This window comes from Schistocerca americana, chromosome 4, assembly GCF_021461395.2.
Source record: "Schistocerca americana isolate TAMUIC-IGC-003095 chromosome 4, iqSchAmer2.1, whole genome shotgun sequence".
In the NCBI taxonomy this organism is placed as follows: Eukaryota; Metazoa; Arthropoda; class Insecta; order Orthoptera; family Acrididae; genus Schistocerca; species Schistocerca americana.
In genome coordinates, this window is record NC_060122.1 from 133,346,684 (window position 1) to 133,418,772 (window position 72,089).

The window sequence follows — 72,089 nt, forward strand, 5'->3', positions numbered from 1 at the left end:
GGAGCTCCATCGCAGTCTTTAACACTGGTAGCATGCCTTGACAGCGTGGACGTGAACCGTATGTGCAGTTGACGGACTTTGAGCGAGGGCGTATAGTGGGCATGCGGGAGGCCGGGTGGACGTACCGCCGAATTGCTCAACACGTGGGGCGTGAGGTCTCCACAGTACATCGATGTTGTCGCCAGTGGTCGGCGGAAGGTGCACGTGCCCGTCGACCTGGGACCGGACCGCAGCGACGCACGGATGCACGCCAAGACCGTAGGATCCTACGCAGTGCCGTAGGGGACCGCACCGCCACTTCCCAGCAAATTAGGGACACTGTTGCTCCTGGGGTATCGGCGAGGACCATTCGCAACCGTCTCCATGAAGCTGGGCTACGGTCCCGCACACCGTTAGGCCGTCTTCCGCTCACGCCCCAACATCGTGCAGCCCGCCTCCAGTGGTGTCGCGACAGGCGTGAATGGAGGGACGAATGGAGACGTGTCGTCTTCAGCGATGAGAGTCGCTTCTACCTTGGTGCCAATGATGGTCGTATGCGTGTTTGGCGCCGTGCAGGTGAGCGCCACAATCAGGACTGCATACGACCGAGGCACACAGGGCCAACACCCGGCATCATGGTGTGGGGAGCGATCTCCTACACTGGTAGTACACCACTGGTGATCGTCGAGGGGACACTGAATAGTGCACGGTACATCCAAACCGTCATCGAACCCATCGTTCTACCATTCCTAGACCGGCAAGGGAACTTGCTGTTCCAACAGGACAATGCACGTCCGCATGTATCCCGTGCCAACCAACGTGCTCTAGAAGGTGTAAGTCAACTACCCTGGCCAGCAAGATCTCCGGATCTGTCCCCCATTGAGCATGTTTGGGACTGGATGAAGCGTCGTCTCACGCGGTCTGCACGTCCAGCACGAACGCTGGTCCGACTGAGGCGCCAGGTGGAAATGGCATGGCAAGCCGTTCCACAGGACTACATCCAGCATCTCTACGATCGTCTCCATGGGAGAATAGCAGCCTGCATTGCTGCGAAAGGTGGATATACACTGTACTAGTGCCGACATTGTGCATGCTCTGTTGCCTGTGTCTATGTGCCTGTGGTTCTGTCAGTGTGATCATGTGATGTATCTGACCCCAGGAATGTGTCAATAAAGTTTCCCCTTCCTGGGACAATGAATTCACGGTGTTCTTATTTCAATTTCCAGGAGTGTATTTTTATTAAACTAATAAGAAAATATCAGAAATGATCAGAAAACTGAAGGTCAGTACAAAAAATTTTGGTTGCAGCAAGATACAAACCAACAACAGATCAGCTGATGTCTTACAAGTCCACAGTCTACTCATTGTGCTATACCAGCCATGACTGCTTAGCACCATGCTTTGCATATTACCATCTCCTGAAAGCTTAACTGTAGATTTGTTATTGACTGAAAGCTTTAATTGTAGATCTTTTATTAACTGGAATTTAATTATAACAAATTGTATCAAGAACATTCCATTTTTTATGAATCTTCAGCATGCCGTTGCCTTGAAACATCATATTTTCTTAATACGCAAATTACAATAATATTTACTCACCAGTATGGGATGTTCACATAATTCTAATATAGCATACTACACAATTAATGACGACTTTTCGAGAGTTCCTGAATTTGCTGATGCTTAAGAATGGCATGTTTACTTATGGGCTTCTAGTGAAAACCAGTATGGTGTACCACGACTCTATACTGAATACAGATGGTGTAAATGTGACATAGGTGGCGTTCTTCCATCTCACTGGTCAATGTTCAACTGCCCGTGTAGAATATCTGACATGCTAGATATTGCTCTAAATATTTGGAAAGACTCCAGATGTATTTTTTTCCATGCTATGACGTCAGAAATGCGACATGCTGAGTGCTCAGTGTTCGATTGCAGGGTTCATGCGCTGACACCTTAGTGAATTCTCATTAGGGGCAGCTGTCCCCACTGCCCCATACTCCTCCCCCCCCCCCCCCCCCTCCTCCACTAACCTGTCAGTGCCCCTGTATCAGTTGCTACCATTAATGTTTTAAATATAATTGCCACTGTTCCCTTATCACTGTCATATCTGCCACAAACATAGCATTTTACTTTTATTTTGAACTCTTACAGTACAAAAATCTTTTGCGTTCAGGATTTAGAGGGTAGGTGGATACATGAAAATGTATCTGTTTCATTCATTAAGTACTGTTATCTGCAAGCACTATTCCAACAGATAGTGGGTACAAAGTAACTGTCACTAAACTGTCAGTCACCAGTGATTTCCAAGTATTAATCTCTTAATCATAAACACTAATGTTCCCTAAGTAAATATCATTGTACAAAAACTTTTCTTGCTGTCTGGTCATAAATCTCCTAAAATTGGAAATAAGCATTTTGAACTCAGTTACTAATGTGTCACAGAACAGTTAGCTGTTTAAAATTCTCATCATAGGATACAATGAAGCTTTCGTCTGAAAAGCTATGAAATTGGAATTGACAGAATTGTACTTCACACTGTAATAACTGCCTGTTGCAGTTCAAGTCCAGGTTGAAATAACAGTTTCAATTTAACTTACATGTTCAATCTATCAAACAGCCTGCTAAGATTTAATTAACTTTTTTGAATACAGGATATCTCATCTCAAATGAATGATTTTGCTGGTTTATCGATGCTGCTTACATTTTACCTTGTGGAGTTTAAAGGGATGTGTGAGCTATTTGGGCAGTAAAAATACTATTTTAAAAATAGGACACTTTATTTCTCCATACACTTTAAAACTTTCAATATTCATTTTATCCCAAATTTGTGGCAGGTGACTTTGTATTTACAACACAAATAATTTTCAGTAAAAAATAAAAAAACACACAGAAATGTCATACTACCAAAATGTTTACAGCTGAAATTATCTATTACAGAATGTTGAACTGCATTCACATGACCTGAAGACACTATTGCGTTTACATTTACAGATCCACATAGTCTGCTAGCAGCAGTTATTTTCTTTGCATTTTGATTGCTTTTGTTCCAAAAAATCTTTTTTTTCTTTTCCTTTTCCTCCTTAATCTGTGATAAAACGAAACTGAGATCCTCCTGCTGAAGTACACTACACCTATTAAATATTTTACTTGTGTTTTACAGTTTCAAAAGGCACTGCAACCTTAACAATTTTACACAAATATTGTACAACTTATTACAAGAATACATTTTTCACATACAACAACATCGATTGTACACATACACACCTTAAATGGCACACTTCACTTCATATACTATATATACTCGAAAACTATATATTTCATATTAACTTCTTTTTTAATTAATATACAAATTATAGATTTCTGTGTATTATACAAATTTCATTTTACATATACAAAATAAACCATAAAATTTACAAGTTTTCTCCCATTCATTGCCAATCTGTATCCATAGTAAGATACACATTTGCGTTAGGCTGACAATATAAAATGAAAGAGAAATAAAATATAAAATCTTCTTAAAAACAAGGTATCACAGATTGAGTACCACATGAAGTGGGGACGGGAGGGGAGCTCAGAGTCTTTCAACTACAAGAAGTTGATCTGTATTTCTGTTGCTCTGTGTATGAAATGTCATTTGTGTGTTCTTGTTTGACACTCTTCCCACAGCTTTGGAATTCAGTAATAGCTAACATAGCCAATATCTACAGATCTTTTGCATTAATGCAACAGATGAGATTTCTTAGAAAATTCACTGCACATTCTTCTAAAGTAAAAGTTCACACACAAAATGGAGTAAATAGTAAAGGTAATTTTTGATTGCAAAACTTTTTGGTTCACTAGAACACTGGAATTTCTTTACTGTTTCATTTTGTACTCAACACACTTCCTAAACGATGATTCTTTGACTGTGAAGATTTGTACAACTGCAAAGGAATGTAATATGTTATTGTTTCCACTTTCTATATTAATCAATCTGAGATTTGGAATTTGTCTTCGCACCCACTTACATGTTTTATAATTGTCAGAATATTTAAGTTTCTTCTTCTCAAAATAGACTCATTCACACATCAAATAACAAGGCACATGCACAGTCCACACTATCTTTCTTCAGAAAATTGGCACAGCAACTGGGAGCCACTCTGTGTTGCGGGAGGAGTGACACAACTGGTCTTCACGACACTGCCCGCCCCTCCTCAGACCAGTGTTCCCTGAGGGTCTGGGAGGGACGGTGACCGTCAGACAGTCGTCTCATTGCGTCGTGCAGGCTTCAGAGGTTGAAGTTCACACTGCTGCAGTCGGTCAAAGTCATTGTAGTATTCGTGATCTGATTCTTCCTCAGATGACTTTTGCTGTAGGACAAACGGCCGCTGAGGATTTGGTCGAGGACCTGTAGTTCCAGTATCTGGTATACCTAGTGTGTTTGGTGCTCCTGTTGCTGCATCATTCACTATGTGGTACTCAGGGTTGTCAACACTTGTTTTTGCAATGAAATTTGGGTATGTTGTTGCAAATCCGCCATTGCACAAATCAGTCGAATCTAGAACAAAGATGACAAACAGTTATTTTATTATGTATAGCACATATAAAACAGTTCTTCTAGTAACCAAAATAGGCTCTTTGTGAGAATGAAAGAAAATTTAAAATACTGTGTCATTCACTGATTTGCTATTGCAAATTATGTACATTTAAAAACTTTTATGTGTGTTTTAAAGTGTGGCCTATAGTTTTGCTTATGAAATTTTTCCTTCATGGTTTAAAGCTGCAGATTAATTATTTTTTTTCCAACATATGTCAAACAAAGGAGACTCCAAGTTGGAATAACAGCATTAGGATCAGGACAGATTGTCAAGCACTGTAAAAATGATCTGTTGAGTTACAGACAGGAACAATGAAATGACTGTAGCATATGTAGCTATCAGCAAAAGTCTTCCACAGCAAAGAAAATATACACACATTCACACCGACAAGCACACCTCGCCGCACACCACTCAGCCGTCACCACTGACAGCTCTGACTGGAATGTGACTGTCATGTTAATAGCAATCTGGAGTGAGGTGGGGAAGGGGGAAGGGCAGCGGGGTATTGAGGGAGGGGGGGGGGGGGACTTGCCTGTGTGTATGTTTTCTTTGGTGAGGAAGGCTTTGGCCCATAGCTACATGCGCAATAGTCTTTTCATTGGGTCTGTCTGCAACTCAGTGGGTCTTCATTATTGTGAGTAACTATCTATCCTATTTCTAACATTGTTGTTATTCCTAAGATATATTTTATTTAGGCATTGCAAATATTTTACACTGTATGCCGAGAGGTCTAACAAACAGCTACTTTGAGATTTCCGTATCATGCAAAATATTTAGTATTCATTTTCTAAGTCTATGCAACCATGGAAGGCAACAGAATCCTGCAGAGTCCTAATGCACGTGTCAATTAAAGGAAATATATTGCATATGAAGCAGCTAAGAATAACAGCACAAAAAATTATGTGGCCTCCTTACATATCATAATTCACTATTGAAGCAAGGTAATAAGTGTAAGTATAAGCATGTGTGACTAGGTGTAAGCAACAAGTTACAGCAGGTGCAACCACCGACTTTACTATTATTGTTCCATCCCCTGACATGAGATAAAGTAATTTTCAACACCTATGGAAAGGACATATCCTTTTATTTATGGGTTCATACTCCAGCAGGAGGAACCTTCAAGTTGTACAGTATTTTGTATTAGAGCAGAGGAAAAGAAATAGTCAGTCAGCAGATACACCCTATATTTTGTTTTTGACTAAATAAATGTTTAAACTTTTAATATAACAGTACATTTTATAATGGATAACAATAAGTACCAGTTTTGAGTATTATGTGCTTCTGGTTAAGTGTAAGGGGTAGATCAAATTTTAATTAGGAATTTCACATTTCAAATATTTTATGTATTTTCAGCTCCTAATATTACAGTAAAATCATTATGATGATTTTCATTTATGCTGTTTTTTCAGTTACATGACAGATTGTCACAGGTAACATGTTTAATACAACTGAAACATTATTTTACTTGTCAGATAAGATGTTAGACATTGTATAGCTTACTAACTTATGTAGAAAACAGTGGATCCCTACCTGTTGACATTTTAGAGTCACTTATGAGGTCAACATAATTAGTTGCACCCTGATTCTGTTGTGGAGATGGCATCAGATAGTCGTCATCATCAAGAGGTAGATCAAGCTTCATGCCGCCAACTTGTGCCTCCCTCTTGTTCTGATCATAGTCATCCTGTAGCCCATCACACTCTGCAAAGGAATGAAATAGATCACATGATACATTTGAAATCAGAGATTAAAATTATACAGGGAGTCTCTAGTATGAGCCATGAGGAACACTGCCTCTGATGTTCTGGCAAATATTTGAAATTTTGTTTTGCAGTGTATAGCTGGAGACAGCCCAACAAACACTGCTCATGTCCTTCCTGTGATGCCCATTGTCAATGTAAAGTGTTGGTTTGTTTCCCATTATGAGTGAAATTATTTTTAAAGTGGAATTTTATGTGCCCATTCAATTGAGTGGACCCAAAATAGTCTAGTGCAATATCTGTTTCATCAGTAAAACACAAAGAACAACCTCTACTCCTGCAGCAACAGCACCACCAGTTGCTGTTCAGTTGCTGCTGGAGTACCAATTATTCTTTGTGCTTTACTCTCCCTTTTAAAACAGATCAATAAAATGAATAGACTTATTTGAGACTGCTCAATCAAATAGGAATGTAAAATTCCACTTCCAAAATGATTTTGCTCATATCAGGAAACAAACCCATGCTTTTCATCAACACTGGGTGTTGTACGAAAGATGTTATGAGCATTATTTGCTTGAGCTGGCTCCATCTACACACTGCAAAAATGAAACTGCAAATATCTGCCAAAACACCAGACAAAATGTTCTGACTAGTCTTAGGGGAGACACCCTGAAGATTTCATCCAGCCTTGTAGTAAATCATGAATTTCGGAGAACATCTGATTGCATAATGTTCTCAGGATGAAACTGTAATTTGCTTCCTTATCAAAAGTATATTTCATCACATGAGTAAATGGAATGCATGGTTTTTTCTTCATTCATTGTTGAAAATTTTTGTGCTGCTGCTATGAAAGTAAGGTTGGCAGCAATAGTTCACAACAGAACCTCATTTTTTTGCTGATGTGGACTGAACATACTAAGCAGTATAAGAATAGAAACTAAATCACTGACTGAAGCCAAATCCACTCTAGGCCAGTTTTTACTCTCTAGTTTATTTCTTTTGTTGTCCACCCATTTCTTGTCATCATATTCTCTACACATAAAAACTCGTGAGCTGTTTCCATGACTCCATAAATGTTAATTTGAACTATTTTTGTCTGTCAGCATGTTGGTTATGCTTTATCTTCCTGTAGTTTATTTTCAAGTTACATTCAAATTTGCTCCATCAATTTTCATCTACAAAAAAGTGGTGGTTCAAGTGCGATACACGAAAATAAATTTTATTTCTTCATTTCTACTCTTTAAAGATGTGAAGGATTCCCTCAAGACTGCTCCAAAGAGTTTAGGTAATATACGCTCAACTTGCCTGAGTCCTATTGTAATTCTAAATTTCTCACTCTTCTGACAAGGTCTAATGGAAGCTTGTAGTGACCCCAGCTCACTGGTCACTCCACACTAACCAGTCAGCAATGTCGCGAATGACCAACGCCGGAAGATTGCCCTCTCCAGTGGCCAGTCAGCCTCTACCTACCGCAGTGTGAGCATCGGAGTGTGTGCGGTTGTCAGAAGCAAGCTATATGTAGTAATCATGTTAATACTGTTGTAGGCTAGTTTGTATTGTAGACGATCGAGGAAATAAGGTATCAGTGCTCTAAAGTGAAGCATACAGTTAATAAATACTTACAAGCTATAGCACTGATCTGTATATTCTTCAGTATACTAATGTTGTATCAATGCATTGTTACAGTTTTTTTATTTATTTACAGATTTTCTGTTTTTGAAGTAACACATTCTGAAAATTGCTTGTGAAGTGGGTAAGCGAGATGCTGTACTGTGTAATAGTATCACAATGCTTTGTTACTGTACATTCCATAATGTACACATTACTAACTGAAGATTAGACTGATAGACCACAATAGTCACAATTTCCTTGCACTTGAGACAAGAGAGACAATGTTATTTTCAGCTTTGTGGAGTGTGTGCTAGTGAAACATATAGCAAAACTGCATTGCTACGAAAGGAGAACATGGAAATAGTTTGCGCAAGATTGTTAGTGGTACGCAGTTGTTCTTACCCCGTGTACCAAGCATCTTGAGTGGGTCACTACAGTATCTAGAGGAGTCGGTAGATGTCGAGTTGCTGCCACTGCTCCCACCTGGGATTCCGTTGTTCGCAGTGCTGGGCTGACACTGTACAGTGGGAATGTGAGCGCCTGCCACATTTTGACCGTAGCACCGCACAAGCTCTCGATCCCAGTTGTGTCTGTTTTGTGGTGTAGGAGACTCTGGCGTCCAGCACTTCGCATCCCCAGGCCCACGACTGTGAGAATGAGGAGCTACATTGGAAACACCCATGGACCCTGCAACTGGATATTCTTCTGCATCACCTACTGATGATGCCGGCTCTGGGCTTTCTGTAGTGGCAGGTAGGTGCTTGTCATCCTGTCAGAATACAAAACAAATTAGTTTTAATATGGGAGGAAACAGAAACAGAAGCTTTATAAAATTATGATCAGAATAACTGAGGAAAAAACCTTGCATCTAATTATAATAAATGAAAAAGGATTTCCAAATTCTTGAATGAAAATCTCAATAAATAGAAATTGTTTTAAGCACATAAAATTCGATATTTATTTAGAAATAGCATTAGCTACTATATAATCCTTCCAGATTATGCCCGATCCTCTTTAAGGCTAGCGTAAAGTAGCTGCCTAAAAAAGTTAACAATATACCTATTCTAAACTTATACCATTTCATTCTCTTTTTGCTTACGTTCTAAACCAGTCATTCTGTGGTTTCACTATTTTTAATCACTGCCACTGCCACCACCACCACCACCACCACCGCCACAGGTATCATTAACTAAGATGATGATGTCACCTAATGACAGGTGAGAAAAGAGGCAATGTGTTTCTATATGTGAGCAACAGTGAAATTTATCATCTTGGTTATCACAAATAGTTGAGCATTTCTTTGAATTTCTTTTTATTTCTGAGGTGAAGGTCAGGGTCAGACCTAATAGGAAAGCTTAATTTGGTGTGAGTTCTCAATGCCCTCAATAAAATGTATAATCTTTGTTTGAGTGTTTGTTCAGAGTATGTTGCAATTTCCAGGCTGTGGTTATGGTGGGACACAGGAACATAGGTCCCACATCCCCGAATACAAAGCAGATTTCAGATATGTATTGACATGAGAATGTGACAGTAGTCCTTCGTTTTTTCTTACAACCATGTTGTCTGTCCATGGCTCTCTCACTGGCTGTTTAGAACTGGCAGCTGACGCACCCCGCTTCATTCCCATCATCTCTCACGGTGAGTGTTGATAATATTGCTGCACAGAAGGTGTAAGTACGCCACTGGCCCCATGTAGGCTTTTACAATCTCCTGCAGAAATTTATACTATTGTTGAATGTTTGTCCAATTTTAAAGTCATTCCAATTCCAACTACAAATGCATTGTGGCAATTTGCAATTTACAATTTAAATATGGCAGACGTTCATAAAAATCCAAGGTACACGATGTATATTCCAGTGGTTAGCAACAATGCAAAATCTGCTTCCCACTCATCACTCCCATCTCCACGTTCATCCTAGTTCTCAGCCTGGTGTTACTGTTTCCCATCCAACCCTTCTGAACTCTTCAAAATGAATCTGCATATGACCTCAATTGCCTTAGCTGCATCCGTAAATGTAAGACAACCCCTATATTAATCTATTACATGCACAAAAAATCATTGAATTCAGCAGCAACAGATCAATCTATGAATGGAAGATGATGCTGTACACTTCATTCATAAATTTGTGAAAAAACCTTGTCTTATAATTGGGTAAATTTGGTACATTATTGTCTATCTATTGATTATGGATAAGCTGATGCATCTAGAAAATTGTTTGTTAGATGAAGAAGAAATATAATACTAAGAATGACTGATAAAACTGCATATTGAACCTTAAGAAAGCTATGATGGTACCATAGTTTATTATACCAGTAAGCAATAGTTTACTACCCCCACCCTTTCATTTCATTAAAAGCATGTTCAGTTATCATAGCTCACCTGCTGAACTGAATATGATGGCAGTTTCATAAATCTGTCACCAGGAATGACAAGAAAACGACCAGGATCTCTTGCCATGTTGGCAAATTCTTCTGCTAATTCCTTGAATGATGGCCTGCTGTCAGCATCCAGAAGCCAGCAACGGATCATGCTCATGTACACCTCAATGGTGCATATGGGCGGCTGAGGAAGTCGCTCACCCTTTTCCAGTAACTCCGGCACATCACGTGCAGCTATATTTTCGTAAGGACGCCCACCATATGTTAACAGCTCCCACACAGTCACACCTGCAAAACACATGGAGTGTTAGAAGTCTCTGGTTCCTTCTAACATTATAAACAGAACATTACAGTAATTTTTTGGATCTGGGTTCATTGTGGAGTTCTCTGTCTACAACGATGGCATTCAAGTTGTTATTATTATTATTATTATTATTATTATAGTCATTTCCAGCAATATTATAATTAGTGCATTAGCAGTGATGTTACATAAGTACTACTACGTGCATAGACCAGCATATGGAAATAACAGAATACCAACACTGTTATTGAGTGTCCAGTTCTTAATTTCTAGTAGTCTTTATCGTGTTTACAATAAGATTCCACTTTTATGTATTCTTTTTAGGTACTCCTTGGCGTTTAAAAAGATGATAATAATAATAATAATAATAATAATTGTACTAATGACTTTCTACAAAGTAGATATACAATGACAGAAGCTATATTTGAAATTTTGTTACTACATGATTACTGCAAAAGATCAACATAAGACAAGTGCCAGCACCAAATACTTTTTAAACCAATATGATTCTTCATGAAGGTATGAAATCTTGTCAAAAGTTGAAACAGTGACCTGTGATGAGATACATATTGGAACTACAAGCAGCACATGATCTTTTTAAATATTAATCATCATTCATTTTTTGACAAGTGTTGGTAAGAAAACGTGAGAAATGGAAAGAAGAATGATTCGCCAGTTTTTAGGACAATGCATCAATAGAAACAGTATTATTAATATCAAATTTATCATCATCATCATCATCATCATTATTATTATTATTATTGCTAAATTGTTATATGTGCAGACATGCTGAGTACCTACCAAATGCCCAAACATCACTCTTATGCGTGAATATTCTGTGTTGGATGCATTCAAGTGCCAACCATTTAATGGGCATCTTTCCTCCAGCTGCTTTGTATTCATCTTCATTGATCCTCAGCAGCTTAGCAAGACCAAAATCTGTAATCTTTACGCAGTTTGGATTCTGTACTAGAACATTCCTTGCTGCCAAATCACGATGAACAAGACGTTTCTCTTCTAAGTAAGCCATACCTGTAATTTGAATTTGTGACAGTTAATTATATAAAAATGGTATTTCACATCATAACATATACTGACAAATGTCCTTATTGTCTCCTCTGTTTTATAAATGCTGTTGTCTCAAATACTAATAAAATGAAATCCTACATAAAAATTGGGAGAAGATGCCAACATCTGCACTTATAAGTGCATTTAAATAAAGCATATATCACTGAATTAATTTCTATTCCCAGGGTACTATCCTTAAATGTAAATTGTATTTTGGTGGAGGTTTGTCAGTAATTTTTGTAGCCCGTGTCTGTCACCATATCCTTAACACTGACTTCAGTAGAACCATCACATGTTCCACTACTGACAAGAGCCATTGAGGAGATGGTATGTACTACTATTCATATAAAAAAAACACACATGTGAAGTACAGTGCTTTAAATCTCTAAACTATCAATTATAACATGATCATGAAAGACGATATTCTATTTGTCAGATCATTGGCCCTTATCTCGAGTGTCAGAACTAATAATAAATGTTAAGTGTAGAACAGTGTAAATTTAACCGCTGCAAAATATGACAACTGAAAATGGAAAGGAAATGCAGAAGACAGGAAAAAATGTAGAAACTTTTCACACAAAAACTATTCCAATTTCAATTCCTGTTTCAGCAACTGGTAATTATTTAATTTTGAAATGTTAATGACATTTTAGTGCAAAGGGAACTCATTTCAAAACTGACATAACTTTCATTTTATGCCATAAAAATAAAATGGGTTTTTCTTACACTGTGCACTGTTTTAAGGTTACTTTCAAATACGAGTGGCTTCACAAATGCAGAAACTACTTGTGTATCAATCTCCTGACTTCTGTGTTAGCATATTTTTTAGAAGCTTCAAGTGGAACAGAACAGGCTCTGACAGAAATGGTGTAACCATAGCACATGGCACCTCTTAATGACTTCACAAGACACCTGATGAATTTTTTGTGTCAGCACATCCTTGTGACATGTGACATGTCTTTAATTGTAATTCTGATTAGCACAGTCCTTCCCTAAATTAAGTTTCTTGTGGTTCCTCTGAAGCAAGTAATCAAAAAAATTAGAAGGTAAATTCCGCTTCTATCATCAAAACTTTATCAGTTACTTATCATTTATGCAGTCAACCACAACACTTATATTGCCAATGAGAGATGTTACAAGTAATTCTCAATGTAGTTTGAGAGGATGCACTGGTAAAATCAAACAGATGGAGAATATGTGGATCCTTAAACTTTCTCAAATCTTTCATAGTGATCCCTCACAAAAGCGATAATGTGCAAGTACAGATCTAATGAAAGAACATGTAGAAAATTTTGGGTCTTTATCTTAATTGGTAAAGAAAGAAAGAAGAAAACATTAACATAATTCTATAAAATTTTCATACAAACCTCTGGCAATCTGTGTGCACCACGTCAGCAGAGGTTTAGAACCAATACGATCCCTGTTGTTGCGCACATAATCAAGCAAACAACCCAATGGCATCAGTTGTGTCACAAGCATCATTTGTTGAGCTAAACAAACTGCAAGCAGTTGCAACAAGTTTGGATGCTCAACTGATGCCATGATGTATGCTTCTTCCAGAAAATCCTTGTTTGTATTTGCACCTGTCCCTTCACGCAATACTTTTATTGCTACAGGAATTTTTGTGTTTTCACCTTCTGGTACCCATACTCCCTGCAAGCAAAACAGTTTTATAGGCAATTTAATTAATTACTTTCTTAACTGTTCTCAACTTGTAATTCATCCACTTTACTTGAGCATCAGGCACATTGATAATCACTGGGGGCATCATTTTGACATAATCACAGTTTTAATCTATGGGACAGATCTAAAACATCTTTAAAATACAAAGAAGCAAAATATATTGTTTTTCATAAAACAACAACTCTTTGTTGAAGTGTGGGTTTGATTTTCACTATTTTTATAGATCACAATAAAAGTGATATTAAATTCCTGAGCACATTTAGTACCTTATAAACTGTTCCAAATGCTCCATATCCAAGAACGCCCCCTCTCCTCATCTCTGCCTCTTTTATAATTCTAAGCTTTGCAAGGTTTGGTTTGACACTTGTGGGACTGAGAGGTTCATTATCCTCCAACATAACTCTCGTCATTTTCACTGTATCTTCTTTTGCTTTTGTCTTTTTTCGCCACACATATACTATAACTGTCACAAATACTAGGACAATAATGACAAAAATGGTAAATGCAGTAATGATTGTTGTCCATGGCACAGCTTGAGTTCTGTGAAAACGGAAAAAAAAAACATTTGAGTTAGCTATATTTAAATTTTATACTAGTGCAAAAATAACATTCTTAAATCATCATACATACTTGTAAGGTGACAAGATCCCTGGGTTTGAAGAACAGTAAGGATCTTGTCCATCAGGAAAGACTTTATGAGAACGTTCTGGAGGGCATGTTTCTGTGCAGTTGAATTGTGTTGTATTATCTGTGGAACTTTCATCCTGGAACAGGAAAGAAGGCAGATTTTCAGTGAGGTGAAACACAAAATTCAGAACTGCATAATTATGTTACTCTTTAGAATCATCACTTCTAATTTTTTTCATTTTTTAAAATATTGTTTCAGAGGCCAATTACTGTATTTTCAGTTTTGATTATCACTGTCAGTCCATAACACATGTATTAAGTGTTGCATCAGATAAGCCTAATTATTAACTTCCACAAAAGTTACATTCTATTGTAAACAGAATACCTCCATAATTTATTTAGAAAATTTCCTGACTGGATAATAAATCATAAGAAAGTGTTAATGTGTCAGCACTCACAATGTACAGCTTGTAGCCATTGCAACGGATGCAGTCAGCAGCAGTGGGACCAGTGCATCCCCGGCACTCCTTTGCACATGGCTCACACACATGCCGTGTATCATCCGGATAGTGGTCTGGAGGGCATTCTTCCTCACATTGTTCACCACGTTTGTATTCTTTGCACTCTTGACACACCTGTGAACAAAAATTAATTGGTGGTTACAAAAATGTTAAAGGCTACAGCTGTGTTCCCACCAACAGACACAGTATATTTAATCTCTGAAAAATATATTTTTACTGTTTATCACAGCACTGAGATGTTAATATTTTCCTAGAAAACAACTAATGTCATATGTATTAAAAATGTACAAATATACTTCATCCAATAAATTGGATGCCTGATTTCATATGTACAGTATCACAAATTTTCTTGTTTCGAAAATCATACTTCAGGAAATACCCGTAAGAGGATAAAGGGTTGCGCTTCCAAAACTGTGAACTCAGTGGAGCACACTGTTGAACTTTGTAATATCGTGGGAAAGCAATGAATAAGTTGAAACTTACAAACAGGTTGAAACTGTATGTCAGGTCGCGACCTAATGCAGGGCCTTGCCTATAGCTGGTAATAGCATTGCCCAGAAAAGACAAGTTTCTGGGTTCAAGCCCTGGGGCAGCAAACATTTTTAATCTCTCAGGAAGTTCTAGAACAGCACTCACTCTGGTGCAGAGTAAAAGGTTCATTCTGCAATGAATGAGTTTTGAGTGTACCAGTCTCTGCTACCCATGTTCTAGGCTTTACGCACAGGTGAAAATAATTCCATGGTATAATACATTACATAAAACAGTACACACACGGAACAAAGAACTTATTTTCTGACACAGCTTATGCTTTGTATTTTGTGTGCTATCCGTTTACTGATGCCCTCGTGACTTTGGAACTACTTAAAAATTGGAAACCAAAGGGCACAATTTGCGTCACATCAGAAACTTTGTTCATAGCTTTAAAGAGTAATGCATTGACAATAATGATGTTGTTGTTGTTGTTACATGTGAGGAAAGAGACTCTTTCGGTGACATAATGTTTCAAACACAAAGAATTCACCACCACCACCACCACCACCACCACCACCACTACGAACTATGACAACAACAACAACAACAACAACAACAGCGGCAATGATTAAACCAAGTCATGTTTGTTCTATGTTCATGTATTTTGCCCTGTCTTCCCTTTTATTTGGCTGACCAGTCTTCTTCCTCCTTTGTATTGCCTTATACTACTGCAGTCACTTAAAAGTTCTTGTTTCTTTCAAAACTGTCTTACATTATTTTCCATTTGTTCCTGTATTTCAGTGTATCTTAATTCACATTAAATGTGTGTCATTCTTTCTTTGTATTTTAATTTGTCTTCTTATGCAGTAATATGCAGCCTGGTCTCAGAAATCTCATCTCTGCACTTTCTGTCCATTCAGTCTGTCTTTTAGTAAACATCCAACATTCATATACATACATGCACACATGTCTGTGCTTCCATTACTTTATATAGTGTAGGCAATGTATTTCTTCTGCTACTTTTAAAATGCCTTTTGATGGTACCACAAACCTTTAACTCAACCATTATTTGATATGAACATAAAATACCCCCAAGATTTGTTGGCTGTTGCCAAGTAATTAGTAGTGGGAGACATACTATGGTATTGGGAGACTGTATGGATACTTGGGACATTAAAAGCATAAATGCGAATATGCATAATCATTTAAAAACTAATATCATAATCTATTTCTCACTACTTTTTTAAAAGGAAACACACACACGCACACACACACACACACAGATGTACACCTGTGTGTAGCAACTTACCTGTTCATGGAAGCCATAACTCGTACACTTCTTGCACCGTGGATGACAGTGTCGGCAAATGGCTTTGCCTGCCAGAGTAGCCAGTGAGCTACCCTGTATGTTTGAGATAACCCATTCATGGTAAAAGCCTTCTGGGCAGGACTCATTGCTTGATAGACATTTACCCTACAATGAAAATGTTAACAGTCAAAATTGTGCTCATAGTATCCTTAGAGGACTTCGTTAAACACTGGGAAAAAAATTTGTGTGTCCATATGCATTCCTTGGACTGATCTAAGTATGCTCCCCTCTCTTATCATGTTCTAAAGTGTTTCCCATGAATTTTTTTTTTTTTTAGAAAAAGTTATGAATACATTAATATCAGAATAACTAAATACTGAATTACATTTATGACCTTTGTATTTATTGAGTGATAATGAAGAATGATTTACGACTAAGCCCAAGGAGAACTAGGTAAAATTTGTTTGTAACATAGCTTTATACTCACCACAGTGAAGTCAGCTGTGACTACTGCTTTTTCACAGGAATTGCAGCCAAGCTTTCCTACATAGTTCCCAGGACCAGTGCAGCCTTCAACACAATTTGAATGACATGGTTTGCATTCCCCATCTGCAGCGTACTTGCTCTTTGGACAACTCTGTACACAGAATGGCCCATCACGTACGTTCTTGCATGCTTGACAGTGATCAGGCCCTGGCCCATGGCATGTAAACCTACATTCATCATGGCAGCGTTTGCACAGTTTTGGGCCTGCTTCATAGATCCTGTAAAACAAGTGTTGTTCAAATTGTTACTAAGCTTTTTGAAAAACGAGGTGCCATATTTTAATGTGTTTGGGTGGGGAGGAAGAGGGAGGAAGAGGGGGAGGGGGGGGGGGTGTAGATTCAGAGCTGTCACGTTATTCAAATATGGTTGTAAGAACAGCTGTAACCAATTCCATTGTAACAGTATCACATTTCTAAAAATTAAGCCTCTGCCAGCTGTTGAACTTATGAACTGTTGAAGCAAAAATGCAAGATTTCCTTAAAAACTAGTACATATAAAAGAAAACCATTTTCAAATTTTTGTGTGGGAACAAATGTAATAATCTGTAAGAGACTAAATATCTTGTCACTTGTTTAAGATTTTTCTGTACATTCCATTATCCCTCCTCCCAATCACACTACTTAAAAAAAGTAAGTAAAGCAGCTAATTATGGATAACAATCTATGTTCATACTCTGCTTTCTTTCAGATTCAGAAAAGGAAAATGCTGTTGCCACAAAACAAACTCTTTCCTCAAAAACAGAAGTGTGTAGAATAAAGGAAGAAAAAGGGGGGAACAAGTTTACTAGCAGATGTCAATTGTAAATCTCTGACAATTATACCCATCCATCCTGGTGAATTGCCAGAAAAATCATTAAACAACTGTTGACCACAGATCCTGAGATGAAACCCAACAATTAATGCATTAAAAACAAATCTGTTTGTAAATGATAAACTATTCCATATAATATGCCAATGTAGAAAGAATGCATACAGTAAGTAGAAAAATTAACTTCCTTTACTCTCAGGAAGAAATTAGTTTGATCGTTCATTTCTTTTACTTTAAACACCTATAGTAGCAAAGAGCAAGTACATTTTGCTTCCTTTGTCAAAACATAATATTCTACATTTTATTTGAATTTTTTAAAACTTTCTTTATGTTTTCCAAAAATCTATGTCTTAGATACACAGTGGCACAATGAACTTCACATGCAGAATAATCTTAACAAAATTGCAGTTGTTTCTCTTGGTTATATACTGGAAAGAAATAAGTCAGAATTAATCCATCATGCCACTTACATTGGTTTCACACTGCAATTCTCAAGGCATAGATCATCAAGCTGAAAATGTGCACAAGACAAACACTGGTTTGGACCAGGACCCCAGCATCCTTCACTTGTACACTCAGCATCACACACTTGCTTCTCTCGTGCTAAAAATAATAGTAAATATACATTATTAGCTGTGTGTAGCTACAATTGTTGTAAGACAAAAATAATATTCAATTTTCAACATTTATATTTCATTATTACGTGGGAGAACAATTACCAGTATTTGAAGGTTAGAACTTTGAACTGGGACTCTCTCTCTCTCTCTCTCTCTCTCTCTCTCTCTCTCTCTCTCTCTCTGTGTGTGTGTGTGTGTGTGTGTGTGTGTGTGTGTGTGTGTAAGTCACATAACGATTTTTTTAAAAGTAAAATGAAAGTTTCTCTCTTTATGACTGTATAAAGCCTTATTTGTAGAAGTGTGTTTGGTTTTATTTAAAGCATTTTCAATGGTCAGGTTTTTGGCTCCTACGTTAATACGCAGGTGTTTGATTTTTAGCACACTACACTGCATTGCATTGACACACAGTATATTCTCATATGCCTCAAACACTAAAAGGTTATTTCTGATTTTAGGTAAATACTCTTTTCTTATAACAAGACATTCAGTGAACAGAGCAAATTCATTCATTAAATTTTTCTTCTTTCACCCTTATCTTTCCAAAATATGATGAAACAATGTACATCTTCATCAAGTACTCTTTTATTTAAAAATTTTTTGCATCAAATTATATGTTTTCTACTTACCACAGTCACTCTCATTTTTGTTATTCTTGACTTCCACAGAATGTTCTCTTGATTTTTTCACTCTTGACCAATCAATCCCATTTGCAAAACACAAATCTTTATTTTCCAAGATGAAGATGGCACCTGAATTGACCTTCTTCAGTGACTTCAAGCCAAGTGATTTAAGAGAGGACTTTACTATATACAGTGATGAAAAATACTCAGTCAGTGTTCGTCCACCAATAACTTCCAGATTCCTGTTAAAAGCAAAAATATAATTATATGGTTAGAAGACAATATTGTTCAGCAGTACTCGAGTTACTCCAACAGTTGTGGTTTAACATTTAACTTGAACTAAAGGATAACAATGTTCAGTTCTGAATCAAATGTATGAAAAAGTTAGGATAACATACCTAAAGTAAGAGAGGTCCACAAAATCAGGATGACTGCCCTGTATGTTCAGGAATCCTGTAATTTCTCGCAGTGTACTAAAGACTTCCAATTCACTTGGGTGCATAGGTTTATAACGATCACCAAAGGTGTAATTTGGAAATATTTGTTGAAAACCAGTGAAGGTACCATCCAGAATAGATACTGATCCTTCAATAATAGTACAATTCTGAAATTTCCTAATGTTTCCAGAATGTATTGATTGTTCACCTTCACATTTCTTTGGACAGGGACCCTCACACAAAACACATTCACCATTCTCTGCCTGTAAGAAGAAGAGCCACACATCAAAAAAGTCCTAAAATTCATGCCTCTCAATGAAGATCCACCAGTACACAATCTTATAGCTTGAAATCACATCATACTCATTCTGTATTTTGTAGTAGTGGCTGAATAACAATTCACCTTTTTATTTGGGGGACAGCTTCTAACACAAGCACCATTATCTTTCAGGAGATGATCAGGGCATTTCTTCACACAAGTGGCACCATAAGCGTATTTTCCATTTGGGTTTTTCTCCCACGAGTAAGTACTGGGATTGTACTTTTGCATTGGCGGGCATTCTTCTGTGCACACACCATCGTCATAAAAATTCTTGCATGCCTATACAAAAGGAAAGATATAATAGCGTTATGAGAAATCCTATACTTGATGTAAGATTTGTTTCAAATGGTGCAGGACTATAAGAGTTTTTGTAACATGTTTGCAAACCCATGATTAGTTATTACACTAAGCATCAAATAATGACATTACTTCACAGTTAATTTTCTCTCTGAGTCCAGATCACCAAAAATAGTCTTTAGTGAATAATGATTTATTTACCTCATACACTTATAAGAAGATTACGATACAGGAGATACGTCAAAAATCAGCAATACAATTAAGTTCTATAAACTTACAGCTAAAGGAGATTGAGCAGTATACTAAAGTTCATTCACTGACAGAAAAAAAATCCCAAAAACAAGAAATAATTAAATAATTAGTGTAGAGTATTGAAATTTTAGGAATACATTTGTCTGAGTAACATATTTAAGTGTTTAATGTCGCAAGCTCAAAGGTTAACGTAGGCTTGAGAAAAGCCATTGCAAATGTGAAATACTGGTACATTAATAACCTATACTTGATGTAAGATTTGTTTCAAAGAACAACATGTTGAATGCTAGGTAGAGTTCCATACCTGTTGGAGATGCTTTGACAATGCAGGGACACTTAATGCTGGTCACGGGCGATAATGTAGTTGTCAACCGATCATGTCCAATATGTGCTGGATTGGAGACAGATCAGGTGATCGAGCAGGCCAGGGCAACATGTCAACACACTGTAGAGTGTGCTACAATAGTGTTGTGTGAGAGAACATTATCCTGCTGGAAAACACCTTGTGAAATGCTGTTCACAGATGGCAGCACAACAGGTCGAATCGCCACACCAATGTACAGATTTGCAGTCAGGGTGCATGAGGTAACCGTGACAGTGCTCCTGTTGTCAAACTAAATTGCACCCTAGATAACAACTGCAGCTCCTGTGTGTCTAGCATGCAGACAGGTCGGTTGCAGGCACTGTCATGGCCTCCATCTGACCAGCACATGGCCATCACTGGCACTGACGGAGAACCAGCGTCTGTCAGGAAACACAACAGACTTCCTCCTGCCCTCCAATAAGCTCTCACTTGACACCACTGAAGTTGCAAATGGTGGTGATTTGGGGTCAGTGGAATTCATGGTATATGGTTTCTAGTGCAGACCTGCGCTTGAAGTAACCTATTTGTAACAGTTTGTGGTGTCACTGTGGTTCCAACTGCTGTTCGAATCGCTGCAGCTGATGCAGTACGGTGCTGCTCTACCGTACTCTGAACACGACAGTCTTCCCTCTCAATAGTGCCACGTGGCCATCCAGAGCTCAATCTTTTTGTGACTGTACCTTCCCGTGACCACTGCTGCCAGCAATAGTGTGCAGGGACTAAATTCCTGCTGAGTCTTTCCCCAGTATCGCAGAACGAATATCCAGATTCCTGTAGCCCCATTACATGACCTCGTTCGAACTCAAATAGGTGTCGATAGTGACGTCTTTGTCATCTTAAAGGTTTTATAGCCCAACATCAACTCACTATATCCAATCTCACTACCGTTTCAGTGCACATTTAGAGCAAACTTGATTTCTCAGAGACTGGTGTGAAATTTGAATAGACATCATGTTTCAGATGTAGAAATAAACCTACTAACTTTCATTTATCTCATATATCTGCTTCTTGATCTAGGATTTTTTTCTATCATTTGAGAATAAAGTCATATGGTCGTGACACCCTGCTTAATTTATCAGATTATCATTCATGAACCCCCCCCCCCCCCCCCACCCCCATTGAGTAGTAACATTTCTGTATCAGCGCTTCATCTAATTTCTTTCTCAGTACACCTAGCTTTTTGGTCAGAAGGTCATCATGTTTTAGCTCAGGAGTCTCCAAACTTTTTAGTCCGCGCGCGGGCCACATTGACTCCTCCACGAAGTCATAAGGGCCAAGATCTATCTAGTGGGATTAAAGCACCCATGCACTCCATGATCGCCGTAATGTAAGGCTAAAGGAAAGATGAAATCGCAAAAATCTAAGGTTGTAGAAATAGCTAGCACTGAAACGAACTACGATTTTTATTTAATTACATAATTTTGATTGGTGGATGTACCTGACCGATATTCTGGCGTATTGTATCCTGGCGAATTTCACCGACAAACAAGTATGTCATTGCACATTCTGTATGTATTTTACAACATAATCAAAAGAAAGTGAAACCTCGCTTAAGAAGCATCTTCCATAACGATTGAGGAAATACGGAAGCGTCCGATCCCGCCCGTCTGCTTTGACCCATGACGTCACAAATATGGCGGAAACAAAAACACACACACACACTTTCCACAAGAAGCCTAATGACACTAACGGGACAAGCGCGGGAAATGGGGTGTTTTGGGTGGGGGGGAGGGGGGGGGCAAACTAAATATAAACAAATTTAGACGCCTTGCGTAGCTACAACGTGTAAGTGAAGACAGCCATGCATGAATACCCACCCACCTCCCCAGGGGTCGTAACCCCTGCAACCCATAGAAGATAAAGATGCTTCAGTAGCTGATTAGTGTTTTTTGTCTTTTTTTAAAAAAAATCTCACGGGATAGAACGAACAGATCAGAAAGATAAATATAATAAACTAAAACAGAAATTGGAGGAAACAGATAATTAAAATAAGTAATAAGCGTTTTTAAATTTTAAAAAAATCTCACGAGATAGAACGAACAGATCAGAAAAGCAAATAAAATAAGATAAAACAGAACTGGAGGCAGCCACACTCAAACCAAACTCCGCGCCGTCATGACGTCACACACAACACCCTTACGTCACGGGTCAAAGCCGACGCGTGGGATCGGACGCTTCTGTCGACCCACGATTGATTACTAAGGCTAGTCGCCGAAGTGGCGTCCATTTGAAAGACTTGCACCAGACTCGTGAGTAGAATAAAATGCAAAGAATTTTTTTACTTAAAATTTTTTCGCCAAACTAGTCTGTTAACCGGCATTTTTTTTTTCACTATCGCACGGGGAATGGTCCGTCTGTTTATTGTGGATAGCCACAAGTTTAACCATGACCTTCCGCTTTGTAAAGATAGAGCTCCGACAATGTCGCGGTGTATTAGTCGCGATAGGCGTCGAAACTCAATTGTTGGCAGTATAGGTCATCATCATCAGTTATCTGCTATATTAGCAGGTCCTTTTCCTCTCCACTTTCTGCGATCCATTGCTTCCTTCTTAAGGCTGTTGTATGTTGTACCGTCCATCATGTCATCCAGTATCTGCAATCTTTCCCTTCCTCGCTTCCTTTTCCCTTCTACATAACAGTATAGGTACCACCTCAAATATTTGGGGGGGACCGGTTACCGGGGATGTCCGGCCAGCTAACGCGAGCCGGTTTGCCGGCCCTCGCGGGCCGGTTTTGGCCCGCGGGCCGTAGTTTGGAGACCCCTGTTTTGGCTTATTGAATATTTCCAAGATCATACACTGAAGAGTCTGGGCATATAATTTTAATCGATAATGTTTTTTATGCTGTTATTGATGTCATCGGTACGTCCACCCTCTAGAGAAGCGGTATCGCACTGTTTACTAATGCTAATACGGCGGCTGGGCCGAGTACTTACGAGGCAGTCGCTCTGCTTGGGCCCGGTGCAGCCGCCGGCGCAGAAGAGGTGGCAGCACTCGCGAGGGTTGGTGCCGAAACAGCGGCCCTGGAAGCACTGCGGGCTGCAGTTCACCTTGGAGAAGCGCTGGCAGTTGTGCGGGCCTTCGCCCCAGCAGCCACGCTCGCAGCTCGCGTCGCATGGCGTGCACTCGCGTGCCGGCGACGTGAAGTTGTACTCGTACACCAGTGTGCAGTTGGTGCCCGTGATGATCTCGTCCCACACGATCGTGCGGATGTGGCACAGGTTGTAGTTGTTGATGATGCCCACGCTACCGGCCAGGATGTCTGCGGGACGCGCACACAAATTATTCTCACTACACCCTCTTCTAACATCAATTATATAGGCCAATTATACAGAGCGCTGAAAGACCGAGGCCCTCTCTACTTCGACCTTCATCAGTTATTTTGCTCCCCAAATAGCAAAACTCCTTTACTACTTTAAGTGTCTCATTTCCTAATCTAATTCCCTCAGCATCACCCGAGTTAACTCGACTACATTCCATTATCCTCGTTTTGCTTTTGTTGATGTTCATCTTATATCCTCCTTTCAAGACACTGTCCATTCCGTTCAACTGCTCTTCCAAGTCCTTTGCTGTCTCTGATAGAATTACAATGTCGCAACAGGCAATTCATTATGAAAACAGAAAAATCTACGCCAGTGAACATACAGTCCCTAAGTTAAAATATTCTTTACGTGTATATATTTCAATAAGACAATTTTTCACACTGAAAAATTAAATTCCTTTTAATGTCAACTACTTCTCTTATGCTAATGTGTGTGAAATCTTATATGACTTAACTGCTAAGGTCATCAGTCCCTAAGCTTACACACTGCTTAACCTAAATTATCCTAAGGACAAACACACACACACACACATGCCCGAGGGAGGACTCGAACCTCCGCCGGGACAACCCGCACAGTCCATGACTGCAGCGCTGAGACCGCTCGGCTAATCCCGCGCGGCCACTCTTATGCTAATTTCCTGGGTTATAGAGAAATCATCAGGACACAATCTGCGCCCGAAAAAATAGAAGTAAATCGGCAGTGTTCTATTCAGTGGAGCATCAGGGGGAGGTTCCCTTTTTAATGTTAATATTAGAACACCTTTACTTAGGAGTAATACTGATGAGTGCAGACTCTAGTAGAGTAATAAGTGAAAGCTAACATACAAACAGAGAAAGAAAAGCATCGACTGAATAGTGAACAATGTATAACAACACAGGCATCAGAAACGTGGAAAACATGTACGGTTAACAAATAATGCTCGGTAGTCCTCTTGTTTTTTGATGAGAAAACGTGCTGGGTTGTCACTTTCGAAAATCACAAACAAGGAGACAAAAAAATAGTGGTGATGGAGAACACAGGTGCAGAGGAAATAAAATCTCTCGACTTAACAACAGTTGGGCACATTGTTCGACTTGAAGACAGCAAAAGGTTAAAGAAAATTTTTGTGAGAGGTATACCTCTTAAAAGAAGAAAAGGGGAAGTTGGGAAAGCAAAAGGCAAAGTGGAAGGAAGAGGACAGGGTAATTAGAGACAGACAGCAAGCTCAGATTGGGGGAGGAAATGTACAGCACCTTTCTCAAAGGAGTCACCCTGACATTTAAAAGCACTCCGTCTTCAGGCTACGAGCAGCCTACCGGGACCATCCGACCGCCGTGTCATCCTCAGAGGAGGTTGCGGATAGGAGGGGCGTGTGGTCAGCACACCGCTCTCCCGGGCGATATGATGGTATTCTTGACCGAAGCCGCTACTATTCGGTTGAGTAGCTCCTCAATTGGCATCACGAGGCTGAGTGCACCCCGAAAAATGGCAACAGCGCATGGCGGCTGGATGGTCACCCACCCAAGTGCCGGCCACGCCCAACAGCGCTTAACTTCGGTGATCTCACGGGAACCGGTGTATCCACTGTGGCAAGGCCGTTGCCGGGGAACCTGACATTTGCCATAGCGATTTGGGGAAACCATGGAAGATGTAAATCCGGGTGACCGGACGGGGATTTGAAAAGTCCTTCCGTAGGCGAGTCTCGTGTCTTAGGCTCCCTAGTGAGAAAGGAGATGTAAGGAAAATGTCTGCCAGAGAGGGCAGGCTTACCTCTGAGCGCAGGCATCTCGAGCGAGTGCATCTTGGAGAGGACGACCATGAGGGCGAACTGCTCCTGGTGCACGTTGACCTGGAAGAGCGAGCGGCCGCGGATGATCTGCAGCTCGGGCAGGACGATGCGGCGCACGTCGACATGCGAGATGAGCACGTAGCCGGTGACCTCGCGGATGCTGCTGAGGAAGCTCAGGTCCATGCCCTCGTCCTGCACCCACGTCAGCTCCAGGTTGCCGTCCACGTACGTGCAGTTGGTGTACCGCTCGCGCAGGTTGCGGTAGTGGTGCTCGCGGTTCGACGGCACCGACAGACGCCCGTTGGTGCCGATGCAGACTGCGGAGCACACACAAACAAAACGCCGTGTTATTCTCCGGCGAACGACAGCGACGAAGCAGACAGCGGCCAATAGCCCGCGTAGCTTGGGGGGAGCAGCATTCTTTCGAGCCTGTAAAATTACAATGGATGCATCGTCATCAATTAACGACAGCATTTATGGAAGATCCTCACATATAGGAGCGTATCAGCAGGTTCATCTTTCTAGATACGTAGGAATCAAATTCCATCTGCGCGAAGGTAACAAAGAATCTGGCTGTCTTACACTGGGTGACATTTCGATGTCTACGGAAAAGCAAACGAGGTACAGATAACAGTGAAAGATATGTACCGATTTTCACGCAAACCAATCTGCGTCTACATACGTGCTCTGCTAACCACTGTGCATGCATGGCAGAGGATTGTATGTATGTTGTATGTTAACCGGGGACCTAGAAACGACGGAGACGCTCCGTCCCCGCCGAAGCCACAATGGTCCACAACCCCACGACGACTGCTGCAGTCCACTTCACCACGACGACTACTGCAGTCCACTTCACCCCTCCGCCGCGCCCCATACCGAACCCACGGTTGTTGTGCGGTTCGCCCCCCCCGCCCCCCCCCCCCCCCAAGGGAACGTTTCACACCAGACGAGTGTAACCGTTATGTTTGCGTGGTAGATTAATGACGGTGTACGCGTACGTGGAGAACTTGTTTGCGCAGCAATCGCCGACATACTGTAGCTGAGGCGGAGTAAGGGGAACCAGCCCTCATTCGCCAAGGCAGATGGAAAACCGCCTAAAAACCATCCACAGACTGGCCGGCTCACCGGACTTCGACACAAGTCCGTCGGGCGGATTCGTGCCGGGTCCAGGCGCTCCTTCCCACTCCGGAAAGCCGTGCGTTAGAATGCTCGGCTAACCGGGCGGGCTATGGCAGAGGGTACTTAGCATGTTTCCACATATTCCAGTCGCATATGGAGCGCGGGAGTGATAACTGCGTAAGTGCGTGCTGTAATCAGTCTGTGCCATCACAGCCACTACAGGATCTATACTAAAAGTAGAGTCCTCCTTTAATAGTGGTCCTTGAAATTTTGTAAGCAGACTTTCGCGGGATAATTGCTTCTGTGTTCAAGAGTCTGGCAATTTAAGTTTTTCGACAGCACCGCGACGATCTCCGGTGAGTCAAACATACTTCTAACCATTCGTGCCGCTCCTCTTCGGATACGCTCGATATCCCCTGTTAGTCCTCCTTGTATGGAAGGCAAAACTGATTTGTAAGCAGCTTCCTTTGTAGACTGACTCCATTTTCCCAGTATACTGCCAGTGAATAGAAGTCAACCACTTGCCATTACCTACGACCGAGCCTATGTGGTTATATGCTACAAATTGTTACATCAGGTATTCGTGTGTGCTGACTGATTCTAGTTTGTGACTCATTGATACTATAGTCACAGGATACTATGTTTTTTCGTTTTGTGGACTGCATAATTCTACGTTTATGAAAATTTTAAGAAAGTTGTGAATATTTACATCACTCTGGTATCTTATCCCGACCTGATGAAATATTTCAGCAGTTTTTTTTTTTTTTCAGGCAATACTCCGATATAACTAACTGCATCACCTGCGAAAAGTCAGAGGTTGCTATTAATATTATCTGTCAGGCCATTAATATTCAACAAGAACAACAAGGCCCCCAACACACTTCTCTCAGGCACACCTGACGTTACTTCTACTTCAGTCGATAATTTTACACTGAAGGCAATACGCTGCGTGTTCCGTAGCAAGAATTCCCCAGTCCATACATAATTTTTGTTTGCTATCCCAAATAATCGTACTTTTGTTAATATTTACAGACGTGTTTTCTGTAGCTTACATACGACAAGTCGGAATAACATACAACTCACTAAAATGCATTTATACATATTATAAATTAAAGTCCGCTGTCGCGGATTCGTCTGCACGTTCCAGTTAATCTCAGGAACTACTGTAGTTTTGGCACGGATTTCGCTGAGAGACTGATTCAGAAGGAAGGTTTGTGTTTATTACTCCATACTACAAACAAGTAAATACTTAGTGTTAGCAGTGTGGAACAAGGATGAGTCGCTAGTTCATAAATAAAATGATCACATAAAGATTTAATGGAGGTGCGTAGTCTAAACGACGCACGTTGGTCGCAGAATGCGGGAAGAGAGTCAGTGGTGAAACAACAAAAGAGGGTTATAACAACGGGAACACTGCCCTTCGTGTGACCTTGGTCGACATAGGTACGTTGCCTATGTTGTCGAGAGAATAGAGCATATTTTTCATCGTACGTATTCGCCTTATGCTGTCAACCTGAACCACGATGTCTGCCTTGCGGATGTCTATTCCGGCCACAAGCGATTCTCGGTGATCGTTTCTCTAAACTTAAGACTGAGTTTCCAAACCTTTGTTGAAACAAGAATGCAAGACAAATTAACAGCGGTTTCGTGTATAGTCTTAAGAAGGAGTTCTCCGCTTACCATTCTCCATCTGGTGACTTCAGTTTTATTACAGGCAGCAGGTAAAGAAACAATCGTGGATTCGACCGCTACCGCAGGTACTTTTTTTCATATCATTGTTACATCTGTGTAAGGTCCGGCGTATATAGGTCGTGTTTGTGCTCCATACTTACTTTCTTTTTCTTCTTCTTTACACCAGAAAAGTCTGCTTATTTGTCCGCGTTTGATATCGTTTACAGAAAACAAAGAAAAGTCTGCTTATTTATCCGCGTTTGATATCGTTTACAGAAAACAAAACCTTCAGTCTTGTGAAATATAAGGGAAAGAATGAAGCAAGTCTGTTCGAAATGCGAAACTTACTTTTGAATAAAAATGACAGAGTTAACGATATTTCGGTCGTTCTGTTGTGCTGAGGTTTGGGTTAATCGTAACATCGAACTTGAGTGCCGCGTCAACCAGATGCAGTAAAGTCTGAAAAATCTCAGTTTTAACTGAGACTCGGTTCGAATGTTTCAAAATTTTCACTTTCTCGTTAAACTACAGCTCGTTGGAATGACATGGAGCGGCTAAGGAATACCAGAAACCGCGCAACTTAGCACTGAGGTTCTTACACGTTAGAGAAAGGTTACAACTACTTTCCTACTTTTCCCCCATTCTTCCTTAAGGCGTTCGTCAGAACTGAATTATAATCTTCCTTCATCTGTAATTCTTTGCCGGCCCCTGTAGCCGAGCGGTTCGTTCTGAGTTACCTGTTGTGCCACATTCAAGTAAATCAACGACAATCACTGCCTTACAGTCGCAAAACAGCCATGATCTTTCTTGCCGACAGCGCTTGTAAACACTTCATCGGTTTCGTGGGACAATGTGTGTGTGTGTGTGTGTGTGTGTGTGTGTGTGTGCGTGTGTGTGTGTGTGTGTGTCCACTCCGTCGACGGCCTTTTTGTTTCATAGCTGACATTCTTCACTCAAGGCTCGTCCCCAGTTATGATACGATCGATAGCTTTGTTACCATTTTTCTCGTAACCTTCAAGGAATGTCAGTGCTGCAGCCAGTCTCTGTTTTTTTCTGGCTTTCCGTTAGGATTTTAAGAACCCACCTGGCAACCAAGCTTCTCCAGCACAATTTCATGCTCCAAACTTCGTGAAATTTGAGGTAAATGTTGCGAAAGTTCCGTAATCCTGAAACGACGATTTTCATCACCAGTTTGGTTCAAATGGCTCTGAGCACTATGGGACTTAACTTCTGAGGTTATCAGTCCCCTAGAACTTAGAACTACTTAAACCTAACTAACCTAAGGACATCACACACATCCATGCCAGAGGCAGGATTCGAACCTGCGACCGTAGCGATCATCAGTTTGTCAGCCAGAATGCTGTGCCTAGCCTACCCCTGCGGTCCTCATCGTGAGCATTGGTACAACCATTTTTAAAATCAGTGCACCATTGCCTCACTCGCCTTTCACCCATTGTTCCCTTTTCGTAACGTCACAAAGGTCGCGCGGTCAATTTCAATTGGTTTTCAGCTTTTTGCCAACAAAAACCTAATCACAGTGCGCACCTCAGAAGTTGCGGGATTTTCTACAGCAGTGCACATTTTAACACGTCACAGACAGCAAAGTAGCAGAGACACAGGTCGCACACTATCACCGCTGGATGGGTACTGAGTGTAGAAATTTATGGCACCAAGATGGCGGCTGCTGCCTCACCCACCGCCGCGATAGACCAAAACATCTGTTACTTTCTGGATAGCCCTCGTAATTCAAGTATAAAGTGTACGAGGCTGTTGCAGATTTTTCTACGCATTTTATCTCGAGGACGGCGATTTAAACCCCGTCCCGGTATCCAGATTTAGGTTTCGCGTGGTTTCCCTAAGCCATTTAGTGGGAATGTCGGGATGATTCCTTTGAAAAGGTACGGACAGTTTAGTTCCCAAATCAGACCCTGTGCCTCGTCTGTAATGACCTCGTCGATCATCGATTATACGCTAAACCCTAATCCTCCTACCGTCTGTGTGTTCCAGTTACGGATAGAAAACAAGAGTACACTTTGTGAAGCAGCGTGTTATCTCGTGACGTGCGGCCGGCGGCACACACAATAGCTGGTCTTTAGCGCAGCCTCCCTCGCCATGAGCGCGTCCCTGTAGTGTATAAGCGGTGACGCAGGAGGTGACGCCAACGCAAGTGCAGTTGGCTGGCGTTCCGCGACGTGGGCGCCCCGTGAATCAGGCCGTGGGTCAAGGCTGCCGTTTCTAACGAGAAATCCTCCACTTCCGTGCAAACTCCAACACTGCGTCCGAACCCCGCTAATTGTTCACAGTGGCCTGCGAATACTGCAGGTTCTGACAGTTTTGCTTCATTATCACAGCGAGCGTTTCGAGCAACCTCTGTCTGTATGCGCGAGTTACAGTGCTTGGCACTGCTGCTGTGGAAAGTTTTCTCTGCACAGTACCACTTTGGAAATGCAGACACTGACAGATGTCGTGATACAGAACCATTGTTACTTTGTATCATCCCCTCCCTGTCAGTCACGTTGCGAAGAACAACAACATGTTATTACGCACAGTTCTTTATTTTTGTTTCACACTTAAAAGGATAAAATTTTGTTGACGCTGTGACACGTCCACTTACACCTGTGTGAACTAAAAGCAAAAAACAAAGAGCTTCACTGCAGAGTGTGCTTCTTATACATTTTTTTATGTTGTTTATGGAACGTAGTGACTATTTCGCCAAGAAACAGCAATCCACGCAATTGCTATGGTGTTCTATTTTGCCACGATTTTCAACTTTAAGCTTGTTTTCAGTGCTGAGCTTCACATCTATGGCGAAAATCTTGCAATAAGTCGCTGACCGCGTTTACATGTGCCTTCTTCTGATCGGTTCTGTGGTTGTGTGGATGAACACGGTGAGTTCTTATGTAGTGTAATGCAGTATTGTTACCAGTGAATTCGAAGTGAGAAATGATAAGAAAATGAAACTCAGTGTCGGTAAATAATCTACGTCTTTCGAACAGTGGCCACCGGGCTGAACTTTACCTTCCAACTGATCGTCGTTAGTGTCATATCTGTTCTCTCTCTGCGACACTGCAGAGACGTTCGGAATTTAAGCCAGGACTTTGGTGCAGAATACAACGATCAGGGACTTCCTTCTTCTTGTATGCAAAACTCTAGTAATAATTCTTTTTCATAATCAGAATGAAAACTGGCCACGTCTAGGTTGATCGCCATTGCCGTATGTGCTTCACGAGATAGGAGATCAGCAATCCTGTAACTGTTAATCTAGAGAAATATATATTTCTCTACATCAGTCACTGTGGTAATTTCTTTAACTTACTGTTTCAAGATATGTATCGACCTGAAGATCGGCTTTACTTTATTCTGATTAACGTACTCGTAAAACGGATTTTCCATCAACGAAAGACGTGAAACATTCTGGCAGATTAAAACTGTGTGCCGGACCGAGACTCGAACTCGGGACCTTTGCCTTTCGCGGACAAGTGCTCTACCAACTGAGCTACCCAAGCACGACTCACGCCCCGTCTTCACACCTTTACTTCTGCCAGCACCTCGTCTCCTACCTTCCAAACTCGGTCCGGTCCGGTACACAGTTTTAATCTGCCAGGAAGTTTCATATCAGCGCACACTCCACTGCAGAGTGAAAATCTCATTCTCATAACGAAAGATGTATTTTCTTTTCGCGTGCGTTTTTACAATAATTAATAGTAAGCTTAACAATACAGCGCCCACAGTTGACATGCCAAAATTACATGTTAGAGAATGTAAACAACAGCAATATTTTGCAGAACGCGATAGTCTTGCGAGCTAAAGAAGAACAAGGTTCAGGATGACCATGATTGCTCGACGAACCCTCCACCAATTCGTTTCATGCGGTATACACACGTTGTACAAGAGCTTTTATTTTTTAAAAAAAATCGGTGAATTGTCGGTCCTACATCTTGTAGTGACTGGTGACAAGGGATTACATCAACTCGCACTATGAATTCTTTGATACTGTTCTCAAAATCAAACGCTGTACGATCGTTATCGTGTTGCCGAATGTGGTGTACTATAATGATTGAATAACACAATATGATTGAGAAAATTATTTAAATTTGTGACAGGCGTTACTAGCGGGATAGTTTTTTTGAATCTTCAGTCGAAGGACGCAACAAATAATTGTACTCTAAAGCAAGTAGTATGCTTACAGACTGGGCTCGCTCTACATATTTCGCTGCTGTCCAGAAGCTCTCTAGAACAATTTGATGGAGCGAAGATTCTACTTTTGCAGAGAAATTGCGCTTTTTGCCATTTTGTTACGTGAACTTGTGGCATTCAGAGGTCTGCGAGAACGATTCTGTCGGGTACTGCAACACCTACAGCGCCTCTCGGTGTTGAAAAAAACAAAAATAGCTCCCATGTCCTTAAAATATCAATTCACAAAATGACCCAAGTCCCTCCACAGGTACTAATTACGAAAAATAAATAAAAAACAAATAGAGGGAAATATCTAGTATAGAAAGCAAAAGAAAAGAAAAGAAAAAATTAATTATAAATTTTAGAAACATGGGAAGGGGGAAAAGCAGTAGAAAATATTAAAATATTAATTATTCCAAAACGTAAGAAAATCAATATCATAGTCATAGAACGTAGGTCCGGGTCACCAAAGATAGTGTTTATTAAAGTATAAATAGCCATACGTTGTAATTACGATACTCCAGTCTCAAGTCTGTTCTAGTTCGGAAGTTATTTAGGACGTACAGCTTTAGAGAACAACAATTGGGATTTTATTAAACGGGGATCAAGAATAGATCGTGACGAGATTGTTTTTGAGGATTGCCAATTCAAGACTTTAATTTGGACATTTATCAGATTAGATAAACGGGAAGGTGAACAGTAATCTCTTTGGCTTTAATGTCAATTCGTGTGAATATTTAAACGCTTTACTGAATTGAGAATTTTAACCGGATTCGGACTTTGAATTGTGATAGTGGGAAACTTTAACTTCACGCGACCAGTGATCATAGTTAATGACAGTTTGCGGATATTAGAAAAAACTTATTTACCGAAAGTGACAGGATATTATCTAACATCTCTGACGCTAGCGGGAATCCTACTTAGACGTCTAATTAAAGAACTTCTTTGAATGAGATCGTATGAGTGAACCTATTTATTAATAATTCTTGTCAATAAACTGATGTCGTTAATTTGAAACATAATACAAGTCTTGAACATTAATTTAACTTAGATTAATAAACGTTAAGGTTACGTGATCTATGCCAAGAACAAACTAGCGATTCGTAACTAAAATAATTGAACGAAAGGTTAAAGTATCGTCGTCTGTAAACATTGGTAGTAAAGCTACTAAAGATTTTTCTCTCAGAGTTGAGAAGACTATACGTGTAGTGACCCACGTTTAACATTGGGTTTTAAAAGTAATCAAACTGATACTTAGCCGGGACAGTATTAAATAAAAGTAAAACCCTTCAATGACAGTCAATGTGTAAAAAATAAAATCAAATTTTCACCTATTAGACGAAAAAGCGAAAACAGAAAAAGGGCTGCTACAGTACGCAACAGGGTGCATCATTGCTACCCGTAGAAATTTATTTTGTTTAACTGGGATGCTCTCGAAATTGATACTGGCCACTAACGACCAAATTTCAAAGCCGCAAACGAGCACAGAGACAAAAAGATTTTGAATATTTTCAGTTGAGTCCTCAAGCTGTGCGAATGTCCTCTGTGGTCGGCAGTTATTTCGTTTATTGTACAACGTACGGCTGAAAGCCTGCACGGTGGCGCCACAGGTGTGAATTGGCAGCGGCTGGCTGCTCCGACGCGGCCTGGGAACAACGCTACATACCGGTGGCCGGCAGCCACTTGCCGGATGCCCGCTAATTTCGGCTTCTCGCAACACGTTGCGCCAACGTCTGCCGGCAGCCGGGCTTCCTGAAGCAAGATCGCCGGATTTGCTCGGAACCACAGTCCTGTACTTTACGAACCTGTCGTCGAATTGCAGAGTGCTTTCGCTTGTTCACTACGGCTCCTGTTATACGACGCACCAACGAGTGAACAGTCAACTACATCTCAAGTAATACAATGTTGCCATATAAACATTGCATTATGATCATCGTGTCTACTCGGCGATTCACACACCGGCTGTAGTAGCAACTTGCAGTCTAGCAAACTCGTCATTACATCTCGTAACACACGCTAAGATTCCTGAAATACGACATAGCTTTTATCTGGCAAACGTAGTGGGTGCTTAGGGGTTAAGCTTGTAATGGTACTTGAATTACGTAACCATTACGGCACCTCACCTCAACCTCTCGATACCAGCAATATTCTACTGTGTTTCTGTAGAATAGTTAACATATTTCTGTGACAACATTCAGATTTGATTTCATTAATGTAGAGGTACTTTGATACATTGATGTTTATATTGCAATGATATTATTCTTATGTGTATTCTTTCTTTTATCACTATGATCTTCGACGTACTTTTAACTCTGATTTCTGGGCGCGTGAGAGGTTATTAGAGTGTCAAGTCTTGGTCGTCATGTTGAAAAGACGCAAATTGTAGTGAGTTTATAAAATGTGAACTTTAACAGTGAGGAAGATATTTTCAAGTACGTTTCATATTGTCAAGTGATGTTCTGTGAGTTACGTGATATTGCAACAAAAGTAATAAACAAGAAGTGTAACTTAAATTCGGAGTGCTGATTACTTTTTTACATCACCGTTGTGCTAAATTGCAAAAGTTTAATCTTCAAGAAAGGTTTATGAAACACATCCATAAAACTTTTGAATATCGCTAAATAACACCTACACCTCTTTGCATCCGAGCTTGGAATCACCACCACCTAGATTTTCGACAATTGAGCCATGAGTTCACGACGAGACCAGCGTGGAAAAGATGAGTGCCTAGTTTATCCATTATTTCATGAAATGACTTTATTAACTGTGCTCTAATGACAACTGCTACATAATATAACGTCGTTGTTGCCCGAAAATGCAATATTTAGAAGCGTGAGCAACACTACAATCATAATTAATTTTTGACCTTTGTTGTGGTAGGGTTGTTAGAAGCTACACATTGCATTTCGCAACCAGGTCATTAGCGGTCTCTACAAATGTATCAGGAAGCCGGCTCTGAAGCGATCTTTCTCCAAATATTAGAGAAATTAAAACCCTTTCAAAGTTCAAAGGATAACTAATGGCCTATCTTCTGTCACAGTAGCTGTGTCTTCTTGCGGTTCACTCTCGTATACCCCACTCCCCCCCCCCCCCCCAACCTCCCCCTCCTACCGAGTTCTCTTTTGAAATTCTCTTCTTTGCTAGCAGCCATTGTCGCTTTCATTTCAGTCCTCACATCTTTCATTATCTCTTCTACTTCTTCTAATATCAAATAAGACTTCAAAAATGCTTAATTAATCAATAGCGTTCTTAATGCCTCCATTACCTTCTTATTACTATTAGTGCTGTTCTAATAATTATTGCAAATTATTACTTTTGTTAACAATGCAAATTATTATTATTATTGACTATTATTTTATTAATAACGCAGTTTATTATTATTGTGGTTCTTATGTAATATATTGTTTGTGTGTTGTTACTGGTCAGATGTCAGAGACGGCCTTAAGGCACGCCGGCCGTTGTGGTCGAGCGGTTCTAGGCGCTTCAGTCCGGAACCGCACGACCGCTACGGTCGCAGGTTCGAATCCTGCCTCGGGCATGGATGTGTGTGATGTCCTTAGGTTAGTTAGGTTTAAGTAGTTCTAAGTAGTGCTCAGAGCCATTTAAACCTTAAGGCCCTAATCTGTCAGACTAAATAAGCATTAAATAAGAATGATATAATAATCCTGTACCAAGATGGCATCACTACATCGTTGGGATTACGTTATGATACATTGTAAGCTATTTTTTTTAGATTACCAACAGCAGTACGAGCAGCCTGGAAACCAGCATGGTTCCAGAAACATCAAGCAAATGAAAGTCGGCTGGCGCTGTTCACACGATATATCGTCAGAGCCATAAGCAGAGAAAGCAGTGTTGATGCGGTGTGTCCACACTTTCGTTCAACTTTGATTCAATACCATATCGGCATCTAAAGAAAGTACGTCCCTATTGGCTATCTACAGTAGTCAGATTTGCTATTGATCGATTGACGGTATGCTCGATAGAAACAAAAAAGGACCGAAAATGGTTAACGCTTAACGTCCCGTCGATGACGAGGTCATTAGAGACGCACTCGCGCAGGAAATCTGTAGTGCCTTTTTTAAAAGAAGCCCTCCTGACATTTGCCTTAAGCAATTTAGGGAAATCAGGGAAAACGTAAATCAGGATGGCCGGACATGAAAGTTAAACCGTGTCCTCCTGAATGCGTGTTTAGTATGCTAACCACAGCGATACCTCTCTTGATCGAGAGAAAGCCATCTACAAACGTTGTGATAATATCTGGTGTGTCACATGGCAATGTAGGAGGACCATCGCTGTTCATGTCTTGCATTAAAGACTTCGCGGGTAATTTTAGTTACAACCTCGGACTTGTCGCCGATAATGCAATTATCTATAAGGAGCTGCTGTCTGGTAACAGATCTCGATAAAATATCATCCTGGTGCAAAGACTGGCATCTAGCTCTAAACGTAAATAAATGCAAAGCTTTGTACTCACGGAACGTAGAAGTGTGATGCCCTTTCAAAACAGCATTAATAAATCACAAGTATAGTTTGTGATGTAGTGACGTGTGAAAATATGAAGCAAAATAATCTCAGGGCCAATCGGTAAGATACCGGGAAAAACGCAGTTTGTCTGCAAGAGAAATTGCGTTCAAAATTCCAGTACTGCCCATAATGGACACTGCTTGAGTGTGTGGGAGAGGAGGTTTATCAGGTTGGGTATCGAGCGTATACAAGGGAGGTGCGAATCGCCATAGGCTTATTTACTTCGTGAGAATGTATAACAAATGTGTGTAACTGGGAGACACTCGTAGAAAGATGCAGCATATCTCGTCAATAATCTGCTTGGGGAATTTCAAGGAGCATCTTTCAGGGCAGAAACTAAGAATATTCTCCAATTCGTTAAGTACTCATCTTTCAGAGCTCGTGCAGATAAAATTAAACAAATAAGCAACTCGAACAGAGGCATACAAACACTAATATTTGCCGCGATCTACAGTTTCTCCCGCATGTTGCTCCTTCCATCATTAAATTAATTTACTATTAAAAACAGTCTTGATCACGATTTATTTATTAAGGTGACCGGTTTCGACCACTACTGTGGTCATCTTAAGACCATTTTAGTAGTGATTCTCCAGCAGAAAGAGGTTCCTACTCAATGGTCTGAAGATGACCACAGTAGTGGTCGAAACCGGTCACCTTAATAAATAAATCGTGATCAAGACTGTTTTTAATAGTAAATATTTGTAACTCATTGATCACTGTCACTCCCATAATGTATTTAAAAGTAATTTATTAAATTAATTAGTTCTGATGTCCAAGCACGTAACCTTCTGTATCGTATGTTGTTCGTCTATTATTTACCGTCTTTATTTTTAACGTCTATGGCGCGGCGGCTCAGTGGTCAGCTGCCAGGCTCCGAAACCAAATGTCTGAAGTTACGTACCTAGTCAGTCCTAGGATATTTCTCAACATACGGACGCTGTACTCGCGCATCGTTTCAGTTAACTGGCGCTGCTCTGACAATGAGACGTCGAGACGTGTATGTGTGTCAGCCCGAACAAGGTGAACACTGCGGAAGCAGCGACTGGTTTCCAGGTAGCGTGCGTTTTGATCGGAATAACTGAGTGATTCGATCAAGGACACAAATCTTTCGAAACGTCTTCAGAATTGATTGCGTGAAGACGAAAGGTAAATCGTATGTTCGTCGATCTGAAGAGAAAGTTACATTTTATCAAAGGAAAAGAATGTAATTTGGTGATTAAGCTCCAGAATAACGATCCAAAGGTCCCAGGTTCGATCTCCGGACAGTGTTAATATCTTCATCTCTCATTTATCTCATTTATCACCTCTTTCACGTCTGACAACGTCAGTTAAACTGAAAAATTCGGAGTTGCATTGTGGTTCGGAATCCGTGTTGGTCTGTACGTCCTCATATAACTCACTGAGTGAGTATTTCAAAGTTCGGAGAAAGGCAGCAGTATATCAGCTCCAACCAATTATTTCCGTGGTCTGCTTGGACGTTAGTCCAGACAACTACGTCAGAAGCGTATTTGTCAGTTCCTTATGTTTTCTGAAACTGGAAAAACCCCTTTTGTCGAACAAAACTTTATTCGGCTTCACCTACATATTTAAGACGTCTTGGGCTACGATTCTTCCAGTACATCGTTATTATGTTACTTCGTCAATAGTGCAATCTATAGCGTGTTATGATGTTGGACCCCGTTAGACTTTTTCCTAAACTTCATTAACTGTTTATATGTCATGTGTATCTGTAACTCAATATCTGTGCCAAGTAACCTTCCCATTCTTTTCAGCAAGCGCTCTAAATCTTCCCTTGATCGGAAGAGCTATGTCATTTGTCAATTTTTGCGTGGGTATTTCTTCCATTTGAATTTGTAATCTGGATTATGGCATTTTCTTTCATTTTCTACTCTGTTTCTTCGCCCTGCAAGCTACATATCACGGACGATAATCGCTATCCCTTGCCTTTTGCATTTATTACCACTAGATTATGTACTCTGCTTTGTTGTAGATTGATTTTTCGCTCACTTGTACGCACGCGCGTAAGCGTGTGTGTGTCTGTGTGTGTGTGTGTGTGTGTGTGTGTGTGTGAGGGGGGCGGCTGCAGTTTCTTCAGCGGAGGAAGGGAATTAGAACTTAAGAGGTCATAGAAACGGAGCGAATCGTGAATTTGGAAAGGAAATTGGCAGTGCCGTTTCAAGAGTACCTTAGCTTTCGTTTTAAATGATACAGGGAAATCAAGGAAAACCTAAATTTGAATGAACGAACCGGGTTGAACCGCCGTTCTCCCGAATACGAGGCCAGTGTCAGCTTCTTAGTGTTCGAATGAAGGAAAGACGATTAAAGTCTCATGGAAATCAGTTGTGTTGCAAACGGAACACTAGGTTATTTGTTGGAGAACGATCGTAAGGAAGTGTCCTTGCATTAGGTGAACCACGGAAATCTTCGGCATAGGAAATGATGAATGTTAAGAAAATGACTACGTCTCAATTGATGGTTCGATTAGTAGGAAACAAACTTACTCTCATTTCGAAAATCATTTATAAAAATAGCCGGCCGGTGTGGCCGAGCGTTTTTAGGTGCTTCAGTCTGGAACCGCGCGACAGCTACGGTCGCAGGTTCGAATCCTTCCTCGGGCACGGATGTGTGTGATGTCCTTAGATTAGTTAGGGGACAGATGACCTCAGATGTTAAGTCCCATAGTGCTCAGAGCCATTTGAACCATTTTTGAATTTATAAAAATAGATTTCTGCCGATTGTATTTATCTCCATTGCTGTTTTTGTTCGTCAGCAACCGTCGTATGAAAGCTCAAACTATCTTCCTCCCGCTTACCCCTTTACATATCCATCATGTAATACTATTCCGTATGAGATACTGAAATAAACCCTTATGCCCACAATTCAGAGCTGTTATAGGCGAGTTACAATGACCATTGCCTGTTGAATACGTTGAGAAAGTTGGTGCTGAAACTGTGTTTGATAATAATCTTCTCTCCAGAGCGATCAGGCATCTGCAGACCAAGTCCTGCAATCTGCCATCGGCACTAAGCTTCGGAGGGAGAGGTGCAGCGCCGACTGGTCGGGAGAGATGGCCGTTGTTTTTCCACTGTTGGTAGCGCTGGGCCGCCTACGCGGCGTGACGTCACCGAGAGAAAGCTACTCTCGGCTGGGCTGAGCAGCGGCTGCTGCACGCGGCACGCCCCGCCTGCTGGACCTTACAAGGCTCCGCCGTGTACCCACTGCTCCTCATCCGTCACACGCCGCCAGTGCTCTCCGCTTCACGGAAAGCTCGCTAGTACCGACTGTGTTTGTAAAAGCCACACTCTTTTGGCCAGAGTTCTTCCGACCTTTTAAGAGCTATTCCACTCTGCAGCTTCTTGGATAATAATAAAAAAAATAGGATGTCCTATATCAATGACAAAAACCGAGTGACAAAAACTGAGTCAGGTATGTAAAAAAAATATCCTAGAAAAAAACTTTGTAACTAATGGGGTCCCCTGCGTCACGTACCTGTTCTCATTGCGAAATGCAAATACAACTTCCGTTACGGGAATAATTGCTGGTATGCCGGCGAAAGTACAGGGTGGCGCACGAAATGTGTTACCGATTGTTTCATTCACAATTTACGACGCACATTAGATATCCCGCTGGGATCTCTACAGCAGTACCAGCAGAGCTTGGAAAAACAAATGAGTTACGGAATGACGCGTAATTCACGATGCTGCCACTAGGAGACTAGTAAGCAGCAATGGCTGACAATGGAAGACTGACGACACAGCAACGATCGGCAATTGTTTTACTTTTTCATGAAACGAAAAGTCTTGTTGTGACTCAGAGGCGTTTTCGACAACAGTTTAACGCACGATTGGTCCCTTGCAAGAAGACCATCCACAGGTTGTACGATAAATTGGTACAGGAAGGAACAGTATTGGAAGCGAAGCGACCTCGGCCTAGGCCTGTTTGTTCGCAGGAGAATATTGAAGCGGTACGAGTTGCTGTACAGAGAAGTCCCGGGAAACCATGTAGAAAGGCAGCAGTGCGACTGGGAATATCCAGACGCTCCGTTCAACGAATTCTTAAAAGTGACCTCAATATGTACCCATACAAGATGACCTGTGCACAGAAGCTCTCTGAAGAACACAAGCAGCAGAGACTACTGTTTGCTCGGTGGGTGGAGGATAGAGAAGAAACTCTCAACAACGTTTGGTTTTCAGATGAGGCATTTTCACTTAGACGGTGAGGTTAACAAACAAAATGTACGCTTTTGGGCAACTGAAAACCCACAAGTTCTTCATGAACGACAACATTATGCTCAGAGGATTACAGCGTGGGCAGCAATTTCTTGTCAGGGACTTATTGGACCCTTTTTCTTTGAAGAAACTGTGAACAGCGAGCGTTGTTTGAACATGCTTCGCAATATCTTCATTCCACAGCTTCTTGCTACTGCTTTGCCCTACAACACGCAGTGGTTCATGCAAGATGGGGCAAGGCCACATACTGCAAACACTGTGTTGGAGGTTTTACACGAGCATTTCGACATGCGGATCATTTCACTCAGGTTTCCAGGTTTTCTTCAATGAGGGACAAAATTGGCCCCCCCCAATAGTCCAGACCTCAATCCATGTGACTTTTTTCTTTAGGCATACCTAAAGCAAAAAATTTTCCCGAAACGTCCACGTGATTTAATGGAGCTCAGAACACTTATTCTTTAAGCTTGCTGTAAAATTACGGAAGACATGTGCCGTAGGGTAACCACTAACTTCAGTGTTCGTTTGAAGGGAGTTAGGAAACGAAATGGTGGACATATTGAGCATGTGCTGAGTTAGAACAAATCTCCATGGACGGCTCTTCATTGTAGTATATGTTCCTTTCAGATTGTATTGACAATAAAGTTTATATTAAAAAAAGATAACACATTTCGTGCGCCACCCAGTAAATACTGCGGTAACATGAAAGTTGAGCCAAACTCCTAGTAGACGCCGCTGTATTTTATGTAACGTGAAAAGATGCCAAGTACATACAGCTTTAGCAGAATATCAGAATGTTACAATAGCGACGATTCTATACCACTGTCCCTCTCCAAAGTGTAAACCAGTATATGTAGACCATTATAGACGGATCTTCTGCCGCCACGCCTACCCCACCACGCCTTCTTTTTAAAATTAGAACGACGGTGCATCTTGGCTTTTCTGCGCAAACAAAGCACTGGCATAAAGAAAAATGACAGAGGAATTATCCTAAAATCTTTAAATTTCTCAACCGCACATTCATCGAGGCACTCTTAAGCAAACTTTGATTACAATTTTAAAGCGAGGTGGCCCAGTGGTTAGCACACTGGACTCGCATTCGGAAGGACGACGGTTCAATCCCGCGTCCGGCCATCCTAATTTAGGTTTTCCGTGTTTTCCCTAAATCGCTCCAGGCAAATGCCGGGATGGTTCCTTTGAAAGGGCACGTCCGACTGCCTTCCCCGTCCTTCCCTAATCCGACGAGGCCGATAACCTCGCTGTCTGGCCTCCTAATCCGCAACAACCCAACCCAACTACAATTTTAAGTGTGTGTACCGTAATATCTTTCTCTATAACGAAGATATACGTATAGATTGGGGACGTGGAGAGAATGGAGGCGGCGTGAAGTAAGCATTATCAATGAAAGAGAAGGAGGGTGGGTACAACAAAAATTATGTATCGAAAGAAATCTGTGTTGTCATCTTGGACGAAATGCGAAAGATGTTACCCAATACAGGTAAGGATCGGACTGAACTAATGTCACCTATTTCTTCTCAACCTTATGATTTATGCGCAGCAACATATCCTCTCAAACGCTTCCTCCGGAAAGTCATCATCTTAATTTGGTGGTAAGGTCGTCACATTCCTTATGAGACTGATACACTTGTTTTCCTCCTGAGCTATTCCTTTCAACTTTGGCAGTAATAGTATCTGTTCGGAGGAGCTGTTGCGTAGAAGATGGCCATTGAAGTCGTGTTTCGTTTTCTTCATCATTGTCGCAAAGCTCCTTTATTCCGAAACCTCTTCATTTGCCGCACTGTCGAGCCACAGTATTCGTAGCACTCGTCGCAGCCTTTCAACACTTTCCAGTTTATATGTTTATTTTCCCCAATCATGTTCTGTGTGTCTGAGACGTAGCTTGCAACACTCCACACAAAAGCTTTAATAAACTATTTCTTTATTTCTGCACATGTTAATTAGGTTATCTATTTGTTAAGTGTTCTTTTCCCAAGCAATTATTGACGTTATCTATCGCTTGTATCTTCTATCAGAGTACTTAATGCTGGCCAAATACCAGAATTACTTTACTTGCGTTGTATAAACTGGCTTATATTTATTATTAGAGAAAAGTAAATAGAATTTAATTGCGATGGGGACCCGTAACTCATAAAAATCGGAGAGAAAAGAGATCCTGGGGTTTGTGGTGGCACGCGTCTCCACCACGCGCCGCTCGTTTCGAGTCCCGGCACGTACGAGCAGCGGCTGTATCTCCACAGCTGCGCCGCTAAGATAACCAGCGTGCCACGGTGAGCGCACAAACCTCGTACCGGCAGATGTTAACGCCTTACACGGCTGCGCAGCGAATAACTGAGGACAGAGGCGATTTTCTGCAGCACTTTAGGTCACTGCTGCAGACCGACGTTCCTTCCTTGCTGATAAGCTACAGAAAGCCAGAAACATTTGCCACTCGGCATCAGGAAGAAATATAGCTTCCTCTTGCATAGGAATTATAAAAGACTCCTTTCGGAGTTTTACGAGTGTGGTGTTATTTCACCTTCCCCACTCAGCAAAATAACAACCCAGCTACGAAATAAAGTTGAGGCAGAATATCTGGAAACCTGTAAGGAGAGTCAGAACCTCGTGGATAACGAGCATGCGAGGCAGAAGATATGGCGACAGAGCACATTTCATTCGCCAGGATGAAAGGAGAAAAGGTTTTCAACATGCAGCCTTGATGTAGGTAATGAATCTTTCCGTCTGCTTGGGATTGTCTGCTGTTACGAAACTTTTGACATAATAAAATATCCTTGCCTTTCGTTGGCAGTGCTTTTACCGGCTTAGCTGTTCAGACACGACTACGATCCACGCTGACAACTTCAATCCTGAAAGTATCCTTTCTCCCCGGAGCGCCACACCGACAAGATACGAAGGAGGGCTTCTGTTGAGTTTGGAAAGTAGGGAGAGGTAATGCCAGAACTTAAGCTGCGAAGGCTGGCGCCGTGAGTCATGACCAGATAGCGTAGTAGGTAAGATCACAGCTCGAGAAAGGCCAGGGACGGGATTCGAGAGTTGTTCCGGTATACAATTTTAATCGACTGTGAACTTTCTATTTTTTGTATTGCAACAGCATTTTTCTACCGTTTCCTTTTGCATGAGCCGGCCGAGGTGGCAGAGCGGGTCTAAGTGCTACAGTCTGGAACTGCGCGACCGCTACGGTCGCAGGTTCGAATCCTGCCTTGGGCATGGATGTGTGTGATGTCCTTAGGTTATTTAAGTTTAAATAGTTCTAAGTTCTAGGGGACTGATGACCTCAGCAGTTAAGTCCCATAGTGCTCAGAGCCATTTTTTTGAATTTCTTGGAAGAATTGTGACAGGTGATGAAACATGGCTTCACATGGCTCTGAGCACTATGGGACTTCCATGGTCATCAGTCCCCTAGAACTTAGAACTACTTAAACCTAACTAACCTAAGGACAGCACACAACACCCAGTCATCAAGAGGCAGAGAAAATCCCTGACCCCGCCGGGAATCAAACCCGGGAACCCGGGCGTGGGACATGGCTTCATCATTTTTCACCAGAGAAGAACAGGCAATCAATGGAGTGGCATCATGCAAATTCAACCAAGAAAAAAATTCTTAACCACACCTTCTGCTGGAAAAGTTATGGCTACGGCGTTTTTCGATTCCGAAGGACTCTTGCTTGTGGACATCATGCCAAGTGGAACCACCATAAATACTGATGCATATGTGACGACACTGAAGAAACTTCAAGCTCGACTGAGTCGTGTTCGACCACATGAGCAAAAGCAGGATGTTTGGCTGTTGCACGACAATGCACGGCCACATGTCAGTCAAAAAACCATGGAAGCGATCACAAAACGCGGATGGACAACACAAACTCCCTTCTTACAGTCCTGTCCTGCCTCCATGTGACAATCATCTCTTGGTGGAACAAGGTTTGAAAATGATGACTCCCTTGTGCACGCTGCCAAACAGTGGCTCCAACAGGTTGGTCCAGAATTTTACCGTGCGGGTATACAGGCGTCGCCTGAGAACGTAGAACTACTTAAACCTAACTAACCTAAGGACATCAGTCACGTCCATGCCCGAGACAGGATTAGAACCTGCGACCGTAGCGGTCGCGCGGTTCCAGACTGAAGCGCCTAGAACCGCTCGTCCACTTAGGCCGGTGAAAATATTGTTCCTAAAGGATGTATCTGCACACTGTAAAACTTTCAAACATGTAGAATAAAAGATGGATTAAAAAAAAAAAGTGAGCCGAGCGGTCTAAGGCGCTGCAGTCGTGAACTGTGCGGCTGGTCCCGGCGGAGGTTCGAGTCCTCCTTCGGGCATGGGTGTATGTGTTTGTCCTTAGGATAATTTAGGTTAAGTAGTGTGTAAGCTTAGGGACTGATGACCTTAGCAAGTCCCATAAGATTTCACACACATTTGAACATTTTTTTGAAAAAAAAACTGTGTGCATTTCTTTTGGAGTGAACCTCGTATTTATTGCTTGACAGCCGAACTGTTGACATCGTAAACACCAATATTCACAGGGCGCACTGTATATGCGAAGAAGAGAAGAGTTACATTTGATTAAGTCACGTTATTCCTGGAATTAGTTCAAATACGATGACATGCATTTTTTCATTTAGTTTGGTATTATGTAACATTCTAACCATTCGACTTGAAAATGAATTTATGTGAACGACTTGCGTACGCACTGGCTGCTGGTCTGGAAGCCTGTAAAAATAAATAGCTGATCATCGTTAACGACTGCCTTTCTACGACCAAGTGTAGGTGTAGCGGGCAAAAAATTATGGAAACGTTATACAGGAGTCCGTGAACGTCGCCAAGCTGTTGGCAGAGCATAAAACAGTGGACGTCGACGGGCAGGTGCGCACGCCGAGATTTAGAGCACCGGCAGCCGCCTCAGACATCCAGATGCACTGATAGCGGCTTCTGAATCGACCTCTGGTCGCTTGCAGCGGAGCGAATCGCGAGCCGCGTAGCAGACTGGACAGCGGGCACGCGGAGAACCCGGCGCGACTCAGACTGCGACGGCGCACGCGCGGAATCCCGAGGAGCAGCGGCGCGTGCCCCGAGCACCACCTGCCGACCGGGCCTGCAGCTTTGTCACTCCCAGCGTGCATTAGGCGGTGAGCTTGCAGCTGCCTGCTTGTCTGCACTCTTCCACAACAGTTTCTGAACCAACGCCAAACATTTATACCGTCAAGAATGATTACTACTATTATTTGTACCAAAGAATCTTCTTTCTATTGTTTTTAATCCTGTTTTATGTATGTACTTCCCACGTCTGGCCAAGTTAGCACTATTCAGGCAGCGTCCGCAAAACTGAAGTTTTTCATTTTTTTTTATTTTTTTTTCGTCATCAGTTGGGTTGGGTTGTAGTGGGGGAGGAGACCAGACAGCGAGGTCATCGGTCTCACCGGATTAGGGAAGGACGGGGAAGGAAGTCGGCCGTGCCCTTTCAAAGGAACCATCCCGGCAGTTGCCTGGAGCGATTTAGGGAAATCACGGAAAACCTAAATCAGGATGGCCGGACGCGGGACTGAACCGTCGTCCTCCCGAATACGAGTCCAGTGTGCTAACCACTGCGCCACCTCGCTCGGTACGTCATCAGTCTTCTGACTAGTTTGATGCGGCCGGCCACGAATTCCTCTCCTGTGCCAGCCAGCCTCTTCATCTCAGAGTGCGAAAATTGGCAGTTGACCTTAAACAACGAAAAGTGAGAGGTTATCCACGTGAGTGCTAAAAGGAACTCAAACTTCGGTTACACGATAAATCAGTCAAATCTAAAAGCCGTAAATTCAACTAAATACCTGGGTATTACAATTACGAACAACTTCAATCGGAAGCAGCACACAGAAAATATTGTGGGGAAGGCTAACCAAAGACTGCGTTTTATTGGCAGGACACTTAGAAAATGTAACAGACCTACTAAGGAGACTGCGTACACTACGCTTGTCCGTCCTCTTTTAGAATACTGCTGCGCGGTGTGGGATCCTTACCAGATAGGACTGACGGAGTACATCGAAAAAATTCAAAGAAAGGCAGCACGTTTTGTATTATAGCGAAATATGGAAGACAGTGTCACAGCGATGATACAGGATTTGGCATGGACATCATTAAGGGGGGTAGGACGTCAAAGGGGCCGACTTGGAGCAGAGGAGGCACCACAGGACATATTAATTTCCACTGTCTATACTTTTACAAATAAATTCATAAGACTTTGTCAGCATGACCACGAAGGTTTCAGGATTCACACTCGTAGCAGCGGAAGTTCAAAAACATAACAAAATGATTTTTTTTACATGTGAAATTTCATCATTTTTTCACTTACTATTGGCTGCATTTGTTGCTATAGGTGCACTTTCCTTCATAAGTAAGAGAGAGACTGTTCGATGAATTTTTCACAGCATACAAACCATACATACAGGTGTCTGAAACTCTAGAAGCTATTTAGTTTATGAAAAAATGAATGAGCTGTTACGTTTTAAACTTTACGTTTAGAAAAAAATCAAATTTTGTAGTTAATTATCTCAATTTTTACCACAGTGTTTAATAGATTTGGAAAATTCTAGAGTTTCATACACCTGTAAGTATGGTTTGTATGCTGCGCAAAATTCATCAAAGAATCTCTCTTACTTGTGAAGAAAAATGTACCTATAGCAACAAATCCAGCCAACAGTAAGTAAAAAAATGATGAAATATCATATCTAAAAAAATTTATTTTGTTATGTTTTTACACTTCCACTGCTATGAGTGTAAATCCTGAATCCTTCCTGGTGATGCTGACAAAATTTTATGAATTTATTTGTAAAAGTATAGACAGTAGAAAATAAAATGTCGTGTGGTGCCTCTCCTGCTCCAAGTCGGCCCGTTTGACGTCCTACCCCCTTAAAAGAAAGGCGTTTTTCGCTGCGACGGAATCTTCTCACGAAATTCCAATCACCAACTTTATCCGCGCGCTATATTTCACGGGTTCAGTTTTGATGTGGTCATAGCTGATTAGCAATTGAGACTTATTACGCGGAAGATATGTATTAGATCAGCGAACTAATAATTAGCTGAAGGAGTTACTGCTTGAAGAAACTTGTTTGGTGAGGTTTATTAAAAGTTGTAGTAAATGATATTGCGTCCTTGCCATTACGTATAATTTTATTTTTTGCGCGTCTTTCTGACTTTCACATATTTGAATTGTTTATATCGAGACCAACATTTTGTTTCATCTATTGACCGAGAACATGCGAAGAGCTTTTGGAAATCTGACGCAAGCTGTGAGCGATCCATTTTTCCCGTCCATAGTTCGCATCTACGAATTTGTCAGAGATGTGGAGATCAGCAGAGTTACAGTTGCAACTTTTAACTCATCGATGGGGGGGGGGGGGGGGGGGGGAGTCCATAGTTCACCGATAGTTCACCGTACCGCCGACGTAATCGTAAGCGACAAATGGTTCAAATGGCTCTGAGCACTATGGGACTTAACATCTGTGGTCATCAGTCCCCCGTAAGCCACGGAATTACAGTATAGGTTAGATTATGCTTGTAGGTGAAATTGGCTGTGGTCTTGGGAAAGGATTCACTCCGGCGCTAACCAGAAGTGATTATCGAAAGTACCGATCTATTAAACGACGAACGTGCGACGGGGATATGAACGCTGCTGCTCCCGACAACTGCGCCACCTCGCTCACCGTCCCCCAACCCCTCCCAAGAAGACTAATTTGGAGTCCAGCACCGGATTTCGCCCACTGCATTGTCGCTGCACTCTGGTCAGCAACAACAAGGAACGAGTGTGTGTAAGCGCTCGCTGAGATCTACAAAACGGAGTGAGGCAACAGCACAACATTTTCACTAACCTTGCGCAAGACAGCAACGGTGATTTTTCGAGTTGTGACCTATGATTATTAAGGCTGATTGTTAGTTTTTTTTTCTGTCTCGTATCGACTGAGACGACAAGGCTCAGATTGCCGTCTGACTTTCCTTATTTAGGATTCTGCGGATTCCCAAAATCGTTGCAACCCATCATCTACATCTACACCGACATACATACTCCGCAATCCACCATACGGTGCGTGGCGGAGGGTACCCCGTACCACAACTAGCATCTTCTCTCCCTGTTCCACTCCCAAGCAGAACGAGGGAAAAATGACTGCCTATATGCCTCTGTACGAGCCCTAATCTCTCTTATCTTATCTTTGTAGTCTTTCCGCGAAATGTAAGTTGGCGGCAGTAAAATTGTACTGCAGTCAGCCTCAAATGCTGGTTCTCTAAATTTCCTCAGTAGCGATTCACGAAAGGACGCCTCCTTTCCTCTAGAGACTCCCACCCGAGTTCCTGAAGCATCTCCGTAACACTCGCGTGATGATCAAACCTACCAGTAACAAATCTAGCAGCCCGCCTCTGAATTGCTTTTATGTCCTCCTTCAATCCGACCTGATACGGATCCCAAGCGCTCGAGCAGTACTCAAGAATAGGTCGTATTAGTGTTTTATAAGCGGTCTCCTTTACCGATGAACCACATCTTCCCAAAATTCTACCAATGAACCGAAGACGACTATCCGCCTTCCCCACAACTGCCATTACATGCTTGTCCCACTTCATATCGCTGTGCAATGTTACACCCAAATATTTAATCGACGTGACTGTGTCAAGCGCTACGCTACTAGTGGAGTATTCAAACATTATAGGATTCTTTTTCCTATTCATCTGCATTAATTTATATTTATCTATATCTAGAGTTAGCTGCCATTCTTTACATCAATCACAAATCCTGTCCAAGTCATCTTGTCACTCAACAACGACACCTTCCCGTACACCACAGCATCATCAGCAAACAGCCGCACATTGCTATCCACCATATCGTAAAGATCGTTTATGTAGATAGAAAACAACAGCGGACCTACCACACTTCCCTGGGGCACTCCATATGATACCCTCACCTCCGATGAACATTCATCATCGAGGACAACGTACTGGATTCTATTACTTAAGAAGTCTTTGAGCCACTCACATACTTGGGAACCAATCCCATATGCTCGTAACTTAGTTAGCAGTCTGCAGTGGGGCACCGAGTCAAACGCTTTCCGGAAGTCAAAGAATATGCCATCCGTCTGATACCGTTCATCCATGGTTAGCAAGATATCATGTGAAAAAAGGGCGAGTTGCGTTTCGCAGGAGCGATGTTTTCTAAAGCTGTGCTGAGGCATGGACAGCAACTTGTCTGTCTCAAGGAAATTAATTATATTCGAACTGAGAATATGTTCGAGAATCCTGCAACAAACCGATGTTAAGTATATTGGTGTGTAATTCTGAGGATCCGTCCTTCTACCCTTCTTATATACAGGCGTCACCTGCGCTTTTTTCCAGTCGCTCGGGACTTTACGTTGGGCAAGAGATTCGCGATAAACGCAAGCTAAGAAAGGAGCCAATGCAGTAGAGTACTCTCTGTAAAACCGAATTGGAATCCCATCAGGACCTGGCGATTTATTTATTTTCAACCCATTCAGGTGCTTCACAACCCCAGGGATCACTATGTCCATGCCAACCCCGGGATGGCTCCCCCAAAGCTTTGTCCCCAACCTTTCGCCATCATTCTCGGGCCGAGCTTGTGCTCTGTCTCTCATCCCGACGAGACACTTTGTTGCCGCGCCTGCCGTGTGGCGGTACACTTGCAGACGCGGGGGGTCGGCGACCAGCGGACGGCAGCGTGCGCCTCGCCTTTTGTGTGGGCTCTCCCTGTATAAGGAAGGCGAGGCGCCGGCCGCGCTCTGACCCGGCGCACGTCCGTGCCGTGGCACCGCCTGCAGCTATACGGACAGTAATGAGGCGGCGCTGCAAAAAGCCCGCTGCGACAAAAACGCCGGCCGCCAGCTCGCCTCTATTTCCACCATTTACGTACGAATATCCCATGTCAGTGGTGATCATTGTGAAACATAGCCAAAGCCTTGCAGACAAACAAAAATTACACGAAGCGAAATGTAGTGTGCGGAGGGCTATGCGAGAGGCGTTCAACGAATTCGAAAGTAAAGTTCTATCTACTGACTTGGCAGTAAATCCTAATCAATTCTGATCTTATGTCAAAACGGTAGGTGGATCAAAACAAAATGTCCAGACACTCTGTGACCAAAATGGTACTGAAACAGAGGATCACAGACTAAAGGCCGAAATACTAAACGCCTTTTTCCAAAGCTGTTTCACAGAGGAAGACTGCACTGTAGCTCCTTCTCTAAATTGTCGCACAGATGACAAAATGGTAGGTATCGAAATAGATGACAGAGGGATAGAAAAACAATTAAAATCGCTCAAAAGAGGAAAGGCCGCTGGACCTGATGGGATACCAGTTCGATTTTACACAGAGTACGCGAAGGAACTTGCCCCCTTTTTTGCAGCGATGTACCGTAGGTCTCTAGAAGAGCGTAGCGTTCCAAAAGATTGGAAAAGGGCACAGGTCATCCCCGTCTTGTCCGCCCTCGAGAGCTGAGTGGTCAGCGCGACAGACTGTCAATCCTAAGGGCCCGGGTTCCATTCCCGGCTGGGTCGGAGATTTTTTCCGCTCAGGAACTGGGTGTTGTGTTGTCCTAATCATCATCATTTCATCCCCATCGACGCGCAAGTCGCCGAAGTGGCGTCAAATCGAAACACTTGCACCAGGCGAACGGTCTCCCTGACGGAAGGCCCTCGTCACACGCCATTATATTATTATCCCCCTTTTCAAGAAGGGACGTCGAACAGATTTGCAGAGCTATAGACCTATATCTCTAACGTCGATCAGTAGTAGAATTTTGGATCACGTATTATGTTCGAGTATAACGACTTTTGTGGAGACTAGAAATCTACTCTGTAAGACACGGGTTCGCAGGTAGATGCCGTGTTTCTTGATTTCCGCAAGGCGTTTGATACAGTTCCCCATAGTCGTTTAATGAACAAAGTAGGAGCTTATGGACTATCAGACCAATTGTGTGATTGGATTGAAGAGTTCCTAGATAACAGAACGCAGCATGGCATTCTCAATGGAGAGAAGTCTTCCGAAGTAAGAGTGATTTCAGGTGTGCCGCAGGGGAGTGTCGTAGGACCGTTGCTATTCACAATATATATAAATGACCTTGTGTATAACATTGCAAGTTCACTGAGGCTTTTTTCGGATGATGCTGTATTATATCGAGAGGTTGAAACAATGGAAAATTGTACGGAAATGCAGGAGGATCTGCAACGAATTGTCGCATGGTTCAGGGAATGGCAATTGAATCCCAATGTAGAACAGTGTAATGTGCTGCGAATATATAGAAAGAAAGGCCCTTTATCATTTAGCTACAATATAGCAGGTCGGCAACTGAAAGCAGTTAATTCCATAAATCATCTGGGAGCAGGCACTGGGAGTGATTTAAAATGGAACGACTATATAAAACTGATCGTCGGTAAAGCAGATGCCAGACTGAGATTCATTGGAACAATCCTTAAGAAATGCAGTCCGAAAACAAAGGGAGTAGGTTACAGTACACCTGTTCGCCCACTGTTTGAATACTGCTCACCGGTGTGGGATCCGTACCAGATAGGGTTGATAGAAGAGATAGAGAAGATCCAACGGAGAGCTGCGCGCTTCGTTACAGGATCATTTAGTAATCGCGAAAGCGTTACGGAGATGATAGATAAACTCCAGTGGAAGACTCTGCAGGAGAGACGCCCAGTAGCTCGGTACGGGCTTTTGCTGAAGTTTCGAAAACATACCTTCACCAAGTAGTCAAGCAGTATATTGCTCCCTCCTACGTATATCTCGCGAAGAGACATGAGGATAAAACCAGAGAGATTAGAGCCCATATAGAGGCATACGGACAATCTTTCTTTCCACGAATAATACGAGACTGGAATAGAAGGGAGAACCGATAGAGGTACTCAAGGTACGCTCCGCCACACACCGTCAGGTGGCTTGCTGAGTATGGATGTAGGTATAGAAAGTCGACAAATATCTATTTTTAGAACCTACGCTAGCAAAAGGCGATCCTGCACTGAGAAAACGAGAAGGTTACGAATTGGAAAAGCCGCTACAATCAAATTTAACAAGTTGCTAAAAGAAAGCAAACTGTCACAATCGACCAAAATAAAAATGGCTGAAACTTTGATCTTTCGCACTCCGTTGCTCAGACGAGAGTTGTGGGCGATGATCGCGAGAAAATCAATTCTTTTGAAATGTGGGTTTGGAGAAGGATCGTGAGTGTTTTATGGACTGTTAATAGTAAAAATAAAGCCAAAAATGTCTTTGGATATACAGTATAAAAGTCAGTAGAAGAAGCTCTAATGCTCGAAGAATAGAATGTCAAAGACGTTGAGAAAAACCGACAACCAGGTCGATTGGGTGCACCAAAGAAAGAAACGGAATAATCCTGGAAGACGTGAGGACGAAACCAACACCGTGGACTGATTGGAGGGACGTCGTTCATAATGACACCAGTTGTCATAGGCGGCTTGATGGATAACGATACCAAGACGTATGGTTGAGAAAGGGGGTGAAGCTATTATTCTCGTCATATCGTCCTTGAGAGCAGACATTTTTAAGGTAGGTTCACCATGATATGCTTGATGATGGACGAAATAACAGGAAATGTGGAGTCCACCAGAAGAATTTGGGAGAAAGAGGAAAGACGTTGGTACGAGGGGAAGTGTTACAGTGCTGAAGAACTGGCTGTGGACGACGGTCTGCTAAGCTGCATACATTCACTTACAGACTGATCTTTATACACTACATTTCAGTGTTTACTGCCTCATCGTCAGACACTATGTTTCTTTTTCAAGTCTCCTCGTCATTCTGCTCCTCCTACAGTGAGGCAGTTGGTTTGCCTGCCTCCAAATATTTACTCCACAAGTCACCCTTCGGCAGGTCGGGGGGGGGGGGGGGATACTTCTGCTCCCACTATTATTTCCCCGTTTCTTGTTCCATTCGCGAATGGTGCGCGGGCAGAGCGACTGCCGGTAAGCCTCCGTATAACCTCTGATTTCTCTGATTTTCGCGTAGTGGTCTTAGGCGGGAGGAAGCAATATTTTGCCCGACTCCTCTTGGGAGGTACGCTCTCGGAAGTTAGGATTACTAACAAGTGGTTAGGGATATCAATACTGAACTGAAGCCCAGGTGACACTCTCTTTGGTAAAAGCCGCTTTACAGCCGGGAGTACAAGTTGAAGTTAACACCAGAGCCTGCACTGAAATGACGAACTGTGAGCAGCCACACCTATGCAACGTGATGATTCTAGCCATCTGAAAACGTAGTTACCTTCCTATGTAAGTACCGAAGACTCTGAAATACACTACTGGCCATTAAAATTGCTACACCACGAAGATGACGTGCTACAGACGCGAAATTTAACCGACAGGAAGAAGATGCTGTGATATGCAAATGATTAGCCTTTCAGACCATTCACACAAAGTTGGCGCCGGTGGCGACACCTACAACGTGCTGACATGAGGAAAGTTTCCAACCCATTTCTCATACACAAACAGCAGTTGACCGGCGTTGCCTGGTGAAACGTTGTTGTGTAAGGAGGAGGAATGTGTACCACCACGTTTCCGATTTTGATAAAGGTCGGATTGTAGCGCATCGCGATTGCGGATTATCGTATCGCGACATTGCTGCTCGCGTTGGTCGAGATCTAATGACTGTTAGCAGAATATGGAATCGGTGGGCTCAGGAGGGTAATACGGAACGCCCTGCTGGATCCCAACGGCCTCGTATCACTAGCAGTCGAGATGACAGGTATCTTATCTGCATGGCTGTAACGGATCGTGCAGCCACGTTTCAATCCCTGAGTCAACAGATGGGGACGTTTGCAAGACTACAACCATCCGCACGAACAGTTCACGATGTTTGCAGCAGCATGGACTATCAGCTCGGAGACGATGGCTGCGGTTACCCTTGAGACTGCATCACAGACAGGAACGCCTGCGATGGTGTACTCAACTACGAACCTGGGTGCACGAATAGCAAAACGTCATTTTCTCGGATGAATCCAGGTGCTGTTTACAGCATCATGATGGTCGCATCCGTGTTTGGCGACATCGCGGTGAACGCACATTGGAAGCGTGTATTCGTCATCGCCATACTGGCGTATCACCCAGCGTGATGGTATGGGGTGCCATTGGTTACACGTCTCGGTCACCTCTTGTTCGCATTGACGGCACTTTGAAAAGTGGACGTTACATTTCAGATGTGTTACGACCCGTGGCTCTACCCTTCATTCGATCCCTGCGAAACCCTACTTTTCAGCAGGATGATGCACGACCGCATGTTGTAGGTCCTGTACAGGCCTTTCTGGATACCGAAAATGTTCGACTGCTGCCCTGGCCAGTACATACTCAGCAATTGAAAACGTCTGGTCAATGGTGGCCGAGCAACTGGCTCGGCACAATAAGCCAGTCACTACTCTTGATGAACTGTGGTACCGTGTTGAAGCTGCATGGGTAGCTGTACCTGTACACCCCCTCCAAGCTCTGTTTGACTCAATGCCTAAGCGTATCAAGGCCGTTATTATGGCCAGAGGTGGTTGTTCTGGGTACTGATTTCTCAGGATCTACGCACCCAAATTGCGTGAAAATGTAATCACATGTCAGTTGTAGTATAATATATTTGTCCAATGAATACTCGTTTATCATCTGCATTTCTTCTTGGTGTAGCAATTTTAATGGCCAGTAGTGTAAAATTACATTATGTCGGGGAGCTGAGGATATATTCTTATACGTTTTATTCCCTACCTTTAGTGGATGTCGGATTTTCCACACAGCCTAAAATGATCCAATAAACCACAGGGTTCCTGTGTTTCTTGTCTTTCTTTAGATATTTCATCAGTTACGCGTTATTTTTAGGTCACGTATTACAGTATGACTTACCCTTTTTTTTTTACTTTGATACACCTTTGAACTTTGTGCAGTGTATGGTGGAGGTATTCCGCACTTAGTAAATTCGTTCCGTTCATGATATAAGCAGGGGCGTGAAGAAACTTAATTAAGCAGACAAAGGCACTTTAATTACCAGCCGACAGGTGCTACCGCGCGATGCAAACCAATCAGTGCAGGCAGCCATGGTTTGAAACTCAAGTGTGTAGTAAATTGTGCCACCTCCCTTCGAGGAATGTCGTTGGATTGGTATATTACGGTCGCACGTTATCTCCGTTTTGGCTATGACAGCAGATATGGTTCAAATGGCTCTGAGCACTATGGGACTCAACTGCTGAGGTCATTAGTCCCCTAGAACTTAGAACTAGTTAAACCTAACTAACCTAAGGACATCACAAACATCCATGCCCGAGGCAGGATTCGAACCTGCGACCGTAGCGGTCTTGCGGTTCCAGACTACAGCGCCTTTAACCGCACGGCCACTTCGGGCGGCTAACAGCAGACTTACATCGAGCATCGATAAGCACGTTTCACGATTGATATCTTATCCGCAATCCAAAGGATTGCTTGAGAGGAAACGGACAGCAAGGAATTATAAAGCACATTTCATCGCAGTCGCCCGTTACGGCGAATTTCAAATGCAGCTTTTACAATGAAGACTCGTTGTTGTGTATTGCTTGGCTTTCCGTCGCTGTAGCCGTTTACTTTTGATCCTCAACTGGTCTTTCATACTGTAACCCACCCATCGCCTCTGCTACCGGCCGAGCTGGATTGAACGCATCAACCCAGCGTTGGCTTATGAAATAAACAAATGAAACGCAATAGTTAAATAAAATTTCTGACACTTATGCTTTAATAAGCAAACAATGTTTAGATGTTGAAGAGTGAAGTGTTGTTTTCCCACCACTGAAGATAAAAACACCAGTGGTGACTAAGAAGCTCGTTTGGGTAGTTGCTCAGACAGTAAGTCATTTATGCAGCAACTACGAACTACTTGGCTGGCAAAATTAAGGATTTTTGCTACCTGCGCCTTGCAGTTGGCAGATGGAACAGGTGGTCCATCTGAGGGTGGAGGTGAGGGCGAGTCGCAGAGGGAGGTGCCTGTCCTGGGGGGGCGGCGCCTGGTTGGGCGCTGACCCGGCTAGTTTCAAGTAGTTCAGCGACAGCTCGCGTTGCTCAAACTCTTGTACTCGGATTTTGACTGTCACAGTAAAATGGTTGCACACCATAGTTCATTTTGGCAATTATACTAACTGTCAAAGGTTTGGAACGGATTTAGAGTGCGGTATAAAGAGTTGTTTTAACCAAGAAAACTTGCGTTCGTCTCAGTGATTTAACTGTCGAATCCTCCCGTAACTGTTCAGTTATATGGTATTGCAGACTATGTAAGATGTTCTACCCCTGAGAGGTAAAATGAAGTTTTCCGAGGAGTAAAAACAAAAGGGTTCAGTTGTGTTTCAGTCACGAAACTAAATTGTTTTTAAAAGATAATAGTAATAATCACTTTTGGTAAGACTGTAATAATGATTAGATACATAAATTCCGTATAACTAAGTTTGTTTTTCAAATACTAGCATTAATATGTGACACAATGTGGTGGACGTTAGAGCTTCGGAAACTAATGTATGAACTTCACATAGTCCACCCACTACACACGTACTCAGTACTTTGTATCGTCATTCTGTGACAGTAAAATTGAGACAAACGCATCGTGTATGTTTAAATATCAGGTTAAAATGGTTTCTCCGAGATATATGTAGTTCCCGCAATGGATCAGAAGTTGTTTCATTATTTACTTCGAAATAGATAAGTAATTGCATATATGGTTCTCGGGCGAGACGTCGGATGTCATAGTGAAAACAGGTGTTCGTCGCACCTGAAGATGTCGGCCAGTTGCACTGATGAAATATTGTGGAGTTTTCTCTATGACATCCGATGTCTCGCCCGAGAACCATATATACAACATGTCCGTCGGGAAAGCCTCAAGCAACACATCAGATAAGTAATTGGTAGCGCGACAAAACAGGAAGTATGTAATAGCTGCTACATTGCTCTGGGAGCCTACACTGTATTATCATTATTTTTACTACTATTATTATTATTATTATTATTATTGGTGGCAATTGCTGCACACAAAAGGATTGCCAGTCTGTTGTCTTCCAGTTTCCGCCAGCAGTGAAGTGATTTACCAACAATAAGCGTAGAGTCCGCATTTTAACTTGTTTAATTTTCAATGAGAGTGCAGGGTCGAGATGAAAGAGTGTCATTAGGGGCAGAAGTGCTCCAGAGCAAGCACGTTTAGTAACAGTTGCCTACCCTCAATGAAGATAATTAGCCTTCTTCTCTCAGAAGGTGTTGTAGGCAGTTCTCATGATCCGCTGAAAACTGCACCATTCTGTGCAAAAGATAGGTTGTTAGGAATAAGCGATACCTATTGTCTCACTGACTCATCAGTTCGTTGTTTAACACCTACAACAACACTGGCCTCGTATTCGGGAGGACGACGGTTCAATCCCGCGTTTGGCCATCCTGATTTAGGTTTTCCGAGATGTCCCTAAATCGCTCGAGGCAAATACCGCGATGGTTCTTTCGAAAGGGTACGGCCGACTTCTTTCCCCGTCCTTCCCTAATCCCATGAGACCGATGACCTCAGTGTTCGGTCTCTTCCCCCAAACAACCCAACCCAGCTACAACAATTAAATATCATTTATCTTTTGTCGTTAAAAATGTTCAAAGAAAGGTCTTTTTCATTCTGCAGTTTAGTTAGGCGCTAACGTCGATGATGGGGGCATGGGGTGGTTGTGCGCGTGGGGTACTAACTAACATCTGATTACATGTAGGGGTAATGGTCTCAGAATGGCTGGGAACCACTTTTCTAGAAGATTGGCAACTGCATGCGAATATTGCAGTAACGCGGATCAGAGTAGCAAAATAACAGGTAGTTGTTAACAGAACAGCTTACACAGCAACAACGAATCAGCTCGGCGATGCCTTCTATTCTTTTCGCTGTCATACATCATGTTTCAGTTGCAACAGTCAGCTGCACACGGTACTTACGGTCGGTAACGTATCAGCTACGGTAGGTACCGTAGTTTACATTGTTCTTCTGTGCGACATCTTCACTTCGAGTAACAGCATGTCATAAACTAGTCGCGGAAGTCTGAAGAAAAGTGACGACTAGAATCACTCTGCTAAGCAAATCCAATACTGCACGTTAACGGCCAGCGTGTAACCCGCAAGAAAAGACAAAAGTGCCCCCTCTCATTTTCAAGTGTCGGCCTGTTGTTTTGATCGAGATATAGACAGTTGGGCTCTCGCCGGCATAGCCTTCGGACGTTGGAGCCTGTCGTCGACTTGTGCAGAGGACTCGAGTCTTGTGAGGCGAGCGCTGCAGAGGTGGGGGGATCGGGCGCCCGTTCGGGTGTTTGCAGCCTCGGGACGCGCCGCCCGGACGCCCCGCGGTTTTCCGCGCGGCGTTACCTGCTGGCGCCGTCTGCGCAGCTGCCGCGCCACAAAAAGGAAGCCGGAGAGACTCCGCCAGCGTAATGGCTTTCGGAACGTAAAATCTCGGCCCGCCGGCTCGTAAATTACGCTGCGGCCGGAATGAGCGGTCCGGAGCCGGAGCCTCGTCTGACGCCGAGCGGCAATTAATTAGCGCCTGCCGCAAACCGCCCCACTCTGCGGCCGCTCAAAATCGCGTTCGCCTCATCTCGACAGAACCTCGAAAAATCGCTGACGTCTCCCGTCCCGATATAAGATGGGTTATTTAATAAAAGACATTATCTGCAACATTACCCTATTTATCATTTACGGCCGACCAGAGTGGCCGAGCGGTTCTAGGCGCTACAGTCTGGAATCCTGCCTTGGGCACGCATTTGTGTGACGTCCTTAGGTTGGTTAGGTTTAAGTAGTTCTAAGTTGTAGGGGACTGATGACCTCAGATGTTAAGTACCATAGTGCTCAGAGCCATTTGACCCATTTTTTTTATCTTTTACGTCTTAAACGCATTAATTTACACGAATAAATCAAAGTTACCATATTACACTACTGGCCATTAAAATTACTGCACCACGAAGATGACGTGCTGCAGACGCGAAATTTAACCGACAGGAAGAAGATGCTGTCATATGCAAATGATTAGCTTTTCAGACCATTCACACAAGGTTGGCGCCGGTGGCGACACCTACAAGGTGCTGACACGAGGAAAGTTTCCAACCGATTTCTCATAAACAAACAGCAGTTGACCGGTGTTGCCTGGTGAAATGTTGTTGTGATGCCTCGTGTAAGGAGGAGAAATGCGTACCATCACATTTCCGTCTTTGATAAAGGTCGGATTGTAGCCTATCGCGATTGCGGTTTATCGTATCGCGACATTGCTGCTCGCGTTGGTCGAGATCAAATATGGAATCGGTGGGTTCAGGAAGGTAATACGGAACGCCCTGCTGGATCCCAACGGCCTCGTATCATTAGCACTCAAGACGACAGGCATCTTTTCCACATGGCTGTAACGGATCGTGCAGCCACGTTTCGGTCCCTGAGTGAACAGATGGGCACGTTTGCAAGGCGACAACCATCTGCACGAACAGTTCGACTACGTTTGCAGCAGCATGGACTATCAGCTCGGAGACCGTGGCTGCGGTTACCCTTGACGCTGCGTCACAAACAGGAGCGCCTGCAATGGTGTACTCAACGATGAGCAAGGGTGCAGGAATGGCAAAACGTTATTTTTTCGGATGAATCCAGGTTCTGTTTACAGCATCATGATGGTCGCATCCGTGTTTGGCGACATCGCGTGAACGCACATTGGAAGCGTGTATTCGTCATCGCCATACTGGCGTATCACCCGGCGTGATGGTATGGGGTGCCATTGGTTACACGTCTCGGTCACCTCTTGTTCGCATTGACGGCACTTTCAACAGCGGACGTTACATTTCAGATGTGTTACGACCCGTGGTTCTACCCTTCATTCGATCCGTGTGAAACCCTACAATTCAGCAGGATAATGCACGACCGCATATTGCAAGTCCTGTACGGGCCTTTCTGGATACAGACACTGTTCGACTGCTGCCCTGCCCAGCACATTCTCCTGATCTCTCACCAATTGAAAACGTCTGGTCAACAGTGGCTGATCAACTGCCTCGTCACAATACGCCAGTCACTACTCTTGATGGACTGTGGTATCGTGTTGAAGCTGCATGGGCAGCTGTACCTGTACACGCCATCCAAGCTCTGTTTGACTCAATGTCCAGGCGTATCAAGGCCGTTATTAGGGCCAGAGGTGGTTGTTCTGGGTACTGATTTCTCAGGATCTATGCACCCAAATTGCGTGAAAGTGTAATCACATGTCAGTTCTAGTATAATTTATTTGTCCAATGAATACCCGTTTATTATCTGCATTTCATCTTGGTGTAGCAATTTTAATGGCCAGTAGTGTAATAACTCTAATTTATGAAAATAACTTGGTGCGTGTGCAGGAACGCATTCTTACCCTGAGCGCTGGAAGATTCCATCACTTCGTTACGTACTTCTTAGTGTTGCTGTTTCCCTCTCTTTAGTACACAGCATAGGACCGCATTCTTCGCTAACCGTAGATGCAGATTTAAGTTCACCACATTAAGGCACGTCTGATTATACAAGGTTATTAACTGCCCATACCTATGGGTTTTATGTAACCCACAGCGCCTTAAAAAACAGTGTGCGAGATTTTCATATTGTTCGCTACGCGCAAACTATCACTCCTACAGAAAAAAATGAACAGGACTTTTTTGTAGGAAATAGAATTTAGTTAATTTTTGCACTGGGATACGTTTTCGCTGGAGGCATTAGTTTTCGATTTATTCAACAAAAACGTAAAATGGCACCGCGAAACGCGTCTTTCTTGAATAACTCGAAAGCCGTGGCCTCCAGCGAAAATGTATACCAGTACAAAATTTAACTACGTTAAACTTCCTTCAGAATGGTTCTGTTAATTTTTAGTATAGGACTAATAGACTGCGTGCAGCGAGCGAGACAGTATGAAAATCTCACTCGTGGTTTTTGACGGTGTTGTGGGTTGCATAAAAACCCATAGGATGGGCGCGGTCGAATCACTCTGTATACAGACTAGCATTCCGTATGCGAACGCGAGACTTGGTTTCGACAGTGTTCAGCAATCCACAGACACCAGTGGAATACTGAAGATGATCCTAGCGCAGTGTTCGAAACGTCGAGCATTGGAGTAGATCAAAGGATTTTGGTGCAGCCTAACGATTTATAAGATTTTACCAGAAGCGGACGAAAGCCCACGGACTTATACAGGGTGAGTCACCTAACGTTACCGCTGGATATATTTCGTAAACCACATCAAATACTGACGAATCGATTCCACAGACCGAACGTGAGGAGAGGGGCTAGTGTAATTGGTTAATACAAACCATAAAAAATGCACGGAAGTATGGTTTTTAACACGAACCTACGTTTTTTTAAATGGAACCCCGTTAGTTTTGTTAACACATCTGAACATGTAAACAAATACGTAATCAGTGCCGTTTGTTGCATTGTAAAATGTTAATTACATCCGGAGATATTGTAACCTAAAGTTGACGCTTGAGTACCACTCCTTCGCTGTTCGATCGTGTGTATCGGAGAGCACCGAATTTCGTAGGGATCCAAAGGGAACGGTGATGGACCTTAGGTACAGAAGAGACTGGAACAGCACATTACGTCCATATGCTAACACCCTTCTATTGGTCTTTCTCACTGACGCACATGTACATTACCATGAGGGGTGAGGTACACGTACACACGAGGTTTCCGTTTTCAATTACCTACAATTTACCGTGTGTTCTCGAGCACGGTGCAGCTCGGCATTTTCCACATTGCCAGGAGTGAAACAGGTGAGAAGTGATAGACCTTTGGATACCTAGTCTGACTTTTACCGCTCAGCGACCGACCCACACGTCATCCCCACCACCATCAAGTCAGACCTTTACCACTCAGCCACCGACCCACACGTCATCATCATCAACAAGTCGGCGATCGAGGACCCTGTAGTTCATGCGCCGACCTCATAGTGCTGCTCCATAGACGGCGATGTTGTGCACTTTCGATGCACTTGTCTCGAACTCCTAGCTGGCCAAGGTCTTTCGGTACTACCGAAACACACAAGCGATGCAAATTTCTTCCGTCAGCAAGATTCGGACCGTCTACCTCCGAGTCGACAGGCAGCAAATAAACAGGCAGTATTTGGCTGGCCAACATAGATGAGTCCAACGTGCTTTTAGGTCCAGAATGAGATTGTCACTCTCCAGCGGAGTGTGCGCTGATATGAAGCTTCCTGGCAGATTAAAACTGTGTGCCAGACCGAGACTCGAACTCGGGACCTTTGCCTTTCGCGGGCAAGTGCTCTACCACCTGAGCTGCCCAAGCTCGACTCACGCCCCGTCCTCACAGCTTTACTTCTGCCAGTACCTCGTCTCCTACCTTGCAAACTTTACAGAAGCTCTCCTGCGAACCTTGCAGGACTAGCACACCTGGAAGAAAGGATATTGCGGAGACATGGCTTAGCCACAGCCTGAGGGATGTTTGCAGAATGAGATTTTTCACTCTGCAGCGGAGTGTGCGCTGATATGAAACTTCCTGGTAGATTAAAACTGTGCGCCAGGCAAAGGTCCCGAGTTCGAGTCTCGGTCTGGCACACAGTTTTAATCTGCCGGGAAGTTTCGTGTTTTTGCGTCCTAAGCTGAATGTGACGCCACGCTATCCAGTGGAAGGCGGCTGCAGCAGCCGAGGCAGTGGTCTCGGCAGTGCGGGACGCGTGACGTGAGCCGGCGCCGGCGCCGCCGTGGTTCAGTGAACCTCCTGCAAAAAGCCGCGGCCTGCCCGTGGCACGCGCCGACTGCCGCCAGCCGCGACGGAGGTCTACCTCACTCTCTCACTCACCAACTCTATATTTGTACAGCTCCACGCCGCTGCCGTCTCCCGTATTACGTCCTATTCCAGTCACAGACACGAGACTGCCTGTACCTGCTGATCGCCGTCTTGCACCACCTCCCTCGTGACTGTCTATGGCTGTTAATTCCTCTCTTTGTTCGTAAAGTCGAACTTCCAGCTAAGTACAAGGTAAAATCGTACTGCACGGCTGACAGAGACTCCGAGGGATAGGAAAGGCTGTTCTTCCTTACTTCACGAAGACAACCTCCCTTCTTGACGCGTCAGAAAGATGTCTTAAGTGTATCTGCTGAGGATGTGACCGTAATATGCCGAAGTGACAAAAGTCATGCGATACTGATATGCTCATATACAGATGGCGGTACTATTGCGTGCACATGGTGTAAAAGGGGAGTGAGCCAGATCGCTGGTCGATCATCAGCGATGGGCTTGTTATCTTTGGCGCGTCCCCGGGCATGAGCATCTTTGCGTTTTCGGCTGGGGCGCACGGGACGGCGAGAGGCAGTCGGTTTGGGGCGGCCGGTTAGACTGGCGGAGTTGTGGCTAGGGCGTAAGCAGATGTGTAATGTCTGTTACGCTGGGGCTGTTTGCTAATCGTGAAACTCCTGCGGCGGTTACTGGTTGCCTGGAAGGCATTTCATATAAACTCTGCCAAGCCTTGCAGTGAGAGGGGAGTCCGGACTTGGTGTTGGCCTAGATGTTTGTACAAATTGAGGTGCCTGTGTGAGAAGCACGGCGTGGGCCTGTTGGTTGCTTCGTGCTTCTGGCAGCCTCCGCAAGCGGATGTGTGGCCGCAATGTCTACAGTTTGTGGTGAGCATAGTGTGAACAAGTTCTCGTAGCATGTGCTCTTAGCCTGTGTTATTTGTGGGTGCCGACCCGTTGTCTGTAACTGCTTCCAGGTGTCCTATAAGATTTCACAGCAAAACTGTGCTTTTGTGGCATTCTGTGTTTATGGCTCAGCCTCCGCCTAGAAAGGAGAAAGATTTGTGCCTCTACTGAAAAGGGAGGAGGGGGGGGGGGGGTGGTTCGATTGGACATCTCTTGGAATTCCTTAAAGGTGTAATTTAAACATATAAAAAAATTGTTCTTTCAGAACAAGTGCCTGTTTCTTTGGGACATTGCAGATCAAACAGGAGTGGCGTAATGTTAATGAGTATTTGTTATTCGTCGCATGAAGTGTATTTAATGTCTTGCAGTTTTCTGGGGCACGCAGCTGTATTATGAACTCATTTTGAAGTGTTCTGTCGGGTGAATGACTGCTCCCCACTTCATTGTATTCTGTTGGGTAGTATTGTAAGGTTTTTTGGTTATTTGTCAGTGGGGTGTGCCGGCCGGAGTGGCCGTGCGGTTCTAGGCGCTACAGTCTGGAACGGAGCGACCGCTACGGTCGCAGGTTCGAATCCTGCCTCGGGCATGGATTGGTGTGCTGTCCTTAGGTTAGTTAGGTTCAATTAGTTCTAGGTTCTGGGCGACTGATGACCTCAGAAGTTAAGTCGCATAGTGCTCAGAGCCATTTGAACCATTTTGTCAGTGGCGTGTATTGATTCAATTTTGTTTTTCTCTTCCTTTTGAATTACGGTGAATTGTTTTGGCTCAAATCGCGCTTCACGCACTAAATTAGCTGATATTGAAATTGATTTTTTTTTAAATTCCTGTTTAATGTCAGACAGATTCAAATGTAACTTCATTTATGTTATTTGGAATAAACGTGTTGGACTGACCTTAATGAGTTATGTGCAATCGAAGTAAGGGACCCAGTACTTCATTAGTGCCTAACAGTGGCGTGTGGTTCGGGTTGTGAGCCCCGTGCTCGGACCAGGGAGTACGTTGGCGGGGCAGTCGTTTGTATTTAAGTCATTCATGTGAAATGGTTTCCGACGTGATCATGGCCGCACGACGGCAATTACCAGACATTCGACACCGAGTGGTAGTTGGAGCGAGACGCAGCGTACATTCCATTTCGGAAATCGTTAAGAAACCCAATATTCCGAGATTCATAGTGTCAAGATCGTGCGAGAACGCCAAATTTCAGGCTTTACCTCTCACCATGGACAACGCAGGGGCCGACAGTCTTCACTTAACGACGGAGAACGAGGGCGTTTGCGTAGAGCTGCTAGTCCAACAGACAAGCAACACTGCGTGAAATAAGCGCAGAAACCAATGTGCGACGTACGAGGAGCTTACTCGTTACGACAGTGCGGCAAAATCTGACGTTAATGAGCTGGGGCAGCAGGCGACACAGGCGAGTGCCTTTGCTAACAGCATGGCATCGCCTGCCGCCTCTCCTGGGCTCCTGACCATATCGGTTGGCTCCTACACGACTGGAAAACCGTCACCTGGTCAAGTGAGTCAATTTCAGCTGGTGAGAGCTGATCTACATATAAATCTAAATCTACATGGTTACTCTGCAATTCACACTCAAGTACCTGGCAGAGGGTTCATCGAACCATTTTCATTCTCTACCGTTCCACTCTCGAATGGAGCGTGCGGAAAAAGGAACACCTAAATCTTTCCGTTCGAGCTCTGATTTCTCTTATTTTTATTACGATGATGATCATTTCTCCCCGGGTGTCAACAAAATATTTACGCATTCGGAAGAGAAAGTTGGTGATTGATATTTCGTAAATAGATCTCGCCGCAAAGAAAACCGCCTTTGTTTCAGTGACTGCCACGCCAACTCGCGTGTCATATCAGTGACACTCTCGCCACTTTTGCGCGATAACACGAAACGGGCTGCCCTTCTTTCCACTTTTTCGATGTCCTCCGTCACTCCTACCTGGTAAGGATCTCATACCGCACAGCAATATCCCAGCAGAGGACGGACAAGTGTAATGTAGGTTGTCTCTTTAGTGGGTTTGTCGCATCTTCTAAGTGTTCTGCCAACAAAGCGCAGTATTTGTTTCGCCTTCCCCACAATATTATCTATGATGTCTTTCCAATTTAGGTTGCTCGTAACTGTAATTCCTAGGTATTTAGTCGAATTAGATTTGTGTGATTCGTACACCCAAAATTTATCGGATTCCTATTAGCACCCATGTGGATGACCTCGCACTTTTCTTTGTTTAGTGCTAATTGCCACTTTTCGCACAATACAGAAATTCTCTCTAGATCATTTTGTAATTGGAATTGATCGTCTGATGATTTTTCTAGATGGTAAATTACAGCCTCATCTGCAATCAATTTAAGGGGGCTGCTCAGATTATCACCTAGATCATTTATATAATCAGGAACAGCAGAGGGCCTATGACACTACCTTGCGGAACTTCTGTTCTACTCGATGATTTACCGTCTATCACTACGAACTGTGACCTTTCTGACACGAAATGGTTATGTTCGGCTACGTGAATACCATTTGCAGCCAAACAACGACGAAATTTTTATGGATGACAATGCGTCATGTCAGCGGACCACAATTGTTTTGGACTGGTTTGAAGAACATCCTGGACAATTCGCTAATCGAGAAGTCAGTTCGTGCGCAGAATGCTGGACTGACAACACTTTCGCAATTATTGTCGGCAGCAGAGGCAGCGTGGCTCTTTATTTCTGGCGGGGACTTCCAGTGATTTGTTATGTCCATGCCACGTCGAGTTGCAAGACTACGCCGGGCAAAAGGCGGTCCAACACGATATTACGAGGTCTAGGTGGAGGTCTAAGTGTCTTACTTTTTTATCTAGATTTTTGATCTAGATTCAGCCTAAATCGGTTCCGCATTAACGCATAAGCATACTTACCAAGTTTCGCTGACGTACGATGTTAACAGTCCACACTGAACCTGCGTGATTATGACCAACCGGTACATTGCGATCTTGGCCAAATAAAGGTTTTAATAAAATGTACACCTTTCAAGTTAGAGATCGCTGTCACTATGCTGACTGTGTCAGGTAGTTATAAATTAGCGTGCCCGACCAAGTGCCATGTGCGTTTGTGATCGGGAATTTAAACACGGTTTCTGCTAATAGGCGACTGATTCTCGAGGAAGGTTAATGTATATCACAACGTATGGTGTACAGGTCGTCCGGCCGCAAACAAGTTGTGGTATTCGTGCGAAGCCGAGGCGGCTCACTACTTCCAGAATGAAAAGTATCATCTGCCCACAAACTGCAGCAACTTGCGTAGTGTTGATGTCAAGGCTGCATCCGAGAGTTTTGTTTCTCTTCCAAGTCTTTTTACGTGAAAAGTCCTGCTCGTAGTACAGGGTGATTCAAAAAGAATACCACAACTTTAAAAATGTGTATTTAATGAAGGAAACATAATATAACCTTCTGTTATACATCATTACAAAGAGTATTTAAAAAGGTTTTTTTCACTCAAAAACAAGTTCACAGATGTTCAATATGGTCCCCTCCAGACACTCGAGCAATATCTACCCGATACTCCAACTCGTTCCACACTCTCTGTAGCATATCAGGCGTAACAGTTTGGATAGCTGCTGTTATTTCTCGTTTCAAATCATCAATGGTGGCTGGGAGAGGTGGCCGAAACACCATATCCTTAACATACCCCCATAAGAAAAAATCGCAGGGGGTAAGATCAGGGCTTCTTGGAGGCCAGTGATGAAGTGCTCTGTCACGGGCTGCCTGGCGGCCGATCCATCGCCTCGGGTAGTTGACGTTCAGGTTTCATAACTAACCTTTTTCGTAGGACTCTCCATACAGTTGATTGTGGAATTTGCAGCTCTCTGCTAGCTCTGCGAGTCGATTTTCCTGGGCTGCGAACAAATGCTTGCTGGATGCGTGCTACATTTTCATCACTGGTTCTCGGCCGTCCAGAACTTTTCCCTTTGCACAAACACCCATTCTCTGTAAACTGTTTATACCAACGTTTAATACACCACCTATCAGGAGGTTTAACACCATACTTCGTTCGAAATGCACGCTGAACAACTGTCGTCGATTCACTTCTGCCGTACACAATAACACAAAAAGCTTTATGTTGAGCGGTCGCCATCTTAGCATCAACTGACGCTGACGCCTAGTCAACAGCGCCTCAAGCGAACAAATGTACAACTAAATGAAACTTTATAGCTCCCTTAATTCGCCGACAGATAGTGCTTAGCTCTGCCTTTTGTCGTTGCAGAGTTTTAAATTCCTAAAGTTGTGGTATTCTTTTTGAATCACCCTGTATATTATTCCAAATGGTTGACGCACATTGTTGAATCTTTTTTTTTTTTTTTTAACCGGAATAAGCCTAACATACAGCGAGTAGAAAATCCTGAAACCTACCATTAATATTTTGCCTAATGTATCCAGTTTTCACAGCCACACCTTATGAGACGGTTGAGGAAATTGTCATCAACGTTTACAGGCCTAGGACAAATGCTACGTTGTAGGCGAAAGCCTTGCTGAAGGAATCGAGGTACACACCGTGGAAAATAATCTGCGCTAGATGAAGGTGACCTAGATGACGCAGAATCTAAGATGGCGGCGACAGAGCGGGGTTCCTGTAATAAGCGAACCCGTCTTCCAAGAAGCGGCGGCTAATGCGGCAGCCAGCGCACAGAATTCTAGCGAGTCACGAAGCAATTATAAAACCCGCGAACCTCGGCATCTGCTTTTGCAAGCTCCAAGTAGTTAGTACATAGCACATAACGCCAACAACAGAAACAGGCACAGCTGCACAAACCTGCAGGCGGGAATAATCACTCTTCTGAAGCCGAAACCGTAATGTCGCAGCGGTGTTCAGTTGTTTAAAGACGTTATAAACGTCGCGCACATTAAAGGGTGCACGTTCATTTCAACGCTGTTTTAGTTAAGACTGTACAACGACAGTGCCACAAAAATATTATAAGAAGGACTAACGGTATTTGAAGAACAAGTCATTTATGTTGCTGGATTTTTCCGACAGTTCTTGATTGAACAGTTTCTTATTTCGGAGTGAAGAAGCAAAGAAAATGGTTTGTTTCACTAACATTTCGTTTATTAGAAACACATTTCTGTTTCATAGGTTGGTAATAAACAAATATTAATGGAACAACGCGCCATTTCTTTGCTTTTCGTCCGTAAGAAAGGAAAAGAAAAAGAGTAAGTTTTGCCACACGGTATTGCGTGATGCTTCCATAAGTAACCGCAGGGATGTGCGGTGCACATATTAACAATAGTCAGCATTTCACGAAAGACTGGTGTCGATCTTCGCAGTGGCAGGGAACTTCCCCATTTGTGAGTATTAGATAAGACATCTAGGATTTCGTTTCATCCGTTCGGTCCAAAGTACAGCAAAATGTATTATATGACAAGGGAGTGCAGCTTAGTGTTAAGGCACTACTGTATTTTAACGTATCCTGATCCCCACACAGCCTACGGAACTTGAGGAGCTGTTATCGAACGAAATTAGTAAGGTTCAATGGTGAACCGTGATACGTCTCCTTACCACCTATAGCCATTAATATTAGAGAAGTTCGCGCACCGATCCGTTTGAAGATCACCACATCGCTCTTTGAACCAATCGTTGTACGCCGAGGATTCGGGAATATTTATCACTCAGATTCTTATCTGCTCTTAATACTGTCCTTGTAAAGAGTCAAAGGCTCCCCTTCACCAAAAAAGTAGAGATAAGGGAGAGTGTGTCATGTCAGTAAGCAGACAGACCCCTTTCCGACCTTGAAATAAGATAATGCGGAGACTGGTACGTGAGAAAGCAAGATAGTCCGAAGCGCTGTACGTGAGAAAGCAAAAAAGTTTACAAAGGGCTCCTGTTCTCAGCGAAGGTCAGCAGGTCACAACGTTAACTGATACCATAGAGAAGCGGAGAAGTATTTCATAAATACTTTTCAATTCACATCAGCACGAATTAAAATTTTAAGACAATTTCACCTAGATCCTCGCTATGCGCTAATATTGTAACTGCGCTACCGAGCACGATCCAAGCCAATGTGTGAAGAGGCTCTTCATATATAATGAGTACGTAGACCCTGGAAAAGAATAGAATATATGCATCTCACTGTTTCATTTCACACAGGTAATAATATTTTTTATATCTGCACGCAAATGGAAGAGTATGGAGCGACCAAGAGTGATTGAGGAGCGGGTTCAAAAAAAAAATAAAAAAAAATAAAAAGTTCAAATGCCTCTGAACACTATGGGACTTAACTTCAAGGTCATCAGTCCCCTAGAACTTAGAACTACTTAAACCTAACTCACCTAAGGACATCACACACATCCATGCCCGAGGCAGGATTCGAACCCGCGACCGTAGCGGTCGCGCGTTTCCAGACTGTAGCGCCTAGAATCGCTCAGCCACCCCGGCCGGCCGGTTTCAAAGAGTGAGATTCTTTCACGCGTAGCCCCAAGAAATCGGTTCGGAAGGCTAATCTTGAATTAGCAGCTCCAATGGCGTCTGTGTGTTGACTTTTAAGGCGAAGCTTACAATTAAGTCCTCATGGTTTGCACGTGTTACATGCTCTAAAGCTTTCAGATTACGATTTACACGCCAAATTTGCAAACGAAATTTTGCTGTATGACCATGAAGATTTTTTGGATGTGTCGTCTTCAGTAATGAATTGACATTTCACCTACTCGTAAATGCGATCACACACAACGTGCACAAGTGGGGGTCATCAAATGCACACGAGATGGTACAGATACAACGAGACTCCCCTAAATTAATTTTTTTTTCTGTGTTTTATCTCAGCGAAAAGTTTATGGGCCTTTCTTTTCAGTGAAGCAACTGTGACTGGTGTTTCTTATCCTCATGCGCTAGAATTACGGCTCTTTCCTCAACGGGAAGAAACTAAAGTTTACTTGGCATCAAGATGGTGCGTCGCTTAAATACTGGCATAACTCGTTACGAGTTTGGTTACGTGAAGTCGTACCCGACCGCTGGATTGGCCACAATGGGACGAATGACAGCTTGTTTTGCATCATCTCCACGTTCACACGCGGCCTGACGCCATGCGAATTTTACCTGTGGGGGCTCATAGAGGATCATGTGTATGTACCTCCACTACCAGCTGATCTAGCCAACTTAGGAACAGCATTG

The 72,089-nt window shown here is 42.8% G+C and overlaps 1 protein-coding gene and 1 pseudogene across 1 annotated transcript; both read right to left on the minus strand.

Moving 5' to 3' along the window:
• Nucleotides 1-2,740: 2,740 nt before the first annotated feature.
• LOC124612399 (epidermal growth factor receptor) lies at nt 2,741-25,894 on the minus strand. The gene is made up of 17 exons (XM_047140580.1): nt 25,563-25,894; nt 23,427-23,752; nt 19,660-19,857; nt 19,218-19,519; nt 18,826-19,061; nt 18,053-18,185; nt 16,717-16,993; nt 16,230-16,394; nt 14,387-14,563; nt 13,932-14,065; nt 13,568-13,841; nt 12,986-13,271; nt 11,352-11,582; nt 10,251-10,537; nt 8,354-8,639; nt 6,090-6,260; nt 2,741-4,519 (listed from the first exon to the last, which is right to left on the minus strand). The coding sequence occupies exons 1-17, from the start codon at nt 25,762-25,764 to the stop codon at nt 4,218-4,220; spliced, it is 3,987 nt and encodes a 1,328-aa protein (XP_046996536.1). The 5' UTR covers nt 25,765-25,894; the 3' UTR covers nt 2,741-4,217.
• On the minus strand, nt 25,279-25,395 carry LOC124614459 (annotated as a pseudogene).
• Nucleotides 25,895-72,089: the final 46,195 nt, after the last annotated feature.

Bases quoted from the DNA above. Each gene is read 5' to 3' on its own strand.
- LOC124612399 (XM_047140580.1), bottom strand. From the start codon at position 25,764: ATGGACCTGAGCTTCCTCAGCAGCATCCGCGAGGTCACCGGCTACGTG. The intron at 19,520-19,659 runs GTGAATTGTTAT...TTCTTCTTACAG, and splicing joins GCTGTCCCCCAAATAAAAAG to GCAGAGAATGGTGAATGTGT. The intron at 14,066-14,386 runs GTGAGTGCTGAC...TTCCTGTTCCAG, and splicing joins ATGGCTACAAGCTGTACATT to GATGAAAGTTCCACAGATAA.